At 35.2% G+C, this 72089-nt stretch overlaps 1 protein-coding gene across 1 annotated transcript; it reads left to right on the top strand.

Annotated features, from left to right (window-relative positions):
• Nucleotides 1-19906: 19906 nt before the first annotated feature.
• LOC111505685 (glucose dehydrogenase [FAD, quinone]) lies at nt 19907-67947 on the top strand. Its single transcript, XM_074185997.1, has 7 exons — nt 19907-20265; nt 34890-35070; nt 37812-38085; nt 42272-42539; nt 54091-54259; nt 59382-59781; nt 66951-67947. Exons 1-7 carry the CDS (start codon nt 19975-19977, stop codon nt 67441-67443), a joined length of 2076 nt encoding a protein of 691 aa, XP_074042098.1. The 5' UTR covers nt 19907-19974; the 3' UTR covers nt 67444-67947.
• The last annotated feature ends 4142 nt before the right edge of the window (nt 67948-72089 follow it).

The raw sequence follows: 72089 nt of genomic DNA, 5'->3' as shown, positions 1-72089 counted from the left end.
ATCAATGACATCACTTCATTTTCATGAATTATTGTTTTGTTCGCGATTATAGAAAGTTTTTTGAATAGGAAACAGTTGATCATTAAAACAGAAATGGGAAGAAGCAGCTACCAGTACTATGAATAGTATTATCAGTATTACTATCATTACGAAATATATTCTCGAGTTCAAAAAAATAAATTCAGAACTTCTAATCTGGAGTACGTGTCATATAGTTTCGACGAGTTTACTGTACTAGTTTTTTCATTATTTTTCATATTCATTTTCATGAGTATTTGTTACCGATATATTTATGCATTTATGTCTGTCTAATAACGGCTGGGTACTAGTTTAATCTATTCTGTGATATAATTCATGAATTCATGAGAATCAGTCACTGTATCATTTGTTTGTATATTCGTGAAGGTGAGTTTCCACCAAGCGGACTCGCTTGCGCCTGTTTTAAAAACACGAACAAAAAACTTGGTTTCGTTTCTGACATAAACTGGAAACTCTTATCCCACCAAACAGACAAAAACTATCCTAAGTCGCGTATTTTGTAGTGAGAAGTTTTCTGTCGATTTCACTACACGAACAGTTTCATAATGCCTTTTCTAGACGATGTTTTCATAATGACCTGTGGTTTATCGTATAATCAAATCTCTTGAGCGAAAGGAGCAAGAGCGAAAAAAACCAATATAATGTATGAGATCATTTTCAAGAACAACAAAGTTTACAAACAAACGAAGACAAAACACGAAACCTATTTGATCTTGACAGAACTATACTGAAAAAATGAGAGTTTGGTGTCAGAAAGATAAAAAGGTCAAACTGGATGAACAATTGGAAAACGCATATGAGAACATAGAAACAGTTTTCATAACGGAAAATGAACTCATCATATGCTACACACCACTTTACAGGGGGAACTGAGTTCAATCATTAATTCGAAAATCTTCATTCATAGAAGACAGGTTTGTATCTCAATTTTCTCTGAAGAGAATTGAATTCAATGAATACTGATAATCGACCTGCTTGATGGGTATAATTGTCCTCTGTTCAATCTGTTCTTACTTGGAAATTACACTCAGAATGAATTGCTATAATAGGGGAGCCCAAGCGGGGATTTCGGAATTTAGCAAAGCGCGGCAGATTATTATACAAGGGGATACCTTGTACCCGGTTAAGTACCTCCACCAAATATTAGCCCCATATATAAGGCCGCCTGTGAGGGATAAAGGATCAGATTAGTAAAAAGAAATTGATCATCAGAAATTCTCGAGCGCGTCAGATTAAAGTAGGGTGAGTTAATTACCTGCTAAAAAGTGTATATTCCAGTAATCTGACAATTTGAGAGTGACGTAAAGAAAGGGGAGAACAGCAAAGTTGTAAAAAATAACGTCATTTCGACATTCTCGAGCGTAGCTAATGTTTTTTTATTTTGAAGGAAATAATTCAAGGATAACGAAAAATTCGTCGATAAAGTTTAATGCGTGCAGTTGTGTGATACCTATATTTCCCTCTGCGAGTTTCCACTCCTCTATTCTCTATTCATTTTTTCCCTATCTATCACTCCGTCCCCACTCTGAATTCTGTTGCCATGACGCCATCACAGCTGATCACAGAGACTCGTTCGTGATGAAGATGATGAATAATTAATCAATTGATTGATGGATGTTGCCGTTATTACGTGGTAGGAAATCATAATGGAGAAAAAAAAAATTGAACTTTCTATGTTTTTCACCACGTTTATTTGTAACTAACGTTACTGCAGTTTCGTCCTATAAGGACATTTTCGAACATATACAATATATAAGGACATTTTCAAACTTATACAATATATAAGTTTGAAAATGTCCTTGTAGGACGAAACTGCAGTAACGTTGGTTACAAATAAAAGTGATGAAAACATAGAAAGTTTCATTTCTCTTCTATTCATTAATTAATCAATTGATTATAAAATATTACATTCTTTTGAGCATTTTTCAAAAATTATTTTCTTATAAATACAAGTATTCTACTTAAAAAACATACACTTATTTATTTGCATGCAATTTCCTGAGCTTTTCAATTAATTAAGTTCAATGAATTGAAAAAAGAATAAAAAATATTGTTTTTGTCAGATTAAGCGAATCCCTCTAGATAATCGTCAGATTATGAAACAGCACGTCTAAAACATAAAGATGAACCATACATATATCAATCTGATGCGCTTGAGTATTTCAAAATGGCGAATTTTTTTTACACCTTAAAATAATGGCACCGAGTTTGCGTCAGATCGAAATTGTCAGGTTATTGAATGAGAGTTCTTTTTTTTGTTGCACTCAACACCCCCTTAGAAAATCTGACGTGCTCGATTTTTTTTCTTTTCACTTTCAACCCTCACGTACAATCACCCACTTTATGCAAATGATCAGATACCAACATTATTAAAAATACGTAGGACATTGATGCTTTCAATATCTGACGTGCTCGAGTATGTCCATGCAACAGTATTTTTTTACATAATTAAAAATCTATAGCCGCTTTCCCCACCGATGAAAAGGTATATATTATATAACATTTTTTTCTCCTTATCATCTGAGCTTTGCAACCTGATATGTCTCTATGACGCTCGAGTAAATCCCCATTTTGCATTGTGGGCTCCCCTGCTACTACGTATTATCTTCAATTATATTCAACTGTAATCACTAGAACTCATTGATTGGACCATATATAGTAGATGTATCATATGGTTGTCAAACCAACTGTGAACGCTATAGCTTCCATTCAATGAGTTTTTGATATGACAGAAACTATTATTTTATTTTCCAAATCTCACGATAATTTACATCCGTTGCAATCAGAACCATAACATTTCAAACATCAATAATAATTATCACCTAAAGTACCGAAACGAGTAAACTGAAATGTAACAGTGTGAAACATAAAGTCAAAAGAGCAACAACATACTTACATGTAGAAATTTCTTCTTTCACAAAGTTGATGAAAATCAATGAATAACAACAAAACAGCAATCTGCTATGCAGAATATTCGAACTCAGTAGGAATCTCAATCAAGTGCATAACAAATGTCAAGGCTATACATAATAAATTGTTCCCATTAATTGCTGACTGCAAATTTTCATAACAAATATTTTTACTGCATGTAAGAATTTATGTTTCATTAGTTGTTTCTCAGTTCTCAGGAAAAGTTTCTTTCTGAATTTTGTTGTTTGTAATTTTTTTTTAAATAAAAATAAAATGTTTCTACATACATTCAGTGGAAAACCTTTTTTATAACACTACTGTAATGAAATCACTCTCATCTGCCATTCTGCTTCAAAGTTTTGTGACAAATATGAATATTCTCAGCCATGCCACATTTAGTGAAATTATATTATTTTTGAAATATATATTGTGACCCATTAAAGTGCGCACCATATAGGAAACTTTTTTTCGAAAAGTTTTAATGAAGTTTAACTTCGGCACTTGTTTGTGCTTTGAATTTAACTTAAAATGATGCGGCCAACTGCGACCCACTGACGTTCAGTGTTTGTCAAATTCAACTTTAATTTTTTTAATTTCTAGATCGAATTTAACAAAAAGTTACTTGAAAAAGTTGTGTCTACGGCAATTTTATATCCATATGCCAAATTTTATGCAACTAGGATAAAGTTAACGTTTTGCTTATTTTTGACAGATATCCCCTTTATTTTAAAAAACAAGTTCGGTTAATTGTCATCAATTCATGTATACATAACAAACTCATCATGGAGTTTAACTTTTCTGATACATTTCTACGTATACGGACATTTTTAGAGAGAAATTAAAAATGTGCTATAAAAATTTTAACATGACTGTTGTAAAATTTCAATCACTTGGCTATTTTCTTGAACAAACCTTTGATTTCGAAAAAGCAGAGGCAACTAAAAAAAATGCAAATAATTTCGATAGAACTATTATTATTATTATAAATTTTAAACAACAATAATGTTAAAGAAAATACAAATGAATACAAAAAATTACTTATTGATCTAAATGAGGTTGTCAAATGGTTGTGAAAATGAAGGTAGATACTGATTATATAGATTATACAATTCAAGTTTGAAAAGTTCATGTATGAGATCCTTCTTGACCATTAACTTTTCTATGATCCCATCGCCTAGTTGTATTTACGGGTATAATCCTTTTCATGTTACCAAATAGCTAGTTGACAAGTTCAAAGTTGTTCCTAATATGGCCGGTTGAATTTATTAATGAAAAAATTTGCCAGCTTCAACAAAGTTTATTCACACATTATTGATGATATTCAATCAATCATATCAGAAAAAAGAATCGGAATTTTTGCAAACTATTTGGAATTACTGTTGATGCTGAATAATACTGAAATATGATATTGATCATCATATTATTGATATATAACTCAACTATAAATAATTTGAAGAGAAAATTATGATTTATATTGTTTTCTCTCTTAGAAATCATGACATGGAGTTGAAGTCAAATGTGAAATTTCTAGTAGTAATGCTTGACTCATCTTCAACATGGAAATCTCATGTTGATTATTTAGCGAAAAAACTATGCAGGATAACTTATCTCCTAAAAAAACTTCGCCAAAATTGTTAGCGATAAAGTAATAATAAAGGCTTACTATGCTTTATTTCAGTCACTAGTTCTGTATGCATTTCTCTGTTGGGGTCACTCGGCACATACTGAAAGAATTTTTGGCATCCAGAGACGAGCTCTTAGAGAAAAATTTATAAAATTTGGTATCTTAACTATACCGTCACTATACATTTATGAATGCATTAAGTTTATAAAAATCAATATAAAAAATTATGACTATGTATCCACTACTCATTTACATAATACCCGACAAAAATATAATTTAGTTCTACAGTATAATAGGTTGTCTGAAATCAGAAATTATAAAAATTATTATGGTCCAATATTCTTCAAGAAAATTCCTCAAGCTATACGCTGTACCTCTACTAAAAGTTTCCTACAAATAATAAAAAACTACTTATCAAAAAAGCGTATTATAGCATTGAAAAATTCTTGTCTGATGATGTGGTCTCTTCTTTGCCGATGTTGCAGTGACACACAGGTAGAGCATAAATATTTTAAAACTGTCTTCAAGTTTAAACCTTTTATATTATGTAGATGTAATTATAACCATAACTTACCTATTTCACTAGTATATTCCCACCTGACTTGTGTAAACATGAAGAGTGTAAAGCATCAATACATTTTTTTTCTTTCTTTCTTTCTTATGATAAATTAATGATTTTCTTATGATGCTGACTTCATTCACTTTTTAATCAAAAATACATAATGTGAGGTATTGTTGAATAAAAGTACTTTCAGGAACATTGCCCAATTTTGGAGTGTATAATTGATAATATTCCTATGGAATATTTTTCCTATTTATTTATTTCATTTTCATTTATTACACGAATAGGGATACAAACAGAATGAATCCAAAAAATATCCTCATTTTACATTTGAAAGATAGCTGACGAGTCATCCTAATTTCATCCAGGTTTGGAAACCAGCTCCCCTACCCTTTTGGCTGATCATTGGCCTTGAGAGGGACCAATGGGTACATGACTGATAGATGACGGCATGAAGTCCTTAGACATCAGTGCCGCCCTTCACGGGATACTCCTACCTGGCTGGGGTGGGATGGATGAAAAAGTTATTCATCCTTTAACGGGGGACATGAGGGCCTCATTCGACAGAGTGTCGGGGCCTTCTATATCGGGAGGGGTCGTCTACAGCATAATCTGTGGCTTCCCTAACTAACGGATTTTCGTGAGTTTCCGTTTTTTCGAAAACTCTCTCATTCCTCGACTGAATGGACTGCCGAATGGAAGGCAGCTGCAAATCTCTGCGGATGGCTTCGTTCCGCACGAACCAAGGAGCATTCACAATCATCCTAATTAACTTATTTTGCAACCTTTCCAAAATGGAAATGTTGGACGGAGCCGCTTGTCCCCAGACGCCTGAAGCGTACATGATGACAGGCTTGAACATCGTGTTGTAGATCATGATTTTGTTCTTTAAACTCATTTTGGATTTCCTGTTGATCAGAGGGTACAGACTGGCTATCCGACCCTCGATCTTGGATTTAACGTACATAATGTGCGGGTTCCAAGTGAGCCTACGGTCTATTAAAAGGCCGAGGTACTTTACCCGCGCTTGCCAGTCAATCTCCCTTCCAGAAATTCTCACTTTTCTGGCCGGAGAAGATAGTAATCTTCACATGGTTATCGCCTGAGTCTTTTCCGGGTTTACTCGGATCTTCCAATCGAGGTACCAGCGCTCGAGGTCGTCCAATGCACGTTGCATGTAGACGACGCCGAGCTCCCGCCCCATGGAAGACGAGAGTAGAGCCGTGTCATCGGCGTACAGGGATATCTTCACTCTTTCGGACCTAGGCAGGTCGCTTGTATAGAGCGAATACAGCGTCGGAGAGAGCACGGCCCCCTGTGGACATTTGAAAGATAGTGAGTTAACAAAATATAAATGCTAAGTACATTACAAATAATTAAATAAACAGTTCATGAAGAATCGATAGCTAATTATAAATAAAAATAGATTTCACATACTTTTCAAATCTAAGGAATGGTAACCTGAGTTTTCCAATATCATTGCTATGAGTATTGAAGGATCTGACAATTCTGCATAAAGGAGAGTTTTCTCTTGAATTGGTTGTTCTAAATGGGGTTGCAAAGAGATCATGGTTTCGCAAGTCTCTGCAAGGTGTATTCAATGAAATTTTCGTTATCAACTTAGAACAATCGACACGTTTATTGAATAATTTGTACAGCATCAATATATCTGACATTTTTCTTCTATCTGTAAGAGACAACAAAGAATACTTTTTGAAAACTGGACGGAAATTTACATTGATTATAGAAATGTCAGTTTTACGGGCCAATTGTTTGAAGAATTTATTTTGAACTGGACTCCAAACGACAGATGCAAAGTTCAAACGACTATATACATAAGAGTAATAGAGATTATAAAGAGTTTTTGCATTTCTGAAATGTCTTGTATTTCTTGTAATGAAACCCAATAAACGATTACACATATTAACGGTTTTCTCAATGTGGTATTTGAAAATAATTTTGGAATTCATTATCACTCCCAAATCACGTAATTCATTTTAACTGTTTTGAATGTGTGATTTCCTATTTGATATTGAAAATCAATGGGATTTTCATTCCTGGAGAAAGTTATTTTGTGACATTTATCATGATTTAAGTATAGGCTACTATTGCCACAGATTTCTGCAAATGCTTCAAGATCATTTTGCAATCTCTCACAGTGCTGGATTTCTTTGATAGTTCGATAAGTCTTGAGGTCATCGGCATATAACAAAAAGTTGAAATGTTGAAGTACTAAAACAATATTGCTAATATGAATTATAAAAAGTAATGGTCCCAAGTGACTCCCCTGTGGTACACCTGATGTAACCACAAAAGGTTCTGACTGGTAACCGTTAACATCCACAACTTGATGCCTTCCTGTAGTGTATGACGATATCCACACAAGAAGATGCTGATCTATCACGATCTCCGCGAGTCTTTCAATGATCAAGTGGTGACTTATTTTATCGAAAGCCTTGCTGAAATCCATATAGATCAGGTCCACTTGCATCTGATTATCCATACTCTCTAACACATAATCTGTAAACTCGATTAAATTAGTATCAATGGATGTACAGGGGAAAAACCATGTTGTTATAATATTATTTTATTTTGTGCATAATCTATTATCATCTAGATAATATTCATTAAAAATAATCAGTACAAGAAAATTTCAATTTCTTCGAAAGACGAAAGTATTTGTTTTCATTTCAGAAAAAGTAGTCAAGTTTCAGAGAATATTGCATTTCATTCAGGTTTGGGGGTTTGAAATTCTCCATTATTTCTAGATGTCATAACGTAATCAAAAAGCCTCTGCATGTACGAATCAACACGTTTTTTAATCCGTTCACTAGCCTAGGATAGTATAATGATGATTTGTTGTTCACTCACGATGATTTCTTTTTCCCATAATGAACGTAATTGTAGTTGAACATGAAAATGTCTGAAGTTAGATATCATTATTCCACGGATTACATACTATAGATGGAGGACATGGGAATTTCTCAATACGGTGTTAGATTCATATCATTTGTGTCAACCTGACGATATTATTACGTTTCCCTAGTAGAATAAGCAGTTGAAGAATTTTCACATCAATTTATCAACCTTCCTGTACAAAAATGAATTGAATCCATCGATATTTCAAAATGAATTTACTTCAATGAAATATTTCAATGCCTATTGTCACACTGATATTCCAATTCATCTCACAGTCAGTATTGTAAAACATTATAATACAGACATTCGCTAACTGTATTATCCTGCTATTGAATAATTTAAACGCTGTATAACCAACAGAATTGATGTTACACATTTTTGGTTGTCAACGATGCTTCGATTATTTTGTCGATTCAATAATTAATTCGTTGTGTCAATATCAATTAAGCATAGGTGAATTGCATAACAGTAAACGTTAAGTGGATAATAAATGTAGGTGTAAAAATATACAGTTTTGGAGTATCTTTATGGGCCTTTGTATCAGGTCCGGCTTCAGAGATTTTGTGACTATCAATACTTTTTCAATAACCGCATTTGAAAAAAAAAGGAGAACTATTTGGGTGAGTGAAGAAATGAAAGAAGTATCATCAGTTACAATCAGATGATGTTGAAGATGTGACCAATTGTTTCTACAGGATAAAAATAAATAACATTCGTATAGATAATACGACAGTATTGTCATATTCATTCAAATATTTATTATTTCCCACACTGAATATATTTTATGGAAAAAGGATATTTATAGAAACCTACAGACTGAAAATGTCACCAATACCAAATTGGATTAGAGCATGAGTAGATCAATATGGCATACATCCAACAATTAGCCCTTACAAATCAGTACCAGAAACAAGATTGTTCTAACGAGTATCATAGAAAAATTTAGAAATTTTTGAAAACTTTGACAGAATGAACAAGCGTGAAGAATACAAAGGAGAATTGCTGAAGGATTAATATCACTGCTGGCAATTGCGTTTTAACAAGAAATGATCTTCTGATCACATCCATATTGAAATGAAACTATTTTCATGTCCACCCCAATTCATAGTGAAATTATATCTCACAAAAATGTTGAACCATGGTAATGCCCGACGTGAATATAAACAATATTTATAGTCCGCATCTGTTAAGAAATAGTCTTGTCCTCATTCAACAAAAGCCAAGTTTTTATAAATTATTTCATACTTCTGAGTACTTCAGTCAAAATATATCAGTTCATTAGAATAATGGATGCGTGTAATTTCTACACATTAACCAAAATAAACCTAGACAAAGCGAAGTTAGAATATGACAAACTCTGTGACAATGATTATGATTTTATAATTTTCTCACCAATGAATGTAGTTATTCCTGTGAACAAGAGTGTAAACTCATCCGTGGAAGAAAATGAATGATAATGACAAATAGGAGATGTTCATTTGGTGAAAATACATTGAAAGGATGTGAATACGAAGGTTTCAAATTCCCAATTTATGCTTATTCTCATATCATATAAAACGTTCAGTTTCAGAAATAGTCTTCTTGTTGTCTTGTATATGTGTATATTTTATCTAAATGAAAAGATGTATTTAAGTAACGTTTATTGTGAGATATATAGTGTATTCCATTTAAAATATGTTCAAAATCTGTTTGAGATATATTTTTCCGTTAACCAGCTGTCGCAACTCTACGAACGACAACTCTCAAAAGTTGAAACTTGTGCGAGCTAATCACTAACGAGGTCTAACCTTTAAACATGTGATTGCTAACACGATTTAAAATGAGCCACCCTGAATAATTTTTGGAACAATGATTTGCAGAAAAAATAAAAAAACACGTCAACAATAGTATACAGGGTAGCACATTTTGACCTACTCACATTTGATGTTACTATCCCTATCGCACCCCCAGAGCATATCACCATATCTTTTCAATTGATCAATTGTTTTGCATTATCAGATGTTCCATGATGAATAGATTTCAACAAATTAGAATACATTACAGTCTGGAGCTCATAGTTAGGAAACTGAAAATTATTTGAGTTGGGAACGAGCCACCCTGAATGAACTTCTGTACAATCTGTTACCTAGATTTCATAGGTGTTTTTGTGAATTATACTTTGAGAAAGTTTTGCCTAGTTAAGTTTGAATTCCATATTCTCTTCATTTTGTATCTGTCTAATTCTACAGTAACGATTACCTACCAGGTGAAGTTACAATTGTTGTTTCTGTTTTTGTGCATTTTTGAGAAGCAATGGTTTATAAGCTTCGAGAACGGATTGAAATAGTAACTTTGTACTACCAGAATGGAAATAGTCCTAGAGCTGCTGCCCATATGTTCAATGTTAATCATCCAGCAAGAAATGTACGACACAAATACGTTTCGGAATTATTGAAGAAGTTTATGGAAACTGCATCAGTGAAGAATGAAAAGCATAACCGTTCAGGATTTGTTAACGATGAAGCTATTCGTACTGCAGTTTTAGGGCATGTTGGACTAATGGAAAATTCGCAATCTCTCACTAAGTTATCTCGAGAATCAGAAATCAGTCGTAGAAATCTTTTCAGGATCCTTCATTAGTACAAATTTGATCCATATAATATTAGACTAGTTCATGAATTGAACGAAGATGATTTCGATAGACGTATCGAATTTTGTGAAAGTCTCACTAAACGTATCGACTAGCATAAGAATTTCTTGTATAAACTCTGTTTTTCGGATGAATGTACGTTTAGTTTGAATGGAGAGGTGAATCGGCAAAATTATCAATATTGAAGTGATATGAATCCTCATTTATACCGTCAAATTCATACCCAACGACCTCAAAAACTGAATGTTTGGGCAGGAATTATAGGTACCTCATCATATGACCTTCTTTAAAGATTATAATTTGACTAGTGATATTTTGGAATGTTGGAGAATGGAATAATACCGTGCATCAATAGGGCAGTTGGGGAATATATGAATTTATTCGAAAACGAAATAGTTTTTCAGCAGGATGGTGCACCTTCTCATTTTGAAGCTCCAGTGCGACAATTTTTGGATGATCATTTTCCTGGTCGCTGGATTAGCAAAAGAGGTCCTACAGAATGGCCACCAAGGTCTCCGGATCTCACTCCTGTAGATTTCTTTCTATTGGGTTATTTGAAGTCTGATGTGTATGAGATAGAATCAACAACATCACAAGATTTCAGAGAGAATATCATGAGGCATTGCAGAGAAATAACTCCCGAAATTCTCAACCATATGAGAGCAGCAATGGAAGCTCGTTCGTAACATTGTATGAAAGTTGTTAAAAAATTTTTTCAACATTTACTATAGAATTTTTTTTTCCTGTCATTGTCCAGTCATCAGATATTGATTCAAGAGTAGCTTCTGTTTACTCTGGACAGGAGGAGTCTAGTCAAATGCACTGAGAAGCAACGATCAATTGAATTAGAGGGAGCTTACTTCCGGGTGTCGATTTTTCGTGACGGTGTGCGCGCACATCGTAAAAATTTACTATCATAATTTTTCCCTAACGCGCCAAAAAAGGTACTTATAATTTTAAAATTCTATTTTCTGTTCTGAGTCGAACGGTTTTTTATCGCAGAAACTGCGTAAAATTGAACTTTCTGAAAGGTTTAGACCGCTAACATTGATTTTGAAAGTTAGATGGAAATGAAACCAGTGTTTTGTAACTATAGACTATTTCAGGGGCTATATTTTCATTGTACACCAGCTGTTGCTCGTGATTTCAGTTGAACCGACTTCAATTTTGGGTTTTCCAATAACTTCTGAAAGCAAAATTTTCTCAGGTGAGAAAAATTTGTATATATTGGTACGTGTTTTTTTATTAAACAGCTGTCGCCACTCCACAAACGGTTACTCTCAGAATTCGACCTTTCGCAAGCTAGAGACAAAAAAATGACATTTTAACGTGCAATTCTGAGCACGGATTCATACCAGTGTGAATCGAAAATTCCACAGTTAGATTTGCAGCAAAGTTCACATAACATTGGATTGAACGAGTAGAACAAAATACCCACACTAACCAATCGGATACCGTTCGTTTCTATTTATTCGATTCTTAAGAAAATACTATTACGAACTACAAATATACAGGGTGTTAAATAAGTATGTAACATAAATTCAACAGAAAATTCTTCAGGTAATTTTAAGACGAAATGTTCGTATAAACATGGGTCCGCAAATCCTTTGTTCTCAAGATACAGGGTGTTAAAATAAAAATAAAAAAAGTTATTCGTAAATATCTTAAATATCCTTCACCTAATTTTGTGGTTATTACGCAATGGTATTCAAAACATTAAGGAGCTAATTAAGCCCGAACGTGATTCTATTTATTAAGTCCAGTGACGTCTCGAGCGGGATTTGAACAAATATTTTTGACTTAAAAATGTACGCCACTAACTTTTGTGCAATTTTCATTATTTCTTTGAATTAAGCAATTAGAAATACAACTTTTTTGTCTCTTGAATATTTTTCGTATCTTGCTTAGTTTTTAAGAAAAAAAAGTCAACCTAATTGCATATCCCTGTACCTCGCAAGGAATAATATGGGGAATTAAATGTTTCTTTTGGAATTTATTATTTTTACAATTTTTCATTACTGATTGTGTAACAGTAACAACAAATATTGAATAACATTAACATCTAAACTAACGAATTGCACTAAATTAAGTGTTGGAAATGGCCTACTACGGCTTCAATACAACCGTCTAGCCGCCGCATCATTGAATTTCGCACTCTTCTGGAAATACCTGACGTATTTTTCATTATGACACATGAATCAATGATTTTATTTCATAAATCCTCTTCACTTTGAATATCAGTTTTGTATAACAACGCTTTAAGGTGTCTCCAGAGAAAATAATCTAAGGGATTCATTCCGGGCGAGCGAGGTGGCCATGGGTGTGGGCTTGCTCTACCAATCCAGCGATTATGGTAATTTTCATCCAAATAATCACTGCGCCTGCATCAGATGGGTTGTTTTCGGGATTGGCGCGCATAAAGAGTCAAAGACAGATGAACACTCCAACAATCATCACGATATGTCGTGTCTGCCTACCTTTATCTTTTGGTTCGTCGGGCAGTTCTCCTCAAAAAACCTCTGCATAAGCAATGTTATGAACAAGTGAGTTTTTTTCAGATACTGTGTAATGAAGATTCATTGAAAAATAGATTATTTGAGTTTTATGCTGGTATATGTCATATCGAATTGAAAAAAAAACACCGAAAGCAAGGATTACATTGAACAAAAATATTTGAGTAGGAAGTTTGGATTATTTGTAATGTCAACATCATAACAGAATCCATGCATTTTTATTGGTTGAAAATTTGTATGGAAGTTTAATACTACCGTTTCTATTTGGTTTCTTGAATTTTTTAATTTTTTCCTACTTTCGCTTCCTGAAAAAATATTTCTTGGGAGTGAAAGTGAAACAAGAGATAGTGAAAAATGAAGTATCTTGCTAAATATTGTATTTGAGAAAATTATCGGTAATTGGGTGGTGTTCTTGAAACGTTTGCAAATAGTCCGGAATATTTACCTATTTGAAAAAATTACTGATGAGCAGGTTGAAGATACCATTTCTGACCAGGACTTTCGAAAAGTACAACATAAGAATCATATATCTGCATATAAGTGGAATAAATACTTTTTCATATATAACGTTGTCTTTTTTTGAAGTGATGAGAGGGTAAACCGCTTCCTTACCTATGGCGTAATGGCGCCAGTTTGTCTGGCTTCCCTTCCTCATACGCGTACCTCAGCGGAAGGCAGGCTCCTCCTCTCTCGTCGAACAGACGCTCGTTGTTTGGTGTGCGATAGACATATACTCTTGAAATTATTATAAATATCTAACCAGCAAGCACGTAGTATCACTTTATAATGTGAAGAGTGGCTTGAAAGTGAAGATACTAATTTTGTTTATGTATATCATTAGTATCATTATTTGAACCTACAGAAGTAACAATAGGCTCATGGCAGCTATAATTATGTACAAACACAAAATAATCAATGAAAGATTTCATTATCAAATAACCTTTCCTCACATCATCATATTTTAGTAATGACTTAAGCTTTCCCTAAGTTGAACAATTTCAATATTGAATAGTTCAACTTGGATTAGTTTAAGTTATCACTTCTGTCGGACGTCCCTAGACGCACACACGTTTTCATTAATATAAATTCAGGTATAAAACAACCGGAAGCAACGTGTTATGGAAACTTCATCATAATGATGTTGGATATTTTTCACAACACCAAACCGTAATCTTCAAGAGGAAAATTAAATTCAGTTCAATCTTTCTTTCGATCAGTTTCATCTCCCTTTTGAAGATGATCACTTGGTGATCGAAACATGTGACTAGGTGGTAAAATAAGGGTTTGGTGTTGGGAAAAAACTCCAGTAATATTCATTACTACAATAAAAGTTCCAAACAGTGCATCTTTATTCAAATTATTAATGCAAAGAGTAGAAACGGCATTTATCAATAGGTCCTTTGAGACCCATATATCACAAACATAAATAAAGTACAAAATCATAACTACCGACCCATCGAACTTCGAAGATTCAGTAGAAGAAACAAACTGGAGTTGCTATAAGCAATGAATTATGAATATTTATATGGGCCATATCCAAATTCATGGCACTCTTAATTAAAACACTTCATACTACGCATGCAAATTCCATACGGGATTTACGAATCGCCTGGGGACTAGCTATACTTTACGACATGGTTCCAATGGAGATATTTTCGCGTTTGTGTTTTTGTGGAAAGTGGCAAACATGGAATATACGTGACATTTTCAGTAATTGAACAGGGAGTAATATAATGCGAGCACGAAATATGTGATTGAAGAAGGCTTTGAAATTATCCGGGAATGTTTTCATATGAGTTCATATTACACCTTCTTGTTTTGATGATTAATGTAGCGTTATTAATTTTCCTGGTGGTTTTATCATCCACGATGACAGTTTCGAATATATGATCAAGCATTATGACGGGAGAGATATTTTTCTTTTCCTCAACTAATATTTCTCACTCTAGTTTTTTCTCTATTTGAAAAAATGAAGTTAATGGTGGACTCTACTGAACGAATTGTCGCATCGCAAATTGGTTTATTTCAGATTGAAACGAATATGAAACACTATCAAAAGTTTTTCTGCTGTTTTTTATCATTCGAAATGGAGAGGCTAGAGCCCAAAAACGGAATTCGACATCACTAGTTGTTGGCAAATATTTCAAAAATACCTACTGATATTTTCAATCTGAAAAGAGAATAATCTAGTTCTCTGAAATAGGAAACTTTTTTAAATATCAATCGACCTTATAGGTCTTACCGTTTTCGAAATAGCAATAATGGGATCCGATAGAAAACGGCCTGTATAATTTTCAAATTCAGATTGTGATTTTTACTTTTTTTTTACCCGCTTTTATTAGCGGGTCGAAAACTAACTATAAACGGACATATTTATTTTAAACTTTGTACACTTATCAAAAATCGCTGACAATACAATAATTTCATAAGATCATCTCATTTTCCTGATCAGGATCGCCAGGATAAAATAATTTCCTCACATAGTCTCTGTGTGAGAGCAAGTGAGACAACCACACACACATATTTTTGTATTGAAACAAATGGACTTGAAATAGCAAGCCAAACTGAAAAATGGAAAATAAATAATAGTTTTAAAATCTAAAAAAAGAAACACGCTTCAAAAGCAATACTAACTAAACATTAAAAATAATTCTAAACTGATTTAAGATTGTGTTCAACATCGATAATAAGTTCTATGACTTGATGTTACTAATAACTTTTAATAAGTTTGAAATCAGAATGAATCTATTTGCATAAAAAAATTGTTGTAAAAAAGCGTGCTAAATATTCATTCTTATAAGCACTTAGTTAGGAACTGTTTGCCAGATTGGCACCTCATGCTTTCTACAACAAAATTAATTTTTTGTAAATAGATTCATTCTGATTTTAGACATATCAAAAGCTATTAGTTACATCTAGCCGTAGGACTTATCGATGTTGAACACAATCTTACATTAGTTTCAAATTATTTTTCAGTTTGTGTTGCTATTGAAGAGAGTTTTTTAATTTTTTCAAACTATTATTTTTTGTATCGGTCATAGGTGCAGTGTGGTATACTTTCAGATTTTTTTCTTGAGACATAACTTTCGAGAAATACGTGATAATTGAATAGAAAATAACTTTCAACATAAAAAATTATAATTTTATTGTGAGAAATTCTTCTTAACATTTGCAATTTCATTGTATCTGGAAACTTATTTAGATACTGAAATATCTATTGTATATCTGAATTCGTGTTCCGTTTATGTGGAACTGTGTAGTGCAAACCTCACAATGATATATTTTTCGAATAATTCAAAGTTTGATTTTGATTCAGAGAAGAAGATACACACCTCCCTAATTACAAGAGATTTTGATAAAATTGTTGAAACGCTTGTATTCTTGCCAAAACCAGGATAAGGATGTCTATCGTATTGCTGTGTTATGTCGACTATGAGAAGTTTTTGTGTGATTGAGAATGCCTAGAGATTATAATGGCAAGAGACAATGTTATCTGCCATGACTACTACCTAGACTGAAAAGTGTCGGGCCTAACACATAGATGGCGTTAATCTTATTGCATTCACCGCTTTTTCAGTAAGTTCTAATCTTTAAAAGGGAATTGTTGAAATTTCATGATATTCTACCCATAAGTTTGTGAGTTATAGTTCTAAGAAGTACACTACTTTTGTTATTTTCAGAATAATGGATCAAAAACAATTTCGTGTTTTGATTTTACACTGCTTCTTGATGGGAAAAAATACATTTCAAGCAGAGCAATGGCTTGAAAAGTGTTATAAGGACTCCACTCCATCAGAAACAATAATTAAACGTTGGTGTGCTGACTCCAAACGTGGTCGTAGAGACACCGATGACGCAGAACGCAGTGGACGTCCATATGAGGCAGTAACAACAGAAAACATGAAAAAATCCATAAAATCGTTTCGAAATCAAAAAGTTATGTTGCCTAATTCCGCTGATATTATAAAGATATCAAAGAGCATTTATCTATGAGAAAGTGCTGTCCAAAGTGGGTGCCGCTCATTGTTAACCAAAACCAAGAAGGTCTCGATTATTCTGAGCAAAACATTCTGAACAAAACAAAACAGAATTTTCGCGTCGATATGTGACAATGGATGACACATTGATCCATCACCTCACTCCGGAATCAAAATGATCGTCATCTGAGTGGACAGCAACTGGTGAACCTCGTCCAAGGCGCCCGAAAGCACAACAATCGGCTGGAAAGGTTATAGCCTGGGTATTTTGAGATGAGCTTGGTGTGATACCCATGTACTATCTTGAGAAAGGAATTCAGTGAATATTCTATAGCGTTTGAAGGCCGAAATTGCAAAGAAACTACCGCATATGTCAAAGAAAAATTTTTTGTTTCATCAAAACAACGCACCGTGTCACAATTTAATCAAAACAATGGCAAAACTACATGAATTCAACTTCGAATTGCACCCATATTCACCGTATTCGCCAGATTTATCTCCTAGTAACTACTGGCTGTTCGCAGACCTTAAAAAATGCTCTCCGGCGAGTAATTCCGCTCGAACGAGCGGAAACTGTGACATATTTTAGGGAAAAAGATATATCGTTCTACAAAAGTGGTACTGGAATGTAAGAGCAGCACTGGAATGATTGTGTGGCTCTTGATGGAGGTTACGTTGACGGATAAAGCCGATTTTGGATAGAAAACACGTTTTCTTTCTCAGGGCCGGTACTTTTCAGCCCATGCGTTGTTTGCTGCATGATTAGTCATGTACAAACCATATAGTGTAAAATCGACAGCTACATCATTTTGCTACTGAATCTATCAGTTGAAGAGAATATCTTCAATTGCCAGCCAAAATAGGGAAAACGAGTATTGATGTTCTTTACTTGCGTCCCCTGTTTTCCGTCCCCATCCAGAGTTCTTTCTCTTGTGAATAAATCAAAATATTGTTATTTCGATTGACCAGTTACTTATAGTATGGAAGGAAATCAATTGTAGAAAGGATCGAATGTTAGGTTAGTTAGGTTAGGTCCAAAGTGAGTGAGTCTATTTGATCCTCCATCGCAACACACAAGAGTTCATTGTGGCCCACATCTATTCACACTGTCTTCCGACAGACTGAGTCCTGCATATGATGATTCAAATCACAGTGACCTGTAAGAAGGCCTGTTAGACATTGTAGTTCATCCCTACTGTAGTACAACAACTATTTGGTATCAAGCTTCGAAGGCCTTGGAGTGAACCAATCCTGAAAGATTCTGCCAGAAGTCCATAAATCTTTCTGCTATCCAGGTGTTCAGTCTTTGTTTGACAAAGCCTAAAGCGATGCCAACGACAAGTTCTGGTCCGATGAAGCTGCTTGCAGCACCCTCCTTTGCAAGGAAGTTAGCAGCCTCATTGCCTTCCCGGTCAGGAATCCAGATCAGAGACAATCTATTAAGTCTTCCTATCGAGGAGAGTCGTTTTTGGCAATTTGCTACCAATTCATACGTTGCTCGGTAAGAGCCAAGAGCTTCCAACTATCCGAGAATATTTTTATTGACTTATGTATGAGGTTGGATTCTTCCACTCTCTCAGCAAACAATTCAATAGCGTAAATTTCCGCTTGAAATACAATAGCATCGGTGCCTATGCAGGTTAATATATCCGTCCTGGATCTATGACTGAAAACACCTGCACGAGAACCGAAAGATGTTTTTGATCCATTTGTGAACCAAAAACTATCTGCCCTTAATATTTCCTTCTCCCGAAGGATCCAGTCCTCTCTACTCGGGAACAGTACTTTATAACGAAGTTCGTAGTTGACAGGCATAAAGTCAGAAGTAATTTTCGAATGCTGTGACTTCCAGTGTCAACCAACAGTCTGTTGTTGATGTGTGCAATTGGCAATGTGAACAAGTCTATATGCAGTTCATCTAGCTTCTCTCTCCAGAAAAATGTGGAGAGGAGGTAGATCTAGAAGGATCTCCATGGCCGCTGACAGTGTGGTACTGATGGTTCCACTGTTGGCCAGACAAGCCTGTCTCTGATGTAAGCCAGAGAGCTTCGCCTGGGCCGTTTTCTGTAAAGCCTTCGGCCACCAGGCAATTGCACCACAAGTGATCATTGGTCTAATCATCACGTAAATCCAATCGAAGGTTACTGAAGTGTGAGAGAGTATTTCATCAGACAATTGAAGCCTACGCTTTAATTGTCCATAATCTTTGAGTTATTCAACTCAGATATCCAGATCTTTGAAATGGAATATACTAGATGGAAAAATCATTGTATGGTGGAACACTTGTTTTATTTCATAAACTGGTTAGTGAAAACCTTAGTGTGAAGTAACAGAAACGTTCATCACGGATTTTCATCAAAAATAGGCCCAATTCCTGAAATTCATCAAAGTAGTTGTCAACGAATCTTTTTTGTCAATTTTAATTTCTCTCGTTCCAATAAATCATTGAGAAAAATCATAAAAAATTGCATAACGAAATCTTGATACAAGCTTCTAAGTTCAATCATCTTGTGTCCTCAAATCAAAATGACCTAAACATTTTCGACTACTCTTATGACGTCCATTTCAGCGTATTCTACTAATTGAAAATCCATCACACAATATAAGCGTGAGTGACTTCACTGTACGGTAAACCTCGTATAGGAATATCCCAATTACACAACAAGCATCAAGATAAACTCGAATTGGCCGAATAACAGTTCTCCAAGAACGTAAATATTTATAACCCAAAACGAGCATCTTTTCGTATCAGTGCGAATTCGCTAGTCACCGTTGTCTCTTGACTTGTTCCTACGTTGGAAATGGATTGCGGCTGTGTTTCGGGCTACGTCGGTCCATCGCTGGACCAGACTTGCGGAGGCGGCGCTTTATTTCTCTTCATGAGCCTGCTGGACACTTTCATTCGGAACAAGTGTGATATTTCCGAATTATGCCAGCGAGTTGTTCCCAAGAGGAGACCAGATCCCGAGTATGATTTTGTTGTGATCGGCGGGGGCAGCGGAGGTGCTGCTGCGGCAGGGAGGTTGTCGGAAGTTCCAGGGTGGAAGGTGCTGTTGATTGAGGCTGGAGATGATGAACCAGCCGGGGCTCAGGTATAGTGAAACAATCCTGAATATTTTGTATCTTTTTATTGTATATTTTCTTAGAATTGTTAGTAAACTTCTCTTTGACTCATAGTCCAGTCGATGTAGCAGGAATTGCGTGGCTAAACGTCGGTAAAATGAATGAATGAAGTGAACATATGAGACGTATGAGTTACACAAATGACGTAGGTCATATATTTTTCTTTCAGCGCAAAGCAACTTGATTTAACTTGACAATAATTTTTCCATCAGAAATTAATATTTGGGAAAAACTTTAGGTGTCTCTAACTTTCTATCATTTCACAAAGTGTTTACTATCTACCGTACGAAACTTCAGAGGGTGATTTGCTAGCTCGTTCTAAGAAAAAAGTTCGGTGTTGCTTCGCTTCTGAGATACAGGAAGTTCAAAAAACCACTGTATTTATAAAATATCATAAACATTCTTACACCGATTCGGACGGTAGCCGGTAGGTTCGACGTGGGTGCTTTGTTCGCTCACTTAAATAGACCGCCGTGTTGGTCGATGGTTCAAGCCTCAGATGAACGGAGGATTTTCACTTGCTATCGTCCAACCCGTGTTAGGAATCACACGTTTAAAGGTAAGATCTCGTTAGTCCTCAGCTCGCACAAGTTTCGACTTCCGAGGGTTGTCGTTCGTAGAGGTGCGACACCTGGTTAACGTAAAAACTGACAGACAGACAGACCGATTTGGTTGAAATTTGCTACAGTTATCTGGAGTAATAAGGCGCTTATTCAGCACGAACTAGATTGAAATAAGGTCCAGTGGCGTCTCAGTGGGCACCACAGCCAACAATATTGAGAAAAAAAAACCCACTGACTTTTTTGTAGTTCATTATTTCTTTAGATGAAACAACTGAAAATACAACTTTTCGTTGCTTGTGTTTTTTTCATATAAAGTTTCGTTATCAAAAAAAAAACTTCTACAATCTTTACATGGAGCAACTAAAAATACAACTTTTCGTTGCTTGTGTTTTTTTCATATAAAGTTTCGTTATCAAGAAAAAAGAATAACTTCTACAATATTTCTATAGACAACATAAAATAAAAACCAAAAGTAAATAATAAACAATTCCAACCTGAAAGTAGATGAGCAAAATTTCCACTGACACGTTCAAAAATGCTTGGATTATTCCTTATGACATTGCAATAATTGTCAATCAATCGATTTTTCAAGTTATTCAGATCTAGTACAGAAGTTTCATGTACAAGAGCCTTCAGTTGACCCCATGAATAGAAATCTAGAGAATTTATATCAGGACTGCGAGTTGGCCAATTTTCAGGTCAAGCACGTCCAATCCAGCGATTAGAGTTGGTGTAGGTCGAGATGCTGACGAGCAAGAACACTAAAATTAGCAGGAGCCCCGTCAAGCGTAAACCACATGATACCTCTTCTAACAAAATGGGTTGATGATCGTGCAAAAATTTTATGTATGATCCACCTGTTAATCTTACTGGTAGGAAAAATGGGCCAATCATTCCTACCCAAACGTTCAGCAAAAACTATTGCCAATAACGTGGGGATTTTCGTCGGTTCAAATATGGTTATTGTGGAAGTTCCTAATAGCATCTCGTGAAAAATTTGCTAAAATATTATTGTTTGCCATTGTGTGAATCAAACATATACAAAATATTATTCTTGGGTGAAAATTTCGAGGCAGTAGAGCTTGGACACTCTGTATGTGATATGGGTGTTGGAGGTTTCTTTTTAGCACTGTCCATACGGTTTTTGGGCTGACTTACAGCTGTAGTGGAATCTTCCTGGTACAATAGTGATTATAATATCCCATTGTATGATATGATTCAATAACCAGTTCTGAAACTTATAACATATTGATTCATTTTCCATTCACATCCCAGCAAGGTCCAGATGAACAACTTTGAATCAATTCGAATGCATTAAATTAAAAAAAATATAACATTACATCAATAATCAATACAATTTGAATAATTTCGAAAAAAGGATTTCACTTGAATCTAATAGATATTTATAAAATATAACAAAATAGGCTTTCACGACCGGAGTGACGATTAGAGAACAAATCCGGGCTGGTAATCGTGGTCGCATGGAATTTGTGATACCAAACGTTTTGTTTGCTACCGCGATAGACATCATCGGTGATATGTGCAACGACTGACTTTCTAGCTTTTGAACTTTGGGTGAAAACCTGAACTTCCAATATTCATTGTTTCTTTCCTATTGATTCAAACAACTGAATGCAACCATTTTGATGAAATGGTCCTATAGAATTCTGCGGAAAATCTTTTAAAAGTATAGAAAGCAGTCACTTCAAATTTAAGTTACCCAATTATCCATCTTTGAGTTTATTTCAAACCATATAGAAAAACAATTGGTTGGAATTTAAATACATATTCAGAAAAAAAAAAAACAAAAAAATAAGGTGAAGGTAATGAACCTGGTACTCACATAATGAAATGGATAACTAATGATTGTGAGTCATTGTCCGCAAAAAATACCATTATCCTGATGGAAATACTTTTTTCCGTTAGAACTTCAGAACACTGTCAATCGACGCGCATTTTGCTGACCCAGTTAGGATCATCAGTTTCATCACCTCCTGATGAGGATAACTTGGCAAGTGACAATATATCAGTTCTGGTTTGAGAAAGGTGTTTCCAATGAATCCATTCTCGCCGAAGGTTCCTACCCTACCTATCGAGATCAAGTTCAATTCAAAGCCACGAAAACCCAGGCATCGGTTTTCGTGACATCGGTTTTCTCCAAAAAAATCAATGTTCCGAATCGAATGTATTGATGTCAGGACAGACAGTTTCGCTTTCTGCTTCAATAAGTTTGTTGGGGGTTGAAATGGATACCATATGTTGGCACAATCGTGTCGCTGGGATTCCAAAGGCTGCTTCTCAAAATCTTGGAACACTATTTCGAACCAGAAAACTGTACACACCTCAGCAACTTTCGATACTTTATAAAGCTGATCAGACATTCTTTGGATTATGGTTGCCATCTTTGGGGTTCCGCCCCTAAGCATACCTTAAAGCTGCTGGATTCCATCCAGAAAAAATCCGTCACCCTGATTGGAGACTCGAACTTCATTTGAAAGCTTGATAGTCTGGAACATCGAAGGAAGGTTGGAGATTTGTCTCTCTTTTTAAAATACTTTCACGGGAGGTGTTGACGTATCTTCTATCGTATGTCACCCATATTTGGAATAACGCAATCGAGAAACATGGAGAGTCAAGAACTATCGCCCTTGATATTTCCAAGGCCTTTGACCGTTTGTGACATGAGGGTTTGCTGGCCAAACTTCGATGTTATGGCATGTCGAATCATTTTTTTGAATGGCTATCCAGTTTCCTGAAAGAACGTTTCCTGCAAGTGGCCGTCGATGGATATCTCTCGAATACTTTCACCATCAACGCTGGTGTTCCCAGGAATCCATATGGTCTTCAATCCTCTTTTCATTGTATATCAACGACTTATGGGAAAAAAAACAAAGAATCCATTATATTGTTTTGCTGACGACAGCACACTTGTCGAATTGGGGTGAAAGTAATCAGGTTCAGTTCAATGCTACAAAAACCCATGCATCGGTTTTCTCCGAAAAAATAAATGTCGTCGAACCGGATAAAATGATATCAGGTCAGACAAATCCTCTTGCTGCTTCGATAAGTTTTTCGGGGGTTGAAATGGACACCAATATGTCTTGGCAGAATCATGTCGTTGAAATTGTAAAGGCTGCTTCTCGAAATTTTGGAACACTGTTCTGAACCAAAAAACTGTACACACATCAGCATTTTTTGATGCTTTATAAAGCTCAGATCAGAGCTTATTTGGAATATTGTTGTCATGTATGAAGCTCCGCCCCGAAGCATACCCTATAGCTGCTGAATTCCAACCTGAATAGAGCCATTCTCCTGATTGGAGATAAGAACATCCCTAGCAAACTAGATAGTATGAAACATCAAAGATATGTTCAGTATAGATACTTTCGGAAGGTGTTCAGGCGACTTGGTACCTTTATTCGATTCCACCAAGAGCGGCACATATAAGAAACACGTGACGGACTGTGGCTGCTCATCGTTTTGAGGTACAACTGAGTACACCTCGAACTTCACTGTTTATGAACACTTTTATTTGGAGCACTGCATTTATGGGAAATAAACTTCCTGAGAATGTTTTCCCCAATGAATTTAATCTCCATCTCAAATCCAACTTTAATCGCCACTTTCGCACAGGCCCCGACTTAAGAGCAACTCAAGAATTTTCCTGTGGTGCTTAAAAATAAACTGTTGTTTTGTCACCTGAATCGAACTGACTCTCTTCGTGCCTTCCCAATTTTCACAAAATTCATGAACCAATAATTATGGCGATATCCCCATGATTAGTGTCTTGTAAAAATATATCAACTTAAAAGTTTGACGAAATAATTTTGCTGAAATCAGAATTTTAACAGACAAAAATATGTTGATGAAATGTAGTTTATGAACATTGTAACTAGATGTCTATGCTTTCATTTAAATTGAGCATTCTTTGTGATATTCAGCATTTTTGAAATTGATTCTGAGGATTGAATAATATTTGGTTGATTCGATAAAACGTTATTGAATTCAATTCTGAGATACCACTTTAAAAAAAAATCAGGGGTCGAAAAACTTCAGTTCAGATCATCTGAAACATCATGTCTCATTTTGCACCTCCTTGTAAATTTAGTTCAGGAGCGAGTCTACAGAGAAGATGGATGTCGAGTTTACGACTCTAACTGACCTCCTTGTAAATTTAGTTCAGGAACGAGTCTACAGAGGAGATGGATGTCGAGTTTACGACTCCAACGGACCTCCCTGTAAATTTAGTTCAGGAGCGAGTCTACAGAGGAGATGGATGTCGAGTTTACGACTCCAACTGACCTCCCTAGAAATTTAGTTCAGGAACGAGTCTACAGAGGAGATGGATGTCGAGTTTACGACTTCAACGGACCTCTCTGTAAATTTAGTTCAGGAGCGAGTCTACAGAGGAGATCTATGTCGAGTTTACGTTTCCAAACTGACCTGTCTGTGAATTTAATTCAGGAGCGAGTCTCCAGAGGAGATGGATGTCGAGATAACAACTCGTACGGACCTCCCTGTAAATTTAGTTCAGGAGCAAGTCTACAGAGGAGATGGATGTCGAGTTTACGACTCGAACTGACCTCTCTGTAAATTTAGTTCAGAAGCGAGAGCTGCGGCGTACGCTGAATCTGTCTCAAGTGAAGGAACTAACCGCACATGAGCAGGTCAGCAAACATTTGCGCTCAATTAGGGTTTCACCAAAACCAGAGGCGGAAAAGCCTTGCACGACTGAAGCTAAGTCATCGTCAAGTGTAGCTGACGTGCAAAAACCCTCATATGGAAAGGTTGTCCTAGGTATCAAGGTAGGAATCTTACAACTTGACTATCCGACTACCTCATTAAGAGAGCATATACATTGTGCATGCTCCCTGGAGATAAAATCAGGTCTTTAGAGTTCGGCAGAGCTGTAATCTTACCATCCTGAGTTGAAAGACCACTCACCTTACAAACTAATCGGTTTCGTTTGGCCTGGTGAGATTAGGTGTGAGCCACAATAAACCCTTGCGGGTCGCGGTGGAGGGTCGAATAGACCCACTCACTTTGGACCTAACCTAACCTCATTTCGGAAATTGTTTCGAAGAGAAAGATACATATTCAGAAAATCGTTGGAACAAATTAGGATTCGTATCTCTCACAATACCCGACAAAAAACTTCACCCTTCTATTATTTCGGCGAATACATTGAATGGATTTTGATTACATCTTAGTAACTGCAAGAAAACTGGCGGAAGCAGGCATAATAATCAAATTATGCAAATTTAATTATGCATAAAAACACAATTTTATCATGATCGTATGTTATTATGTGTGGCTATATCCTAGATTTTTTTCATGAGTTGGAAGTGCCGATGGCAAATAAAATCTTGAAAATATAATTCAGGAGCCCATCGAATTGTTCCGCGTATTCAAAGTATTTTCGAAATTTAAAAAGGGCCCAACAACTGAGTACCTGATATTGAACCAATATTCTTTAGGTGGATAACATTGAAAACCATTAATTATTTGAGATATCACAAGCTTTTGAAAAATAATTTCATGATTCCATCTAACGATTCAGAAATAATTTGGTTTCTGAAGGACGTATAGAGATGTAGGTGATTTGTCGAAATCGGTCTGTAGGTTACCTACTCGGTTAATTTCAGCATGGTCCTGCTGCTGGATGAACGAGAAATATCTGCGAGACTAACCTCTGTGAGGTCTCTCACATGAATGTTTGTCGAATATAATTCAATACTTAGCGTGGAATTAGCCGGGGAAGTAATTGTTTTCCAACAAACCACGGTGTAGGTAGTTGAGAGGGATGAATATTCTGAGATTTTATTTCGAAATATGTATTTTGAAGTACCTATATTTATTTTCACGAAAACTCATTTTAGTGATACTACACGGTGTTTCATCTATCATTTGTACGTTTTTTTACACGCTTTATATTAGTTCCACCTGTATGTATGTATGTTTGTAACTCTCAAGCTAGGGATCTGTATTTGACAGAATTATCGACATTATTGCTTGATCTATTCGCGGGCAGATGGCGCTGTATTTTACATTAATTTCATCATTTGAAAAAAGTATTTTTTGTAACCCTCCTTTGCGCACCTGCTGCCTTGGACATTTTCAAAACAATATACGGCTGATTGTTTATTGTTATTGTTATTGTTTAAAAAACACTCTTTTGTAGCCATCAAAACTGAAAAATGAAAAATAAATATAGTTTAAAAACTAAAAAACACGCTTTTGAAGAACATCGAACTAAAAAGTTGAAATTTTTTTTTCAATAAGCTTAAAACAATAACGAACGAAAAATACTAGTATTCTTGTGGGAAAAGCGTGGGCACTATGTGCCATATTATTACACGCTCCATATTAGCTTCGCCTGTATGTATGTATGTATGTTTGTTTGTTTGTTTGTATGTATATTTGTTTGTAACTCTCAAGCTCGGGATCTAAATTGACAGAATTATTGGCATTATTGCTTGATCTATTTGCCGGCAGATGGTGCTGTACGTAACCTCATTGATATTTCTTGATCTATTCGCGGGCAGATGGCGCTGTACGTAACTGTCAATTATTGCTTGATCTGTTTGCGGGCGGATGGCGCTGTACGTAACTATCAATTATTGCTTGAGCTATTCGCGTGCAGATGCCGCTATACGCAACTTCCTTGAAAAGTTATTTAAAAGAAAATCAGAATGAAAAACATATTTTCAGAATTATAAGTGTTAGCGAAATTTTGTACTACAGATGAAATATTTAAATATTTACAATTATCCGTGATTCAGTACAGAAAAAGTTTTGAACGAAACGGAAGATATATTTTGAAATCTAATTCGATTATTTGGAAGTAATCCAGTATATGGATATCAACAATGAAAACTTTATCGTAGATAAATCCCACTTTGTTCAATATGGTGATAGGTATAGGTTCACCATCCGTAGAATTTAATTACTCAAATATTTAAAAAAATCTAAAAATTAGAATCAAGGTGCTTTACATACACCAATCAAAAGATTGATTTGAAAAATAAAATTATTCACTGAAAAACTATTTTTGTCCATCAATATTTTGAATGAAACTTCAAATGAAAACATCAAGACTGAATTGTTTCTTGAAATTATTATTGCAAATTTTCTCTTTACTTCGAAACAAATTTTAGAACTGTCCGCCCTCTGTTGGAGACTTAGTGCATCTCAGTATTACTATAAACTTTGAGACCTCAAACTTTATTATGTTGTTTGAGAGGAATTTTACATTCATGTGCCGTCTGTTAAAGATTTATAATACTAGTGACTAGAACTTAAAAAAAATATTTTTGACAATAAATCGGATTGAAAAGTGAAAAATAAAACCAAAAAACACGTTTTCAAAGACCATCGAACTAATAAACTAAAAATATTTTTTCTAAAGAAGCTTAAAACAATAACGAATAAAAAATATTAGTATTATTGTGAAAATAGCGTGGGCGCTTTGTGCCATATTTTTGTATATCAGGCGCCCGTCGCTTTTCTCACAATAATACTAGTATTTTCCATTCGTTATTGTTTTGAGCTTATTTAAAAAAAATATTTTAAAGCTTATAGTTCGATGTTCTTCAAAAGCGTGTTCTTTAGTTTTTTGAACTATATATATTTGTATACCAAGCGCCTGTGCTTTTTTCACAATAATACTAGTATTTTTTGTTCGTTATTGTTTCAAGCTCATTTGAAAAAAAATCAACTTTTTAGTTCGATGTTCTTTACATGCGTGTTTTTCAGTTTTTCAAACTACATTTTGTTATTACTACTGACATAGCTAAATCACATGCAGGAAACATCTCTTCGTCGATGATTTTTTTGTGATGCAATGCTTCATTCGACTCTTTTTGTTAAATTGAAAATTAACTGTACATTTTATGCCTATAAATTCAGTGAATGAATATCAGTACATTTTTATCAAAATTTACTAAAACGAATGAACCTATAAAAATAATCCCACTTTGTTCAATATGGTGATAGGTATAGGTTCACCATCCGTAGATTTTCCCTCCGAAATAAATCCTTTTGATATTTTTTTTTGTTAGCAAACTCCGTATATTTCCAAGTTTTTTTCTGAGTTAGAAACACTCATGGGTAAATCACCATTCGTCGTTGACCGATAGTTAAATATAAATCATTGGAAATGTATTAATGAATTATTGATAAGTTGGTAAACTTATTGAAACTTTTGATAGCACTATGGAAATTATTTCCAAGTAATTTCTTTCAGATATGATGGTTTCCACTCAGTCAATATTGGTAGAATTCATTAGTGAACTGGTGAACACCACCAAATCAAAACAATAGGGACTGTCATCATCATTAAGGTTAATCAATCTTCAACAATATTTCTCAACGATTCTTCATTGACTTTTTTGGGTATTTTTACCTCACACGATATGAAATTATATGAAAATTGTAATGGAGAACTTGGACAGGTCTATAAAAAACCTTTTCAGTTCAATCCGTTACTGCGGAAAATTAAAGAATTTTTTACAATTTGGGAAAAAATTCTTTTTGAAATCAAGGATGAACAATCAGGCATAGAAAGCAAAAATATTCGGTTGAAAGGACAAAAAATATTGCCAAACAAAGTCACGTCTCTGAATCATGAGTTACGCAACAGCAACTCTATTTCAGTGTTGATGCTGCGTATACCTAAAGTACATTATCATTTCTGGGCATCATTTTAGGAGGTACTCTACATTCGTCTGGAATCAGCAAAGTTTATTTATTCGTTAATGGAAACATTTGTCTTGAAGAACTGAAAATCTATAGAAACTGAATGGTGAATAGGTTTACATTGCCAACGATTAGGTTCTGGAAAACCTGAATAACGCAAATAAGTGCATTGAAATTGATAATTTCTCAGTTGACAATTAAGATCGAATTTGTTTTTAAATTATCAAAATCCCAATTTTTTTCAAGAAATATTTCACATTTACCAGCAATAATGAAAAATCAACATATCTCATAGTTATATAATCCATTACTGATGTAGATTCATGAAGTCATCAATATTTTTCCATTTGAATGTAAGACAGTTGAAGATAGCTGGAAGATCACATTAAATCTGAAAATATTTATATTTTCATACTCACTGGAACCAGGTTGAATAAAGATATATGTAAGAAAAAAAAAGGTTTCGTTTTCTACTTCTCCATCTTTCTACAAAATATCATGGGAATTTTCCAAAGAAAGGAAGAAAGCAATCAATTTCAAAAAGTCAATCTCTCCTAAAATATACTCCTTCCAATGTTCTGAAAGACATCTTATAGTTCCATAAGGGCTGATGAACAAAAATCTGAAAGAGTTTAGCACAAATCGCTGAAAATTTTCAGCTAACAAATTCTGCTCATTTACTATTCCAAGCATTCATCTGTGAAGATAATCTGTCAGTGGTAAATAAGAGTGAAAATTCAGGATCATATTTTGATTCCGATACAAGGTTCTCTAAACACGTCACTGACTTTTAACAACACTCAGACAGTTATAACCCAACAGAAAATAATTTCCACAAAACTTAACGATTTTTTATCACGATACTGTACATATTCCAGCTTTTGAACTCACCGGTTGCAGCGAATCCATAAGTCATGTCTGCGACTTACTTAGGCGCGGTTCCCACTAGAGCGATACGATACAACAGGTGATTCGACAAGCAACATGATCCTGATTTGACACCAATCACTCATAAAGCTTGTGGCCCACTTGTTTGGGACAGCAAAGTCGGTCCTTTCCTTCGCTTGATGGCGCCGGGTAGTAGAATCGCCCACTCGTCCAACTATAACCAGCATACTGAAGGTGCTGTTTGTTCGATTTCAAGGGAATTTCAGTTGACATCGAGCGGTGACAAAAACATGTCTATCAGTAGCAGTTCTGACGAAGAAGTCGTAATTATTGTGGCCGCATTATTGAAAGTAAAAGCAAATAGTCACAAAAAAGAATGTTGTGGGTCCATCCCATTAATCAAAAGAGGGTAAACCTGGGAGTTTCATAATTTTTTCAATTACCTGAAAGAATACGAGGAGAATTTTTTCCAGAATTTCTGAATGACTCCAAGCATATTTTCAGAACTTCTGGATATTCTAGAGCCTGCCTCAATAAGCAACTCAATTTTTCCTTGTTTATTTTCATAGGTACCGTCTGACACTGTGCTGTCAACTAATGGAATAGCAAAACAGAGAGACAGAAACTTCCCAAGCAAGTTTGAATAAGTTGATGCTACAGTTGAATGAAACTGGCCGATACTTGATGAAAATCCATACTAAAACTAATTAATACAGTTTATTGTATGATTTTCACTATAAAGGTTTTTACAGAAACTGCGGTTTTACAAAAGTCGTGGTTTTCGTAAAACCGTTAAATCCACTGTATTAATTAGTTTCAAGTTGTTACTGGCAAGCGCTGGCCGGCGACGAGCTCACTTGGCCAGTCCGTCACAGCACGTACCGTTATTTGCCGGACGGGATCGGAGAGCTGGAATCCTTTCCGGCGGCGAACGCTCTTGTCTGTGCCGTGCCGGGCTAGTGGGTGATTGTCCATTCATTTTCTTTGTTTCAATACCTTACGTATTTTGACGGGACCGGCCGTGCTGTACTGTGCCGGAGGCGACAAGCTTAATCGTGCATACAGTCGTAATGGAAGCAACTAATCTAGTGCACACTGGAGCGATCGCGATACTACACCAATAATTATAGCAGTCGCGTCGTTGAAGGGGACACAGTTGCCGGGTCGCTTGAACGAAAGAAAGGCGCAATATCGTTTGACATGTTTATGTCGGGTCAGCAAGAAGACGTGCAATCCTCTATTTTCTTCGTGAAATTGGTGGAGCAGAACCCATGCTTCTCCTGTCCCCTTGACACCAATCTTAATAAAACATGGTAACTATTTGAGCTCATTCTATAAAACTATCTGAATTTCTGCTCATGTTGGGAGAGTTCACGGGAAGCTACTGCCGAACTCTGTTTATGGTTGTACCCAGTATTTTCTAGCAAAAACAGCGTCCTCCTCTGAGGATCTCATGACGACTGATGAAAACAACTGCTCCGTTGCTTATTCTGTAGGCTTTCGTATCGCTCCAGTGTGTACTGGAGTATTGCGAGGATAAAAGTTGCATCGGGCGATAAATGATTTCTCATGTTGCATCGATTATCGTATCGCTCCAGTGGGAACGACACCTTACGAAATTCGTGAATACGACAGTACCTCAAATAGAATGAAACACTCAGGATAACTCAGACTGAATACACTCGAAACCTCACATATGTTAACGAACATTCACAAAGCAATAATTTCTCGAAAACCTGAATTCCTTCATCAAAGGCTGAAATTTTTTTAACGTTAAACGGTTTTCCACGCGAAACATTACTTTGATCATTTCCAAACGCTCGTGAATGTCATAATCACGTACAACGCTCTAATATACAACAATACGTTGTCCGGTAAATTCGAATTTCACAACCTGAGAAGGAAGTTTTTGTAAAACAAATAAAAGGTTCCTCGGTAAATGTAATATTCATTATTTTGAATAATCATTGTAATATTTTAGGAAATACTCGTCATATTGATTGAATTCTTACCAAATGAAGACGAATATCTAATAAAATAATTTGAATTCAAACTGTTGAATAACCATATTAGGAAATAGTTTGAACTGTCGATTATTAAAAAGGTTCTCTGTGGCTTTCCAGAGCCTTCGCAATCTAGAGATACTTTTCAAGGTAGAACTGCCACACTAGAAGTCCCGTAAACTTCGAATCAAGTCAGCACAATTTCATCAGAAAACAATTGCAAAACCTTTAACTTTCGAGCAGGAGGGTCATTCTTCAAATTTTATCACGGAAACTTCTAGTGATACCTCAATGAAGATTTGGCTGCAAAAAATGATTCCTTTCCTATTTCTATCGAATTCTGGAAATAGTTTCATATTCTTTGAACTGAATTGAACTTTATATCCAATGGAAGAATGACAGTCTTGCATTTATTATCAACTATGTTTACCAGACAGGTGAACTTTGCTATGTAACCAGTCCGGGTACATAGACGGGTTTGGTTGTGAGCGGAGTTTGGATCTGATATGGCCAGGAGATGATTTGAATTCTGATGTGGCTCCAGGCTATGGGTATGCCCAGTCCCTAAGCGCCAGCGGGATACTCCGCAGTACTTCTATAGTCTGACTGGAAGTTAAGGGAACGTCTTTCTTGGTATCCTGATGGCTGTGCAATTTTGCATGGCTTCCAGGGAGTGATCAAAGTATCGATTGCAGCAGTGTTGGTGCTGTAGATGTTCTAGTGGACGTACATAATTCGAAAATCCTGAAACTTGTGGTGGTTGAAGTCATTTTAACGCTATCGATTATGGACGTTGTGGAGAATTCTTTCACCGGTTGTTAATATATGGTAAGATTGTTTTGGATAGATCGCACAGTAAGTTATGCTTATAAAGTTCATCGTCGTTCTCATGAACATTTCATGTATACGAGTATGAGGTAGTGTTTTACTGACACATCTTTCGAAACTTTCTTTCAGTGATTTTAGGAGATTGGCTCTCTTCCGGACTCTGGGTGTCCCGTAGATTGGTTTCCCAATCGACAGTTAGACGGTGTGGAATGAACAGAGAGATATCGACCCTGAGAGGGATTTATCAGTTCATGATACAGAAAGAAGTCAGCCTGAAGTAAGTCATAAGATTTATATAGATGAGCTTTCAGGTAAAGCTCGCGTGCCAAACCTTATCGTTATTTCTTTGTTGTAGTTCCTCTTGCAGTTTACCTGATAGTTGGAAAGAAAGATTGATGGCCGCTAGGATACTGGGTATGTGTGGTCTTTGTGATCATAATGGTGTTTACCGTACCGTACGTTTACCACACTGGTATGTGTGGAGATCATTCATGAGTGATGGTCACTCATGGTTGTTCCTCACTTGTGCAAGATTTATAGAATTGTTCCACGGTGTTGATAAGTGTCGTGCTGTCGATTGGAGTTATATTCCAGTCGATGAATTGATGGATACAGCCGTTACTACGTGGTAGGAAATCATCATGAAAAATGAGAATTGGAACTTTCTATGTTTTATACCACTTTTATTTTCAACTAACGTTACTGCAGTTCAGTCCTACAAGGACATTTTCAAAGTTTAATGTGAAACTTTGAAAATGTCCTCATAGGACAAAACTGCAGTAACGTTAGTTACAAATATAAGTGGTGAAAGTTTCAATTATCATTTTTCAAAATATTCTAGTTCATTTCTGACCTTCATGATTACTAAATATCAAGTTCCGTTAATTCTTGAAACTTCTTCTTCATTGTTGACATTATTGAGTTGTTCATGAGTCTCAGTGGTTTTACAAGGAAGTCGTCTGTGATGATGCACATAAGGAAATCTTGTGAAATACAGAACATTTCAGAGGTTTTCTTTGTCCTTCATTGATCTGATAGTATTGCGTAGTTGATCAGTTTGTAATTGGTGACGTGAGTAGACGTTTAAACAGTTTCCAAATGCAGTATCGTCATTAAAATACAAGCACACAAGCATAGTTTGTACGACTTCATAGGAAATCCGTTGAGATGCATGAGCATCCCGAACTGTTTGGATAACGGAGAATTCGTGCGAATTTTGAAGTCAACAGAGTTCTTGCGAATTGTGAAGTTATCGAATTTTTCGCGAATTTTGAAGTCAACAATGGTCTTTGTCTGAAACCCAGTAGTAAAGATAGAGAAAACGCAAAATATTGTCAAGTAGTAACAGCTCCATCTCATGAACAAGGTTACAAGTGGGAAAAACAGTCCAATACTTCAACAGAGGTCAGAATGTGTCGGAGAGAGACATAAATGTATGAAATCATGTAGATTTGAAAAACCAACTAAAAAATTTTATATATAGACATTTTTTTTCGTTCCTTTTGAATACTCCCCGTAGTTCACTTCGTATCAACTACTCATGTAATATTATTTTCGAATAACCAAAACCAATATAATTATAAAGCTCATTGTTCAAAGCATTGCTCTCTATAGGTACCATCAATGGTCATCAGCTACCACGGCAACAAGTACATCGACTGGAACTATAAGACAGAACCTGAAAAAGTCGCATGCCAGGGTTTCCCGGAAAAACGTTGTTCATGGCCAAGGGGCAAAGTTCTAGGGGGGTGCAGTGTCATAAACGGCATGATGTATACTCGAGGAACTCCTCAAGGTCAGTAACAAATACATAGTCAACAAATTAGATTCGATCATTCCTATCAACTTTCTGAAAGGCATCAATAATAATTTTTTTATGCAACTCTGTAGTTTCTCCAAAATAACCATAATTATTATGATTCTTTTAATTATTGTGAATACTGGTATGTGAAAGGTCACTTGCATCAGGTTTCTCACACTAATTATCGCTAATCGCCGAAAACCAGTATTATAAGGAAGTTTGGCTGCATTTTAAAATTTTCACTGACTGGCATTGTCAGGGTCGATAAATTTTATTTAATTATTGCGTACTTGAACAAGATAAAATAGCTTATAAAAAGATACACACCTTATTTACACACAATATATTTGAACAATTTTTTTTCTACACGTTCCGTTTGATTCAGGAAGTAAAACGTCTCAAAAATATTGTACACAGTGGACCAAATTGGACACTTTTGAAGGAAAGCTCTTGTTTTCAAAAAAGATGGATGAAAACTGATGGCTGTGTCTGAGAGAAAAATTTTATGACAAACTCCATCATTAAATCATGAAAATCGCATATCGGTGTTGAAAACAAATTTTTGTACACTTAATATTTTGCTAGTCATCTTTGAAATACAGAGCTTTCAGGTTTTTTCATGTAGACTTCGAAACGCACACTTTGATCAAGTAGGCTTTGGAAGACACGTCCATCCAAAACCATATTCAAATGCCTGCCATTCGAATATTTTCTGAAACAGAGCAATACTTTTCATAATTAACCAATTTCATTACTCTTTTGATTTCCGATTTTCTATACTGGCCCTCCATTCCTCGAACAGAAAAAATATACAGCGTTATTCAAATTCCAATATATTAGTGAAGAACTCGTAAAAGGTTAGAGAGACAAAACAGATTGAACCATGGCAAAGTTGCATATGACACTGAAAAATTAACTCTAGGTAGGTAGGTCTAAAGTGAGTGGGTCTATAGGACCCTCCACCGCAACCCACAAGGGTTTATTGTGGCTCACACCTATTCACACTCTGCCGAATGAACCCAGCTTCTTAACGAAGCCGATTAGTTTGTATGGTGAGTGGTCTTTCAGGTTAGATGGTAAGAGTACTGATCTGCTGAACTCAAAGAACCTGATTCGGTCCCCGGCGGGGCAGGCACAAAGTATATGCTCTGCTGTTTCATCATTTTCTAGACAGAGGCAACACACTGTCTTTCGATAGTCCAAGTTTCTGCATATGATGATTCAACTGACAGTGTTCTGTAAGGAGGCCTGGAAGATTCTGCCAGAAGTCCATAAATCTTCTTGCCATACAGGTGTTCAGTGTTTGTTTGGCAAAGCCCAAAACGAAGCCAATAACAGGTTCTGGTCCAATGAAGCCGCGTGCAGCACGCTCCTTTGCAAGAGAGTCAGCCGCCTCATTGCCTTAGAGGCCAGGAATCCACACCAGAGACAATCTATTTGCTACCAATTCAGACGTTGCTTGGTAGGAGCCAAGAGCTTCCAACGCCGCTTAACTGTCCGAGAATATTTTTATTGACTTGTGAGTGAGGTTGAATTCATCCAATCTCTCCGCACACAAATCGATAGCGTAAATTTCCGTTCGAAATATAGTTGCATGAGTTCCTAGGCAGGTAGATAACTCTGTCCTGGGTCTGCGACTGACAACACCTGCACCAGAACCGGAAGGTGTTTTTGATCCATTTGTGAACCAACAACTATCTGCTCTTAATATTTCCTTCTCCCGGATGATCCAGTCCTCTCTACTCGGGAATAGTACTTTATGACACAGTTCGTAGTTGATAGTATGAGGCAGAAAGTCAGAGGTCACTTCCAGAATGCTGTGACCTCCAATGTCAACCAACAGTCTTTTGCACTCTGCATTGAATTGATTTGCGCAATTAGCAATGTGCACAAGTCTGTATGCAGTCCATCTAGCCTCTCTTTCCAGAAAAATGTGGAGAGGAGGAAGATATATCTATCTTTGGATTTCAATTCCTTTCGGCATATTCTTCGTTTGTTGAAATATTGAAATCAAATTCACATTTTACAAGATTGACTGAGTTATCAAAATATGATCATATAATTTCAACACAGGGTGTCTCGTCTTGAGGCACCATCAAATTTCAAATTCAAAATACTGACCCGAATTTTTTGCGGGTAATGTTCATGCAATATCGTGAAATGAAATTTTCATATAGAAATTTGTACAAAATTATGGAACCCCTAACCCATTTATATTATTTCTGATAATGGCTATGGAATTATTCTTCTCAAAAGTTGAGAACACTTCTGATTCAGAAAACTGTACACACTTCAGCAACTTTCAATGTTTTATGAAGCTCAGACCAGACCCTTTTTAGAGAATTGTTCTCAAATGAGAAGCTCAAAAGTAGACTGAAACTGCAAACAGCAGTTTCGTTCTGGTGGGGAAAACCTGTTTTCAATAAATTCATCTTTCCGACAGAGGTTTCAAATTCCACCCATCGTGCTCTGAATTTACGTAATAACTTATCAGGGTGAACTGAATAGTTTTTTTCACTACTGTATACATTTCTCCATAACAATTTTCATTTCTCCAGATTGAGGAAAGTGGCAATCACCAGAAAGATTGATAAGAAATAACTGAATCTGTTTCAGCTATCTTCTCATGACTAACTTTGCTAGCTACACGCGCATTAAGTCCCAAAGACAGTTGTTTTCAGTTCTATAGTGTAAAAAATCAGTAATGATTCATCAAACTTACGAATAAATTTCAGATTACGACAACTGGGCTGCAGCAGGTAACGAAGGATGGAGCTACAAAGACGTCCTTCCAGTGTTCAAGCGATTCGAAGACAACAAGGACATCGAAACGTTAGTCGAGGCGAAGTATCACGGTACGGGAGGACCTCTAACCACAACCAGATTTAACGATCAACCCCAAATGGCTCATGACATTCTCAAGGCAGCTGAAGAAATTGGATATAAAACGACTACGGATCTGAACGGAAAAGATTTCTCTGGATTCACCATTGCACAGTCCAACACCAGGTGAGAGTTTTTTCTTATTCTACTTATAGATAATGTTGCCAAATGTAAACAACCGAAAGAAGTATTCGAAATTTTGATTCAGTTTTTTTTTTTTAGAGCGATGCATCTTTCCCAACACTGTCATCAAACTCATTGGATTTTTAATTTTCGCCAGTCACCATTAAATTCTCAATTAACCTTTTTCTCTTTTTGGTTTGAAGTTTCATAAAACATGCTTCATTTTTTAATAAATTGATGGATGTAGCCGTTATCACGTGATAGGAAATCATAGTGAAGGAAAGAATATTAAAACTTTCTATGTTTTTCACCACTTTCAATTGTAACTAACGTCACTGCAGTTTCTATGAGGACATTTTCAAACTTATACATTGAACTAACAATGGTTTATTACATTAGCCCATTAGCCCATTACAATTTACAATGCGGATGTGCTAATTTGAAAACCGTTGAGTAAACTAAATCGATTTGATCATTTAACAGGTTGCACCCGCAATGTTTATGCTTGTGAATTTCCAAGGATTTTGAATAATTGAGTTTGTAACCCTTCCTTGCATAGTGCAAAATTTCCGTATCGTTTAGATTCGAGAACTTGTGTGTAAGTGAGTTCACCGCTCTGTTTTCTGACTAACTTCTGGGTAGTATCTGCGTTGAAACCATTATTATGACCTATCTGTGTGATAATATCAATTTACCTAGCTAGATTGTCAGCAGACAAAAGCAGTGAGAATGCTCTCTGCAACATTGAATTGTAGGCTGCTAATTTATGACTGTCTGAATGGAAAGAATCGCTTGGGATGATTATGTCTGTATAGCTAGGTTTTCTGAAAACATTGAACTCAAATTTATTCTGATTGTGTGTAATGGTTACGTTTAAGAAATTTATCTGTTTCTCTATCTCTGTCTCGAGTGTGTACTAAATGTTGCTATTGAGATTATTCATGAATGTCATAAATTGGTTCAGTTGTCTTGTAGTACCTCTGAAACGAGCGAGAATATCGTCTACATATCTGTACCAAAAATTAATATGTTTTTTACCCAGGTCGAAGTTTACTATAGTGGTCTCCAAATTGTTCATAAATATATCTGCTAAAAGTGGAGTAAGGGGTGAGCCCATTGGTAAACCTGAATCCAATTTATAAAATTTGTTGTTGACCTGTAGGTAGCTCTGATTCAGGCACACACAAGCTGTTGAAACTTCAACAACAGCTAATTTAGCTTGGTCTAATATATCTAAAATGAGGGTCTTACACTCGTTATACGGTATGTTGGAGAATATACCCTTTACATCGAATGAAACTGAAATTGAATATTTGGCATGGTTTGGTTCCTTATGTTTCCTACTAAAGTCAGTGAATTTTTAATGCTGTAAGATGGGAAGAAATTGGTAATATTTTTGAACAACTTGTTAAGACGTATTTCTAATTCTCTTACCTGACTATTCATATACGAAACTACCGGTCTTATGGGGTTATCCTCTTTATGTGTTTTTATCAGGCCATATAGTTAAGGGCAAGAGGGGTTCATGTTCAGGTGATTCTCCGTTTCTCTGATTTCGTGAAAATGATTTTAGTATCTGAGAGGAAAATTTTCAGTTCATTTTGACTGTTTTTTTCACCTTTTCTATTGAGTTTTTGCCTCAAGTTGGATTTTCTGCGAATCACATTCATTGCAGTTCTCAATTATCATAAACTAGGTATTACAGTAAACTGCAAAATAATTTTTCAACAATATTTCGGAAAACTCGCTGACATATTTGCATAATAAATGCAGGTTTTCATGAAAAATCTCGAACTTTTTCGAGTCACTGAGAATTAAACCAGTTTTATTTATTCATACTGACTCGGTGGAAAGTTAGCTCCATTTCCAGAGTTCTTCTCTGAAAGGAGCCTCGCATGATATTTTTCTTTCCCGAACATTTATGAAATATTTCTAGAAACTTGATACATCAGGAGCTGAGATATTACCTGACATATGAACAGGTGAGTTGGTATGCAGGAATGAAAATTGTTTCCGATATGAATACACTTCTGCTATTCATAGAATCATATATTTGATAATTGATGAAATGGGTAGAAAGCAAGAAACTAATTTCATGAGCTTCTATCCATCAATATGAAGTATCCTGCTAAAGCAATAAAGTTGGACTGTATCCAACAAAAGAGAAACTGAAGAATGAATAAAAGAACAAGACAATTTTTTGAAACAATCTGAGAGAAAAATGACCAAATCCTGAATTGAAAAATCATTATCATAATTGGATATAGGGATCAGATTAGAAGGAATTTTCAAAAGGTCAATTTTGTTTCAGATGATATGTAGAGATTCAGCAGTAGATTTGGAATAAGTGGAACTGAACAACAAAAGATCAAAGAATGGGTTCCAGAGAAAAGATCAGTTTTGCTGGGATTATCAAAACTGTCCTGAAGTGAAAGTAGAAAGCCTAAAGCTTCTATTGAATAGTTAAAGTTAGTCACATTTATAGTCAATTAACAAGTCATGACTAATTTCATCCCAGAATCCTGGAATGAGAAATGCTGTAGAATATTTCCTAAGGAATCAGGGGATATGAAAAGTCTCCAGCATATTTTTTCTCTGTATATTGTAGGAATGATGGACATATTATTGATGGTACCGTGAAAGTTTTTCAATGCATTGTTCAAACATAACATAGTCCGAATCATATTCACATTTTGGAAAGAACATGGAATATGTGATGACAATTTCAGGAAAAACGTCATAATAATGTACAGGAAATCATTTTGAATATTCACTTCTTCATCTCTGAGAAATATAATCAATTAGGTTCAAAATAAGGTCTTCACAAAGATGTGTAGATCATGCATAGACGTTATTTTTTTGAATGAACTGAAAAAAGTACTTTCAAAACAACTAATTTCATATGAATTTATTTGAATTGAAGGGGTTTTATTTATTTGGAAGAGATCATTTTTTTGTGAAAGAGAGTTTTTGGCTTTCTACTACTCCATCTTGATACAAAAAAATGTGGGAACCTTCCAAAGAAAGGAAGGAAGCATTCAATTCCAAAAGAAGTAACTGTAGATGTGTAGATCATGCGAAGAAGTAACTTTCAGACGCGAAGTGAGAGAAAAAGCCTTCCTGAAACAGTTACTTTCATATAAACCTTTAGTAACACAAAAGAAAAATTCGTTCGAAACAAATACTTTTATATAAACACCAAATCATACAAGAAAAACTTTTCTCTACTCAGTTTGTATTCCAAACATCCGTTATGGAGTTGAATCAGATATCATTCATAGGATTCTTACGCAATATACTAAAAAAAAAAGAGATTTCACTTACATGGAACACTGTCATCCTTTGTTGGAAGGTGGTTGACAATGTTTCGTGGTGTGTTTCATCAGTTCGGACGTCCATTGTCTGATTCAATATAAAATGATTTGAAATGAAAGAATCTGTAAGGCAAATGTCTTGCCTTAGAGAATACCAGTGAGGTAGTGGAATTTTGGAATTCGAACAAATATAAAACATGAAGATGAAGAAGTACAAAATCAAAAAGTATATCGCCGAAAAAATATTTTTCATATCAACCTATTTCAATCTAAACAATGTATGGATTCAGGTACTCTCAGGTACTCTCATCGTGACATGAGATATTCGTCCCTTCTGGTCACATGAAATCGTTATAATATGAAATGAATGGGTGCTTCGTTCAATTGTGTTATCCAAAAACGTGTGGTTCAGGTAAAAAGACAGGTACACCGATGACGATAATATTGTTCAATATAACTTAGATTTCACATCGTAACTGTTTGATATATAAAATTGTGTATCGTTACTACGTATTACCAAGCCAACGCATCAGAGCCCTTCATAAAAGACGAGTGTCAAAAATTATGGCTTTATTGGGAATGAAAGAAACTTATATGTTGAAACGTGTATGTACAAAAAAGGTCCACGAAATATAAAGAAAAAGAATGGTGACATCTTGTTTGAATGTGTTGTTGAAATCTAGGCCAAAAGTGATTTTTGTAGCTTCTTAGAATAACATTGCTATCTATTTTTAGTAATCATTTTTCACTTGCTACTTGAATCGTGATAAAGCAGTTTCAAGCAAGTGGAAAAGAATACAAGATCATTCATGTTGTCTTGAATATGTGAACTCAATATGAAACTGATTGAAATTTTAAATGCTCTTATATTTTAGAAATGGGGTCCGTCTTAGTAGTGCCAAAGCATATTTACGCCCGGCAAGATTCAGACCAAATCTACACATCATGCTCAATTCAACAGCGACCAAAATCATAGTTAACAAAACCGGAGGCAAGAAAACCATTCAAGGAATCGAGTTTCTTTATCAGGACAAGTTATTTTCTGTTCGAGTTAAAAAAGAAGTTATTCTAGCTGCAGGTGCTCTCAATAGCCCCCAAATACTTCTATTGTCAGGAATAGGACCAAAAACTGAATTAGATAAGGTAAGTATGTGTTGAAAAACTGAACTAGGTTCAATAGAATTAAATGTATAGATCTGGTTCAATTCTCACTCTCACTTCCTCTGATTCTGGGTCTCACTGTTATTAGTATATAGAATGAGTTATAACATATTGTGGAATTGGTCGCGGTGGTAGAGCGTCCGACTCACGATCGGAAGATCGTGGGTTCGATTCCCGAGAGAATTCATCTTGTTGAAACTGGAATGATTCTGCAACCCTGTTAGGAATCACACGTTAAAAGGTAAGAACTTGATAGTCATTAGCTCGCACAAGTTTCTCAACTCCTGAGACTTGTCGTTCGTATGGGGGCGACAGCTGATTAACGGAAAAACATATTTTATAACAGACAGATATAACATGAGGTCTTTTCCGAGAGAAGGAAGACCAACAAAAACAAATTGATCAAGTGATAACATGTGATCCAACGTTAGAGAAAACAAAATCCGGGATGTTGGGACATATTTGATTGAAGTGTGTACTTAACGTTTCTTATGCGGCAGGCTTCGTCAGTAATGTACGTTGACTACATGGACGAAGAGTATATTTTGATGTCCCTGTAACGACTGTTTCGAAGTGTCAGTCTTTGCAGAGACGTCTGGATGATGTCTGCCGTGGAATAAAACGTAACGTTTGGTACAAGTTACATTCGACCGCAGCCTACTAACTTGAAATTTGTTTTCTCTGATCGTTAGTTTTTTATAATTGCACAACAGTTCTTGTAATTTTCATTGCTAGTGCTTTGCAATTCATAAGTAAATTTGAAATAAAAATGAGGGTTTCAACTGTAGGTATTTTGTGATGATTGTGAACTTACCTCAAACAAAAATAATAACATTTCACAAGTTAGTCACCGGCAGAAGATGACCTAATTTTACATCTTCTTTTTTCAATTCATTATTCAACAGAAGCACACTTGAATTTATATTTTTCACAAATTATTTGTTATTTCAAAAATTATTTTTGAATAATTTATTATTTATACAATTTGAGTTCATATCAAATTTCCATAATATGATTACCATCATGTTATTGGATTGTTTCGAAAGGTTTTTTATTATTATTATTACACATAAATAAAGGGTGAGGACGGAGTCCTATGTCAGCCTGAAAACGAAGAATATCAACAGGTTAATACAATGCATGCAGGAAAAAAAGAAAAATAATTAATATATGCATAGAGGCGTTAAGCAAAAAAGCAAGTGTCGATTTTGTTTTTGAAACTGTTCACTGAGTCGGCATTCATAACATCGTTGGGTAAGTTATTCCATGTTTCGAAAATACGATCCACCAAAAAATATTGTCTCTGCCTCGTTGCGAATGTTTCCTTTTTTAATTTGAGTGTGTGACCACGCAACCGCGAATCATTGTTAAAAACAAAAAGTTCTTTCTGATTAGCATAGTTATACTCAGCTACACGGAAAGATATGATGAGGTCCCCACGGAGTCGACGTTGGTCAAAAGCTAGCAGTTGTACCATCCTCAGTCTTTCGGGATAGGTTGGACGCACTTCACAAAAGCCATACGTGTGGCTCGACGCTGTACATTTTCCAACAAGTCCCAATCACGCACCACAACAGGACACCACAATGCACCTGCATACTCCATTATTGGACGAACGTAGGTTTTGTAGAGTTTTATGGAACTTGAATATGATAGATGGAGGAACGTTTTGCGGATGAGGTAAATCAGTGTGTTTGCACGTTTGCTTGTGGATATTATATGTTCGGACCAAGTTAAGTCAGTATTAATAGTCACTCCCAAGTCTACATGTGAGGACACTGTACGTAACGATTGACTGCTTATTGTGTACGTACGAGTGGATTGTTCTTTCCTTGATGAAGTACAACCCACTTTGACCGTGAAAGTTCTATCTGTCATGTAATTTCCAATCCATAGGTTTAGTTGGCCTCGAATACCGTGTGTGTCAAGTTTGTGCATTAGCCTCCTTACTGGGACCCTGTCGAAAGCCTTGGCAAAGTCAAGATAAACGATATCTGTCGGTATTTTCCTATCGTAAGCTTTCGTCCAATCGTTCATGCACTGTAGTAGATTGCTGGTGGTTGATCTACCTTTGACGAAACCATGTTTTTCTGGTGGTATGATTGCGTTTTTTGTTAAAAATTCTGACATATCTTCTACGATGATGGATTTCATTACTTTGGAAGGTACGGATAAAATACTAATGGGCCTGTTGTTAATTGGATTGAGTTTATCGCCTTTTTTGAAAATACTGGTGACAGATGCCTTCTTCCATGCCTGTGGGATGCGAGATTTTGCGAAAGAGACTGACATGATTGTTGACATAACGGCAAACGTTTTCAGGAAAAAGGCGCTCATTCCTTCCAAACCGGGAGATGAATTCGATTTGATGTTCAATAAATCATTTTTAATTTTTTCCGAAGTAAACCTCACATTATTCAGATTATCACGTAGTCGTTCTGCTATAATTTTTGGTAATTGGTCATCTCGAGGCTCAACCGTGAAAGAGCTTGTGAAAGAATCGACGAAAATCTCTGCTGATTCGATGTCTGTAGAACACAAGAAACCGTCAGGTTTTCGTAGGAGCGGAATGCTTACTTTGGTGTTCAGGTTTTGTCCATTTATATGAGTCTACTTCAAACTGTATTATCTCAGTGAATGCTTATTCAATTCAATGGAAATAAGTGCTTGAAAGCACGATAGTCGCTTGGCAAGAGGTCTGGGAAGTATGGTGGGTGAGGCAGAACGTTGACGCTCAATTCGATAAATTTTCGGACGATGATTAGTGAAACGTGCGGACGCGGACGGGCGTTTGAGCAGGATCTCACCTCTCTTGTTGACCAGTGCTGGCTGCTGCTGACACAATTTTCGAAACATTCCATCGTGCTGTTTAGCCCGGTTGAAGAAAGTTATGGCGAATTACATCAGCTGCTGACCACCATACAGTTATCATGGTCTTTTTTGGTGGGTATTCGCCTTTGGAAAATGTCTGGGTGGTTCATCGGTGTCTTACAACTATCCTGAACCTCTCCTGTTGTCGTAGAGGATCCAGAAGTAGATCATTTTGGTTGCGCAAAAAGAAAAACAGATTTCGAAATGTGACGATTTCTGTTGATCGTTCAGACAGTGGAGCAATTGCCTTTCGAGTTCTTTGACTCACCAAATACGTTTTAAATAATCAAAAACTGCATGGGAGCTGACGCCTAGTTCTTCAAGTATCCCACGTACCGTTTGTGATGGATCAGTATCCAATAGGTTCTGGAAAACTGTAGATCGACCACTTCGGGCTGATCTTTGAAGCAGAAATATTCGAAACGTAATTTCGCAAATCACCGTCGAACAGAACATTTGATAATACTATCATTGCTACAAAAACATCATCATGACATCAAAACGAACAAAACTTCTGAAACAACCTAATATAACGGTGAAAAATTGAGCGCATACACCACTTCAAAACGATTGAAGAGCCATACAAGAACTCATGTTCCTATAATAACACTCATCTACTCATGAAAGCTTCGTGACACTACTAATCTGTTTGAATTCAGTTGACTTACAATAAATTGATGGATGTAGCCGTTACTACGTGGTAGGAAGTCATAATGAAGAAAAGAAAATGGAAACTTCCTATGGTTTTCACTTGTATTTGTAACTAACGTTAAAGACAAGGACATTTTTAAACTCATACAAACATTATATACGTTTGAAAATGTCCTTATAGGACGAAACTACAGTAACGTTAGTTACAAATTAAAGTGGTGAAAAATACAGAAAGTTTCAATTCTCTTTTCTTCATCAGTTGACTTACAAAATGAAACGATTCATGTCGAGGAATTATAGTCATTTTCTGATGCATGTGCAAGTAATTGACAGAGAAATTAAGTTGCCGTATTTGGAAATTGGTTGACAGGTATTTCTCAAATCGATTTTCAAACACTTATCATTATCAACTACTGAAGCTGTTACTACTCACTCTGACTAGCAACATGATATTGTGTGCAAAATAACATTAAGCCATAGCAAAATGAATGGATAGCTATGCATATTCAATTTGACCCACTTTCAACAAAGTATCCTCCATTGAAAAACACTATAATTAATGATAATAATAATTTTTTATTATTTCCTTGTTAAAAAGTACATTGTTATACGTACAGTGACAAGGAAAACGTCTGAGGGTAGGCCACGTTACAGAGTATAATGTTTGTAGTAATCAATAATCTAAAAATATGATACATATAGGTATATACATATAATTATTTGTTTGGCTTAGATTATGTAAAAAAAATAACTATTAAATAAATGAAAGTCAATTTTATCACATAGTTGTGATATTTTGTCATTAAAATATAAAAAAAAAACAATTTAAAATTCGTCAAGTGTGTAGCATTTTTTTTCAATAAGTTTGAATCAGTCTTGATTTAAAAATGTTAAGATTTGGTGATATTTTGATTGATTCTTCTAATTTATTAAACATTTTTGGTCCAAGATAAAGAAAACTTTTCTGATAAAGAGTTGTTCTATGAATATTGGGCATCAGTTTGTCTCTAGAACGAGTTGGATAATTATGTTGCTGAAAAGGTGTATTATGCTTGTTTCTATAAACGTATATACACAATTCATAAATGTAGAGACCAGCAACAGTTAGTATCTTGAGATTTTTAAAAGCATCTCTACATGATTCTCTCCAACCAATACCGGCAATGATTCTTACTGCATTTTTTTGCAAAATACATATTTTTTCAGCAGCAGATCCTATACCCCAATTCAAAATTCCATATCTCAAGTGGCAGTTTATGGTCGCATAGTATAAGCTCAGTAAAATCTCTTTACTACAAAAATCAGGCATGAATCTCAGAGCATAGCAGTTTTTTCTCAATTTAATACAGAGGGTCTCAATATGAGGAGTCCATGTGAGTTTGTAGTCCAAGGTGACGCCTAACAAGTACAAGATTCAATTGGCAGATCCCCATTTTCATGGATAACAAAATGGTCAGGCCACTTACTAATTGTGAACTTCATCATCACAGTTTTAGATGTATTGAGTGCTAAGTGATTTTTCTCTGCCCATATGTTTACTTGTTCATGTACATCCTGGGTTCTTTTCTGTAGGGTCGTTACATCAATTTCCTCCACTATGAAATTTGTGTCATCTGCATACGCTACTGTGTGAATAGTTGACAATCCTTGAAAATATTTCATCAGGTCATTTGCATATATCAAAAATATTATAGGTCCAAGGATTGATCCCTGTGGGACACCCTGCCTAATGGTTGCCAACTGACTGAGAGTGTTTCCAACACTGACACGTTGCCCTCTATTTTCCAGGTAGGATTTCATTAAATCTAGGGCAACTCCTCTTACACCATATCTTTCCAATTTCCCTAATAGCGGGTCATGATTAATGCAATCGAAAGCTCTGGAGAAGTCTATGAACAATCCGCAAATATGGAATTCACCATCAAGTGCATTAACCACATTCTCATTGAACTCATAAAGTGCTGTTTCTGTACTTTTGTTCTTTGTGAAACCGTGTTGGTTTTCTGTTGGGATAGGAGTTCAAATACTTGTCAAAATATTTAACCCCTTTTGTAGGTAGAAATATCTGTTTTTAGATGAAATTTTTCAGATACTGACATGAAATGATTAAGAATAAAATCATTTTTCACATGTGGTCAGTGGGAATACTTGGAGACTGGCTATAAATCAAATCATATAAAGGAACAATTCGTTCAGGTCATGAAAGGGTTGGATTACATCCGACAGGTGTCAGAACAGGATTCTTCACTGAAGTTATTTCTCCATATGATGTTGGCGATATAACTGCCTCAATAGATGTTAATATGTTTTAGTATACGATGATTTTTTTCATTACTGGATGTGTTTCATTTTGCATGAAACGTAAAGATATGTCAAAGGTAGATAATCAAATTTTCATATTTTTTCTTCAGATTTCTACAACTTCAAATATGTTTCTCAAACGAATTCCGAAATATCAGACGAAAACGGCTACGACAATGACGACGAAACGATAACGAATAAACGTATGCAAAAGGGTCGAAACGCTCGCAAAACAACGTATACTGAAATGTCCTTTTCGACTACTTCGCTCCCCCATTGCCCCCACCTTCGAACGTTAACTCCACAACACGTAACTCCCCGACACTTTCGAATAGATATATAGGTTTCTCATTGGGATCGCACGTTGAAACACTACACTCCCGTTGAACCGACATGTTTCATTTCCTTAAATGATGTACTATGAGACTCCCTGTATACTGTTACTTTCTGTATAGTTTATATAGTTCAGTAAAAGTGCACAATAATAACATTTGACTCTTCTTTTTTGTGAAATAACATTATTGCTTTGTTTGAAGTGTCAGAAAATCATTCCTGAATTACACTCAGAATGAATATATGAAATGAAAGTTAGGTGATGATAAGTTATATTTGTCATGTATTAATATTTTCTGTTACAATTTTAGCGTTCAAGCTCATTCACCTCATCCATTCCTAATAAAATAAAAACTGTTACAAAGATGAGTAAAAATCACTCTAAATAATGATTAACATTTCTTTCGGGAAATACAGGGTGTAACTGAACAAGTGTAAAACATTTAAGGGGGTGATTCCTCATCGAAAAAAAGATAAGATCTTTCATATAAAGAAACTTCATTGGAGCATCTCTTGTTAAGATACAGCCCCTTGAAGGGGGTACATGAAATTTGTATAACATTTTTTTTCACAAGCACTGAGCAAATTACGATATTGAAATAAATCTGACGTTTCGTACTACCAAAAAGACACTTAGCCTGTAATTTATTTGGTTTACCCCATGGTTGTGAGGGGTGGAAAACGCAACTCCTAAAATTTATTTCCAATGAACTTTTCATCTTATTATTTGTTTGCCATTTAAAAATTCATTTCCGATAGCCTGTTTCATTCTAAACACAAAATATCTCTTGGGTTTTTTCCCAAAATAAACCAGTTCTCAGCAAATTATTATTTTACGAACAACTACAGAGATACATCGTCATAAATTGTTATGTTATTTATTGTTATTTTGTAATTGGTACCTGCATTAAACGATTAAAGGGTAATAAACAAAACTAATTTATTAATAACAAAACACACAACATGTAGGAATCATAGTAAATGTTCAATATGTCTACCTTGAGACATTACGCATGCGTCTGGACGTCGGCACATTGAGCCACGTATTCGCTCTAATATTCCTGGAGTGTCACTGACTACCCTGAACGCATCGATGATGCGGTTTCTTGAGTCCTCTACATCACGAACAGGAGTACGATAAACCAATTGCTGTAAATGGCCCCAAATAGAGAAATCGAGAGGATTGAGATCCAGGGATCTAGCGCGCCAGTTTTGTTGTCCTCCTCAACCTATCCACTGATTTGCATATGTTTCAGTTATAAGCTGACGATCTACTTGACTAAAATGGGCGGGAGCCTCATCATGCATAAAAACATATCCCTTCTGACGCCCAAAGGAACTTCCTCCGGCAGTACTGGATGCACTTCTCTTAAAAATTGAACGTATGCCTCACCATTTAATCTAGGAGGTGGAAAATGAGGCCCAATTAAATCATCACCAATAACTCCGAGTCACACGTTAAGAGAAAACTGTTCTTGATAGTTTCGACAATAGCGTGAGGGTTTTCAACTGCCCTTATGTGGTGATTACGAAAATTAATAATCTTGTCCCGAGAAAAACTACATTCGTTTGTGAATTCTATCGTCTTTAGAAAGTCACAATTCCTTCTAATCATTTCCAGCATCCAATTGCAAAATTCAAGACGGTTCGGAAAGTCTCGCGGTAACAGTGCCTGTACTCGTTGCAGACGATGAGGGTATAAGAGTTGTTCCTTTAGAATTCAAAATTCCGTCATATGATCAACATTTAGCTGGAAAACAATCTTTTTAGTACTGGTAGTAGGTTGTTCTTCAATCAAATTAAGTACTGCTTCCTCAAGTTGTGGTGTTCGTACTTCTCGATGGCGACCACAATCCTGCGTTCTTTTGTCGAATGAACCTAATTCTCGTAATCGTTGATGAAATCGCGCAAATATTTTATGTGAATGATGCTGCCGTTGCGGATACATTTCAACATATCTTCTAGAAGCTTCTAACCCATTCCCTTGCGACAGACCGTAAACGTAATGCATATCAGCCATTTCCTCATTTGTGTATGCCATTTTAATAACAAGTGAATTATTAAAGTAACAAACTAAGAACAGAACAACAACACACAATTAGTATTAAGTTTATTTCGTCATACCAATTTAATCGTCACTATCGCTAATAGCGACCTACTAGATAGATTAGTTTTGTATTTTCGCATTTATGACGATGTATCTCTATAGTTGTTCGTAAAATAATTTTTTGCTGCGAACTGGTTTATTTTGGGCAAAACACCCAAGAGACATTTTTTGTTTAGAATGAAACAGGCTATCGGAAAAAAATTTTTAAATGGTGTACAAATGATATGACAAAAAGTTACATTGGAGATAAATTTTAGGGGTTGCGTTTTCCACCCCTTACAACCGTGGGGTAAACCAAATAATTTTCTGGCTGAGTGTCTTTTTGGTAGTACAAAATGTCAGTTCAATTTCAATATTGTTACTTCTATAGTGCTTGTGAAAAAAATTATTATACAAATTTTATGTATCCCCTTCGAAGGGCTGAATCTTAACAAGGTATGTCACAATGAAACTTCTTTATATGAAAGATCCAATTTTTTTTCCGATGAGGAATCACCTTCTTGAATGTTTTATACTTATTTAGATACACCCTGTATATCAGCGTATTCCAAAGAGAGATTAGTTTTTAGGAAAGGGTTCTATTATTGAACAAAAAATCTTTCGTAAAAAGTGAAGAAGAAAGTAACTGTTTTGAAAACTATCCACGAAAGATGTATTGATCAAGAAGCAATCATTTTCAAATTCATAAACATTGAAAAACACGAAAATCACTTTTTTCTTTCAGTTCGTACACTAAACATTTCCAATAGAGAAACATGCAACTGAAACAACACACAACAAAATATTCAACAAGTATCGTTACAAAATTTCACTAACATGGAAACCTACTAAAGTCCTTATTGACTTCGAACTTCCGGAACAAAATACTTATCTGTGTTTTCTCATCAGCACCTTTCTATATTTCTTGATAATATTTTCATACTCATTTTATATACTTGTGCAGGATACGTATAAAGGTAGTTGTTTTGGATGGATTTTTTTAGTCTGTATTTGGAAAATAACTCATGTGTGTAATGAACATATATTTGTGAAGTTTATTTATTGTAGCTTTTTAATTTTTTTATTCAAAAAACATATCACCGAAAATTTATTACATTATACTATTTTTCTTTCCATTCTGCTTTAGTTTTTCGAATCATTAATTTCAAAGCCCAATATACAATATATTTTCATATTTATTGAGAAAAGAGATCGCAAAGAAAATTGGACATTTGAAAATCAATCAATTCGAAGTACTCAGCTGTTAGTCCAACAAATTCCATGCTGTATCAGAATCGCTTTCTGGATCCAAATGTCTTGTACAATTGAATCCATTGCAATAATATGTCCGACTCAATTCCTGCATCGACTAAAGAGCTACAATGCAAAATATAAAAACAGCGTGACCTGAACCGAAACAGATTGGTATTGAAAACTATAACAACTGCTCGCTTTCCAGTGAAACTCGTAGAGCTTGCATCAGATTATTGACTGTTGAAATGTTTGGTATGAAAATATCACGAGCGCAGAAATTGTGTGAGTAAAAAAAACAATCTGAGTGAATCTGAGTTTGAAGATTATTGCTGGGTTATTGATTAGTTCCAGGTAATTTTCCAGTTCTGAGTGTGCATGCATGCATAAATATACTGGATAGTCCTGTGTTGGGGAATACTATTTTCGAAATGATGAAGAATGATATTGAAAGGATTATATTTTTTGGAGTGATTAATTTTCGGGAAAGAAAGTTTTTGGCTTCCTACTACTCCATCTTGATACAAAAGAGTTAATGGAAATCTTTCGAAGAAAGAAAGAATGTAATCAATTTCGAAAGTAGTTAATCTATAGATAGAGGTGTAGATCATTCAAAGAAGTAACTTTCAGACACAAACTGGAAGAAAAGGCCCTTCTGAAACACCTACTTTCATATAAATACTGAATTACACGAAAGAAGAATCTTTCGAAACAAATACTTTTATATGAACACTGAATTATACAAAAAACACTTTTCTCTACTCAGTTTGTATTCCAAACATTCATTATGGAATCATATCAGATATCATTCATTTCTTTGGGAAATTCCCATTTTTTCTTTTGTATCAAAGTGGAGTAGTAGAAAGCCAAAAACTTTCTTTCCCAAAAATGAAGAATTACTTTGAAGACAGGTCTTTCATTGTTGAACAACTCGCGGGTACCTCAGGGTTCCAATCTTGGACCACTCTTTATCATTATGTTTGACAATGATTTGTCTTCAGTAGGTACTTTATTAATTAGATTGCTGGCTGTTTGTAAATGACTTGAAGATTTTCATTGATATGAAAAATATTAGGGACTGCGTCAAGTTACTTAAAAATCAACATAATGTTCATAAATGAAGCTGCGAAAATAAGTTATTTCTCAATAATAATTATGTATCACGACTATGTCACGAATGAATAAACGTAATACATTCGAATATATAATACACATAGAAACTCTTGATAGTTGCCAAGAGATCAAGGATTTAGGTGTAACATATAATAATGTATTGATGTTTCGAATCAAATTCATTGAATAGTTAGTTTTTGAAAGCATATGTTGGGATACCTAATGAGACAAAGTGAAAACTCAAAAGATAGTCAAAAACATTGATTTGAAACATTCACCTCTGAATTTTCCTACACAGTAGGATTTTACCAATACGTGCAGAACAAACTACTTACACGACTGATACTACGATGTATATTGATTTATCTCTTACAAATATTCGTGAAAGTTTGCAAATTTCAGCAAATACTTCCCAAGTAACCGTACTTCATTGAAATCAGTCCTGTGATCATATACAGATCGGTTTCGCGAAGTATCTTTCGTCAATACAGCACAGTTCCAACCGAGATTTTTGTGGTTCCGTGACTTGACTGATTCCATCATAGATTGAACACCTATAGAACCTTTTTCGTAGACAAACTCTGTTAACTAGCAACAGTCCCATTTTGGAAAACCATATTGAATGATGTGCTTCAGTTTGTTTGGCTCACGCAAGTTTTGTATTGTACAATTGAGGAATTGTTGATGAATTTGTATTATGTTCGTTACCAATGATAGGCTCTTCCTTCTTTCTCTCCGTTTATCAAATTTACTTTTTGACTTTTATTATTGAACGGAATTCCATTCTGATCGATGGTTTATGGTTTGCAATTTTAAGCTGGTATGGATTTTTTTTTGTGGTGGTTTACTCCTTTATCTGAAACTTCTGATGGAAACTCGATGAGCCACACATTGTACAGTTATCACTTTATATATTTCTATTTTCAGGTTGGAATCGAACAAATCCATGACCTACCAGGAGTAGGAAGGAATTTACGCAATCATGTCACTTTTTACATGAGTTTTCTTTTGAATAAGTTGAAAAATACCAATGATCTGGATTGGGCATCAGCTTTGGACTATATTTTGAATAGGAAAGGCCCAATGTCTTCAACAGGTGAGAAAAAACTGTGATTTTCCATACATTTCCAATGGAAGCAGCAGGTTACAAAAACAGAGTACCACTCAGATTTGCCTAGTAGATTACTCCCCACAGTCGAAGTAATTTCTCCTAGCATTTTTCTTTTACTGACTGGAAACAGCATAACTTGAGAATGTGGCTTCATCACCCCAAATGATAGATCTGATGTCTTGTATGTCTCGGAAAAACGTGGAAAACTTGAATTTACCAGCTACCACACGCATCAAACGTACATGTGATTTGAAAATGAAAACGTAATCAATACATACTCTCCATATAGATTACTACTCATCGATGTGAAAAAATATAATTATATTTTGTTGAAATGTTTGAAACCTAGGGCAAAGAAACGTGGACCTTTTCAACAACATGAAACATGAAAATGTTACTTTCTCAAATCAATAAGTAGAAAATATTCATTTTTCTGTTTCGTAAAATAATTGGAAGTCTCATTCGAATCCAACCACGTTTTTTTTTTAATATGAACGAAATATTGGCGAATCCTCATCATTTTCCAGCTTTTGAATATTATCTAATCGTGATATCAATCAATTCAAGTGAGTCGAATTACATGGAAGTTCTTTTGGAGGTAATCTTCAAAAAATATGAGTTGGAAATTTGGTACTGAAAACGTCATGAAATATCTAGATCTATTTTATGAATATTGTTGTGACGAGTATCTCAGAGAATACGTAATAAATACATTCTATGGTGAAATAATCAAGATAGAAGATGAAAATGACCACAGAATGATTTTATTTCACGTTTCATTGTTCAATAATTCAAGAAGTACTGAAAACTTATGTGAATTTCTGGAACTTCATCTAGCTTTTCCTAATACGACTAATTACCAGTCCGTGCAAAGCTTATTGTTAAATCATCTGAAAATGGAATTTTTAACAGGTGATGATCGACTGTATTGTCAAACATGCGCCAAACTAACTGACTGTTATAAGGAAACAAGTATAGCTGAGGCACCAGTCAATCTAATAATAACACTGATGATTTTCAAACAAGACTCAACCTCTAACGGAAGCAAGAAACTCTTTGGAAGGTTCGAAATAGATGAACATTTCAATCCATCAGACCACTGTTATAATATTCATGCAGTCATTGTTCACTGTGGTTCTGGCGTTGAATTTGGTCATTATTACGCCTTGGTCAAAGAAGAAACGGACTGGTTTAAGTTTGACGATAGTCGTGTCACGAAGTGTTCTGGCGATGCATTGAACTTATTGGAGCCTCTGGAGACACCCTACATTTTGTTTTATGGGAGAGAGGACATTGTTAGATCAAGATCTTCAGATGATGTGGTGCTGCAGGTTTTTCCGGGTTTCCCTGTAGCTGAAAAAGCAAATGCGCCACTGGAATCAATGAAGTCGCCCCGGAGCGCCAATTAATTTTTATTTTTGTATTTATTTCATTTTTATCGTTGTTTTAATAAAAAGAAAGATGGTAATTCAAAAAAAAATATAATCAATAATTTAGCTATTCATTTCAATTTTATTTGTTCTTTCGAATATCTCAAACAATAGAGTCATATAAAACAATCGAAATACGAACTAGTAAAATTCACCATGAAACATTATTGAACACTTTCTAACGAACCACATTCTAATTCAATAATGTCTGTAACATTTTAATAATATTATCGAAGAAAACTAAAAACCAGAAACAGAAATAGACATTTTTCTAATATCCTATCATTATATCGGCATCTGCTTCGAACCTGATATTTTTTGCTCCTCTCAACCAATAGATATTTCATAAGAGTGTGGAAATTTATCTTCCCAAAACACGAACACAAGATATGGGTCATCAAATCACATGGAGTAATTGCCAAAGGAGTAACTTTTTAAAAATACGAAAACACTAGTTTACAGCCAATTTACGACTGTAATGCCAAAGGCAGGTCTTTGTTAATTTTTGGTTCATAAATGCGAAAATGATAGTAAAAATTTCCTAATACGTAAGATTTTTGAGTTATGATTTTTTCACAAATATTGAATTCCAATATTAAGAGTATTATATAAGTGTTATCTTTGTGAATGAAATAAGTTGACTCCTGTAAACGCAGTATCACATATTTGAACTCGACGTACGCAACAGTACAAAAATGTCCAAAGTACAGAAAAGTGGGTGCGTTAATCCCGCAGATAGCTTTTGCTATATATGTGGTCAATTTACTCCTAAATCGCAGAAACGGCCGATTGATCAAATGACCAAAGTAGCTTGCCATAAATATTCTGGATGTGGTGTTGGTTATCAAGGTCGGAATTGGGATCCTCACGTATGTTGCCAAACCTGTACAACAAATCTAAGAACTGGTCAAATGGCTCTCTGCTATGCCTTTCGCAGTTCCAACGATTTGGCGAGAAACAAGAAATCATTACAATGACTGTTACTTCTGCATGACAAACGTGTCTGGTTTTTCAAGAAAGAGCAAACACAAAATCGTATATCCGGATATTCCTTCTTCATGAAGAAGGTTTACCAGTTCCAACACCTCCGGCAAACTGGGAGAAAGATTTGGAAATGTATGATGACCAGGCAGGTTCCCATGACGTTTCAGAAAAAGACAGTCTTTATTTTTCCTAGAGAGAAGGAAAATCACCCCATTTAATCGAACAACCTGAATTGAATAACCTAGTTCGGGACCTCCACTTGTCCAAAGAGAATGCTGATCTATTAGGGTATCGATTACAACAATGGAATTTACTAGCCCCTAAAACCAAAGTTACAATATTTAGGAACCGTAACCATGAGCTATCCTCGTTTCTTACTATGCAGGATAAAATGTATGTTCATGTAAATCCAAATGGTGTTATAGAAAAATTAGGATTTGCACATAACCCGGACGAATGTAGTTTATTTATAGATTCGTCTGAAACAAGTTTAAAAGCCGTTCTACTTTTAAACTTGTATTCCTGTATTCCTATATTCATTTGCACATGCAGTTGCTATGAAGGAAACACAAGAAAGTATGTCAGTTATTCTAAACGCGATAAGTTATAATACGTAAAGTGGCAAATATGTGGTGACCTAAAAGTCATAGGACTATTACTAGGTCTTCGGGGCGGATTTACGAAGTTTCGCTGTTTTCTCTGCCTTTGGAACAGTAAGGCAACACAGAGTCATTATCAAGTAAAGAATGGCCTCCAAGAAGTAAATATATTCCAGGTCAAGCTAACGTGAAGAATATACCTCTTGTTTATCCCAAAAACGTTTTGCAGATGAGATGCAGCAATGATGGGGATTATTGTTGGTTCCTGATGAGGAAAAATGATGGAAAAGATCAAAAAGGTTATGCACAAAAGTTTATTTGAATGTTTTTTCATGTGTATTGTAAATAAAGTCGGTTATCCTCAATTTTGTTTTCTTGTTTCGATCTTATATTCCCCTATAATATGTGAAATTTTTTGATGTTGAAGACGCAGTTACGATGCTTCAAACTCTCATCTATAACCATTATAATATCAGTCGCATTTTTTTTCTCATTTGTTGGCTAGTATAATCTTTGAAAGAATTAAGATTGAATGATATTCCATAGTGAACTGCTTCGAATTCAAAACTAATTAATGCAGGTATTGTATGATTTTCACTGTAAAGGGTTTTACAATAACCGCGACACTTATTTCGCTATACAAAAACTTCCTCAAGCGTAAACAGTTTACGCTTGAGGGAGCTTTTGTACAGCGAAACACGAGTCGCGGTTTTTGTAAAACTTTTTATAGTGAAAATCATGCAACAAACTGTATTAATCAGTTTTCTTATGGATTTACATCAAGTACCGGCCAGTTCTATTCAATGCTTCGAATTTCTAATTCATTTCTGCTTCACTTGTCAACAATACATTTTTCAAAAAATGCAAATAACGGTTTGACTACACTTGAAAATCCCATCGTACCCAATCAAATAGGTGCTGGAATATTTTTTGCCAACTTACATTTCACGATACAGATCATCTCCATACCGTTATGACACCTTTTGGGGTGCTTGTTAAGTGAAGAAATCAAGTCGGTTGACCAAATATGCCTCTCAACTTCACCCCTTCGTATCATCCATAGATTTTGAAACCTGTCCTTTCAATGTTAGGAAGGAGTACCGTCTTGTTGGAACGAAACTGCTTCTTTAATGTATGTTGGTTCATTATCAGTGAGAGCTGTGGTCATAACTTGGAAAATTTCTGGGAGTAAAAGAATTTTAGAAAAATTTCAGCTAACCCCTTCCAATTTCACGGCTTTTCTATGTACGAGTATACCACATGACTATTGCTGCCGGCTTAGTATCTTCAATTGTGTTGTTTGAATACACCATTCGGAAAAAAGTACACTCATCAAAAAGCACACATTGAATAGGAAAACATCATTTTCAATCATTCTTTTGCTCCTAATTTTTACATTCAGTTCTGGCACTAATTGAATTCCAGTCATGAGGAATTGCGATTTGTTCCAAAGATATTAGCTCTATAGCTTTGAAAAAAATCGTATTTTTCTCCTGCCTCTTTTTATTTGGTACCGATTTATTTCCAAGGCAATTTTTGCAGACTTATACCACATTCGCTATTTGTTGAATGAAGTTCAATCATTTCCTGGAATCTTGCTGAAGAGCTGATGTTATAAACTGTTCCAGAAGGGTTGACCTTTAATAGAATAGATTTTCATTTGGAATTAATCCGACTTTTGCAATTTCTGGAAACCGTTATGCTCTCCATATGTCTTGAATAGATAGACTCCTTCTCAAAATCAAAGCAGCATGGGAAAATAGAAGCCTTTCTCATCCAATTCATTTCAATTGAAAGGTATCATGGGGTGCAACACCTCCACTTGAAGTTTTGCAATGGTTTTACGAAAGTTGTTTCCTTCACAAGCAAAAACATTTTTCTCTGGCTGTTCTGTCCTGCAGTGTATTTTTGATCACACTGTGCATTATGAAAGACTCAAAACAAATCCATTGATTATGTAGAGATATAGAGATGTAGATTGAACACAATACGAGTATACTCAATGGAAAGATGTAAGAGAATGTTGAAAATCGTGGTCTTGTCCTTCCTACATGATTTCATATCTCTAGTTCACATTTCGTTTCATGTTTTCAGGCATGTCACAAGTGACAGCACGAATCAACTCCAAGTATGCAGACCCAAGCGGAACAAATCCAGATCTTCAGATATTTTTCGCAGGTTTCTTGGCAAAATGTGCACAATCAGGCGAAGTCAGAGCACTGGAAGATCCAGAACACCCAAAAATTCCTAAAGTTCTTACTGTATCTCCAGTGACTCTTCATCCAAAGAGCAAAGGATATGTAGGGTTACGTTCGAAAGACCCTCTCAAGCCTCCTGTGATGGTGGCGAACTATCTAACGGAACAGGCAGATGTGGACGTTTTGGTAGCTGGAATTAGGGTAACACAGAGGCTTGCAAACTCATCTGTACTGAAAGAAAAATATGGAATTGAACTGCCAAGGAAAGATTATGGAGATTGTTCGAAAAAATATGGGTATGTATATCATCTATAATATAATAATGATAATGGATAGTTCCTTGAATTTCAAATATTTGAAAATTGGGAAAAAAATGTCTGCAGTGAGTATTTCAGGAATAGGATTTCTGAGGCGCTCTAAGAGCGGTGCCTATGCGTGAGTAGCGATTCACTTCGGATTTGAATCGCTGGAGATTCATTCAATTTGAAAAAACCTCCTCGGGAAGTTCATTTCACATAAACAAAGTTCTCCGAATGAAAAAGTTCTTAAACAGTGGAGTTCGAGGTATACTGAGTTGAAATTCAGAACGATGAGCAGCCACAGTTCGTCAAGTATTTCTGATTTATTCTGTTCTTTGTGGAATCAAATGTGCCAAGTCACTTGAATACCAACCGTGGAAGTATCTATAAAAGAGAGACAACTCTCCAACTTTTTTTCGATGTTCCTGGCAAGCAAAATTGAAAGTGGTGTTCGTGTCTCCAATCAGGCGAATGCCTTTTTTATAGATGGAATCCAGCACCTCCAGGGTATGTTTAGGGGCGGAGCAGACCAATACTGCAAAGAAGGTCTGACATGAGCTTTATGCAGGGTGTAACTGAATAAGTGTAAAACATTCAAAGAGGTGATTCCTTATCAAAAAAAATAGGATCTTTCATATAGAGGAACTTCATTGGAGCATCCCTTGTTAAGATACAGCCCCTTAAAGAGGGTACATAAAATTTGTATAAAAATTTTTTTCATAAGCACTGAAAAAGTTACAATATCGAAATCAACCCCACGTTTTATACTACCAAAAAGACACTTAGCCAGTAATTTATTTGGTTTGCCCCATGGTTGTAAGGGGTGGAAAACGCAACCCCTAAAATTTATTTCCAATGTAACTTTTTGTCTAATCATTTGTTTACCATTTGAAAATTTATTTCCGATAGCATGTTTCATTGTAAACAAAAAATATCTCTTGGGTTTTTTGTCCAAAATAAACCAGTTCGCAGCAAAAAAGTATTTTACGAACAACTACAGAGATACATCGTCATAAATGCGAACTGGATTTCATGTCATTTTGTAGTTAGTACCTGCATTAAACGATTAAAAAGTAATAAACAAAACTGATTCATCAATAACACACAGCATGTAGAAATCATAGTAAATGTTCAATATGTCTACCTTCAAACATTACGCATGCGTCTACACGTTGGCGCATTGAGCCACGTATCCGCTCAAATATTCCTGGAGTCTCTCTGATTACCCTGCACACATCGATGATGCGGTTTCTCAAGTCCTCTACATAGCGAACAGGAGTACGATAAACCAAATGCTATAAATGGCTCCAAATAGAGAAATCGAGAGGATTGAGATCTGGGGATCAAGCGGGCCAGTTCTGTGGTCCTCCTTGACCTATCCACTGATTTGCATATGTTTTAGTTGAATGCTGACGTGTTACTTGACTAAGATGGGCGGGAGCCCCATCATGCATAAAAAAATATCCCTTCTGACGCCCAAAGAAACTTCCTCCAGTAGTACTGGATGCACTTCTCTTAAAAATTCAACGTATGCCTCACCATTTGATCGAGGAGGTATAAAATGAGGCCCAATTAAATCATTCCCAATAATTCCGGACCACATGAGGAAACTGTTCTTGATGGTTAGTTTCGACAACAGCGTGAGGGTTTTCATCAGCCTATATGTGGTAATTATGAAAATTTATAATCTTGTTTCGAGAAAAACTACATTCGTCTGTGAATTCTATCGTCTTCAGAAAGTCACAATTTCTTCCAATCATTTCCAGCATCCAATTGCAAAATTCAAGACGGTTCGGGTAGTCTCGTGGTAGCAGTGCCTGTACTCGTTGCAGATGGTGAGGGTATAAGAGTTGTTCCTTTGAAATTCGAAATACCGTAATATGATCAACATTTAGCTGGAAAACAATCTTTCTGTTACTGGTAGTAGGTTGTTCTTCAATCAAATTGAGTACTGCTTTCTCGAACTGTGGTGTTCGTACTTCTCGATGGCGACCACAATCCTGCGATCTTTTGTCTAATGAACCAAATTCTCGTAATCGTTGATGAATTCGAGCAAATATTCTATGTGAATGATGCTGCCTTTGAGGATACATTTCACCATATATTCTAGAAGCTTCTAACCCTTCGACAGACCGTATATCAGCCATTTCCCCATTTGTGTATGCCATTTTAATAACAAGTGAATTATTAAAGTAACAAATTAAGAACAGAACAACAACACACAATTAGTATTAATTCAATTTCGAAAATTGACAAACTGACAGCGTCATACCAATTTAATTGTCACTATCGCTATTAGTGACCTACTAGATAGATTAGTTTTGTATTTTCGCATTTATGACGATGTATCTCTGTAGTTGTTCGTAAAATAATTTTTTGCTGCGAAATGGTTTATTTTGGGCAGAGAACACAAGAGACATTTTTTGTTTAGAATGAAACAGGAATGAATCGAAAATGAATTTTCAAATGGTAAACCAATAATAAGACAAAAATTTACATTGGAAATAAATTTTAGGGATTGTGTTTTCCACCCCTCACAACCATGGGGTAAACCAAATAAATTTCTGGCTAAACGACTTTTTGGTAGTACAAAACATCAGGTTAATTTCAATATTGGAACTTTTTCAGTGCTTGTGAAAAAAATTGTTATGCAAATTTTATGTACACCCTTTAAGGGGCTGTATCTTAACAAGGGATGCTCCAATGAGGTTTCTTCATATGAAAGATCCTTATGAGCACTCATGATGCACTGTTTGTAACCTTTGGTGTAGTAATGTAATGAATATTACTGGAGTTTTTTCCCAACACCAAATCGTTGTTTTTAACACCTCGCCACGTGTTTCGATCGACACGTGATCAGCTCCAAAGAGGAAGATCAAAATTAATAAAAGATCCTTTCTTTTTTTCGATGAGAAATCACCTCCTTAAATGTTTTACTTATTTAGTTACACCCTGTATAGCATCAAAAGTTGCTGAGGTGTGTGAAGTTTTCTGTTTCGGAACAGTGTTTCGAATTTTTGAAAAGCAGTGTTCACAATTCCAGCGACATGATTGTGCCAAGGCTATCGGTATTCATTTCAAACCTCAACAAAATTATCGAAGCAGAAAGCGAAACTGTCTATCCTGAGATAATTATATCCGGTTCAGAGACGTTAATCTTTTCAAAGAAAATTCTGATTGATTCGGCTGTTACTTGATGAAGATCCATAGTAATTTCAAAAACTACATCTCACGATACACCTCAAACTTGAGAAAGCTACTGTGCTAGCGAAACATGTTATGATATATTTTTCAAATGAAGTTTGTGGAGATCAAATCGTGAGGTGTATTTTTTTTTAATTTTTGAAGAAAACCGATGCCTGGATTTTTGTGGCATTGAATTGAACCTGGTTACTTCCACCCGAATTCGAAATCACCTCTAGATCCTCATCAAGATATGCAACCTTCTACTGCCGGTGAAGATATGCATCAGCAGCCGATTTCCTGGAATCAGGATAGAATTACTGGACAAGTGTGCTGTCGTCAGCAAATCAATATATTGGAATTTTTTAAGTTTTAAGTCGTTGATATACAATGAAAAAAAGGTTGGGGACAATATAGATAATTCTACTGTATTTCCAATAAGAAATATATCTGAAAAATAAAACTGAAAAAAATAGACCCGATTGATTATAATACAAACAATAAAATCGTAAAGTGAGATTCATTCGAACAATTTCGGAGGTGAGCAAATCTGAATGCTTGTTGATATTGAATTATCAAAATATGAGAACTGATCGCTCTGTACATGAGTTACACATCGCTCATCAACTGCACTCAAAACACAATAAGACCAAATTATAATTCCATAACATGTACTCCTCACAACCAGAACGGCAAAAATGTTTCTGTTACGGCGGTGACTTTTCCTTCAGTTTCTTCCCGGTGATTGCGAAAACTGCGGGTTTCAGATTCATTATATGCCAGAAGTTTCAGTTTTACTTCCAATTGATTATCGCCCAGGTACGACATCTATCGGATGTATCAAAACTATTCCAGATGATAAAAATATGTATTATTGTGAGCGAAAGTAATTTATTTCATCTGTTTTTATCGGTTTCACATGTCTACTGGGTGTAACATTAAAATATTCAAATGAAGTATTCCTGAGACAATTTTAACAAAAAATGTATTTATAAACTTCCGCAAATGCTTCATTTCGGAGATACGGGGTGTTGAAATAATTTTTTTTCCCGGGTACCAGGGGTGTTTTTGACGTGGGAAATCATAATTTCGTATTTATTTTCATGTAACATCTAGAGGACGCTGTGTACGCTGTTATTATTTGTTGACAGTAAACTTTTGGTACTTATCATAAAAAACCTGATTCCCACACCTTTTCCAAGTAAAAAAGGTACACCTCCTCAACAACGCTGAAGGTGATCGTTTTCAAGATATTTACATATCCTATAAAATGTTTAACAAAAAATGATTCGTTTTCGAAATACAGGTTGTTGAATTTTTTCAAAACATGGTAGGTTTTTGTCATAAGTTTTTTGCAATTTTAGTTATTTTCATCAAACTTTATATGCAGTATACCCGTACAGACTTCTTCTAAACTGAGCATTATCGAACTGCTTATTCAATCCAAATAAAAAAAATTGTCAGGTTTAATTATTCAATTAGAAAGTGCTACATTTCGGAGTTTGTAAAAAAACAATTCGGAGAAGTTATGTTATTTATTAGGCAAATAAACAAAGAAATTGAACGAAACTACTATTACAACAACTGTAAGAGACGACTCCCAACAGTATTACAAGCTTCTGCTCTCCTCATCAAAGAATTCCGCACCCGTTGACAAATGCCCGGAGTGTGTGGAGGTCCGGTGACCTCGGGGGTCAATGCTCAGTGCCTCCTCTTCCTATCCATCGTTGGGGATATGCTGCGTCTGAAAAATTTCCTGCTATCACACTAAAATGAGCTGGAGCTCCATCGTGCATAAACCAAGAGTGATTTCGGAGACCAATGGGAACATCTTCCATAAATTGGGGAAGCTCGTGTTCCAAAAAATGTAGGTGAGCATCTCAATTCAAAGGTAAGTGAAGAAAATAGGGCCCAATTAAGTAATCCCCAATTATGCCTACCCATACTTCAAAAGAGAATCTGTCTTGGAAATGAGTTTCCGTTATCGCATGTGGGTTATCTTCCGCCAAGATGTGGTTGTTATGGAAGTTCATGATAACATTTCTTAAAAAATTAGCCTCATCTGTGGAGACGATTCTCGATGAAATTATAAAATTTGCGGATGTTGTTCGACTTTTCTTTGCAGCCATTGAGCAAATTCTGTGCGTGGTTGGAAATCACGTAGCGGAAGTGCCTGGACACGCTGAATATGATAAGGATATAATTGCTGTTTCTTCAAAATTCTTTGAACTTTCATGTGACGCAGCGCCCTCATGAAAATAATTACGAAATTATGATTTTTTTCATGGAAAAAAACCGGGTACCAATTTTTTTGCAAGAGTTATTTTCAAAAAGCAAACAATAAAATTCAATTTCAACACCCCGTATCTCCGAAACGAATCATTTTGGGACACAAGTTCATACAGGCTTTTTTTTTCAAAATTGTCTCAGCAATACGTCACTCGAATATTTTAACGTATTTATGTATAATAATCACACTAAAAACAATTCTCTCACGAATGATCAATGATTCAAAACACATCAAATCCAAAAACGAAAATTGTTTCATATTCAGCTATTTGGATCCACTGTTTTTAGTTTGAATAGCGTCATAGTCGGTAGAAATTCTTCCCTATTGAACAGATAAAAATCGAGAAGCTTTTACAAAAAACAATCCGATTCGGTGAAAGATAACGAAATTCTAAAAAGTAATAAATATTTCGTATCATCTGAAATTATTCACTTTCTATGTTTTTTACCACTTTTATTCGTAACTAACGTTACTGCAGTTTCGTCCTATAAGGTCATTTCCAAACTTATACTTTAAACTTATACATTTATGTATATTGTTTACGTTTGAAAATGCATCAAAGTTATACATTTATGTATAAGTTTGAAAATGCCCTTATAGGACGAAACTGCAGTAACGATAGTTGAAAATGAAAGTAGTAAAAAACATAAACATTTTCAATTCCCTTTTTCTTCATTATGATTTCCTACCACGTAGACACCAAGTATCAGAAGTTTTGAAGATAATTCACAACTGTAACCGTAAAACGTATCTAAAAACAAGCTCTGCCCTCAAAGGCTAGGATTGCAAAACTCTTCTAGAGGTGAAATATTGCGTCTTCTGAGTATTGAAATCAAATGAACGAACATATATCTGGAAGAGTATACGGGGTATGTTAAAAAACAAGAGGATTGTTCAGATTTCGCGGGATAAGTACATTTTTTCATGTTGGTACACTGGTCTCAAACATATGTTTCCAGTTTCAGCTGAGTGGCTTCAGTTCAGAGAGGAAATGTTGTCTCAGAAAATCTCAATGGTGCTTTTTATTGCTTGTTACATCTTAAGATTTTCTCCCAAAGACTGAGTAGTTTTAACGAGAGAGTAGTGAGGAAGCCGTTTCAATTTTCAAGAAGTGTACGAGGTCTGTTCAATGCTTATGAATTTCCGAAGTTTTTAAATGATTGAGTTTCCAATCTTTGCTTGCGTAGTGCAAAATTTTGGTATCGTTTACAATCGGGAAATTGTGATTGCATTGCAAGAAATGGAACGTTTAATCATTTTCACCTAGTCTGAAGGACCTTCCATGCTCAGCATACCTCAGCATGGCATTAGGAAGGAAATTACATCACCTGACATGTGGTCTGAACGCCACTTCCACATTATTTCTTCTGAAGAATGCCGCAAATATTTCTCTATTCAGTTTGTATTTCAAAAATTCGATATAGAATTGAAACAGATATCAGTCACAGGATTGCTACAATATACTGAATTAAACAGGTGGAAATTTACTACATTCTCATATACTCTACCTCGCAAATCAAGTAATGGAATTGATTCTCGTATTGTTCTTATGAAGTAACACGATCAAAAACTATGTTTTATGAGTCATAGTTGAGATGTGAATGAATGAAATTCCAACAACTTTTTTGAGTGACGAGAATATTATGATTTTGACATTATTTTCGCAGAATAATAGCAATGAAACTGATTTTAGGTATGACACGGACAACTTCTGGCAGTGTGCAGTGCGATATTATACCGGTCCAGAAAATCATCAGGCCTGCTCTTGTAAAATGGGTCCTTCTTCAGATCCAATGGCCGTTGTTGACAATAAACTGAGGGTTCACGGAATCGAAGGCCTCAGAATAACCGACGCTTCAGCGATGCCCATACTGGTATCAGGAAACACTCACGCCACTATAGTGATGATGGCGGAGCGAGGAGTGGACTTTATTAAAGAAAAGTGGTTGACTGCGAGTGACATAGGAAACAGAAACGGAGCGGATGGTTCCGGTCAGGGTAACAGGTTTTCGGGACAAGGTCATCACACGCACTGGGGAGTTAAAAACCCATCAAATGGTTTAGGTCAGAATCATCAGTCAGGAAACAAGAGAAATAACTATGATGAAGGTTTCCATCATCAATTTCATCATTGGAATCATCATGGCGTTCGCGGGCCTGCGTTCGAAGGAATGTACCGTCAATGATTACAATCGTCAACCTAGACTTTAATTAATGCAGATACGAAAATTCCAAACAACTCGAAGTGATGGATATTCTGGTTCCTCTTCTCTTGTTTCTGTGGTATAGTTTGGTAGAACATCGACAGTTTCAAAAAAGTTGTAGAAAATCATTTCGCTCGCTTAGATTGAACAGAAAGATATATTCAAATATTGCAGTTAATTTTATCATTGTCTGGAAAAAACCATCGTCATTACGAAACATATTACTTGATCCCATAGTCGAATTATTGAAAAATTAAAATACTTTCAGTTGTTCATGTTGGTGATGTTTTTGATAAATTTCTTAAGATATATTCAGTAAATTTATCTGAAACATTGTCATTCAACAAGGAGAAGATTTATTTGTTTTTACCTCTCACTGTTATTATTTTTCCATTCCATTTTTTCAACTTTAATGAGTCATCAATTTTTCTAGGTTAGACTGTTGTTCATAAAATGTTCGTCATGAAAAATAAATGATTTCGTTTCTTCGATTGTTACTGTTTCTTCGAAAGTCACTAAAATACCTTTGTGTTATTGAGTTCTTACTGAAAAATGTGGCAGATACTTGATGGAAATACAATATAACGTATTCGACTAACATTTTATTGTGAGAATTTCACTCAACATTTCTCAAAAGTGTGACACATGTTTCACTATAATTATAATAATAATGATTATATATCCTCTTTATTTCCTTTCTGTACATGAAGTAAGCAAAGTTTAGCCTGAGGCTATTCTTACACTCAACCTAAGTTGTACAATTGAATAATAATGTATTACAAAAGCATTCCCATTAAAATACAAAATATGTACACGAAGTAGTCATCTATAATACAGCAATTATCAAAACCTATGAAATAGTAAATAATTTATAAGGGACGGGTTTATTATATATTTTTTTCTGGCTGTTGAAGAAAATTGATTCTCAAATAGCGTTTTAACTTATATTCAGCTTATGAATGAGAAATTAATGATGAATTTTGAAGACTAATTATGTGAGAGAGTTCTGTAACAGGGCTGAAGAATGATGTACATACAAATGATATACGTTTATTACATCTAATAAATGAAGAATCTCTCTAGGTATCAGTTTTCTGTATAGAGTCGAAGAAATTTCATTATTTTATACAGTAATGAATAAAAATTATACTGTTCGTAGTTGGACATTGTCAACCATTTCAACCATTTCAGACATCAGAACTGTCTGAATGCGATTTTTTTCAAATTTATCAAGTAGATTAACATAGACAACATCTCCATAACTGGATCTGGAAAGAACCAAAGTTTCAAGCAATGGCTATGGGCATAAATCAAACTATTGTAAAACTTCTTGTGTAAATTACTAACATGGGGAATGAATTTCGAATCATTATAAAAAATTATACCTAAATTTTTGTAGATTCAACTATTGATATCGTGATATTACCTATTTCAATATTGATGTTTTGTTACAGATTCCTTCTGATATGTTTATTGCCAAAAAGTATTATATGGCACTTATTATAATTGAGTTCCGATTTATGCTCAGCTGCTAGGTGATTTATTGATAGATTTAATGAGATCACTGTAGATATGATTTTGAACTGATACACAATTATTTGCATTTAAGCTTGAATATATTTGGGTATCATCTACATAAGCCTGTATTTTGAAGTACTTCACTGAGGTTGATATAACACTTGTGTATATAATGAAAATCAATAGCTTCAATATTGAACCTTGCGGTACGCCTGAAGTTACATTACAACTAGTTGACAAACTATTGTTCATAAGTACTTCCTGGCTACCGTTTGATAAGTAGCAATTTATGAGAAAAATAGTGTCATCAAATAAACCGAAATATTTCAGTTGAAAACAAAGTGAAGTATGAATATTCGTATGGAAAGTCTTCGAAAAATCTAGGGTTATGAGTGCAGTGAGATCCTTATTATCGGTATTTTTAATATCATCTGTAATCTGTATTGAAGCTGACTGTATTTTAACCTGGTCGGAAACCTAGGTACTTGACATTCAGAAATTATGTTATTATCATTCATATAGAGCATGAGTTGCTGAAGAAAGGCATTTTCAATTTCTATTGATAGGCTTGAGAACGGAAAATTCTTTCGGGTCATTCACTGTTGCTAGGGGTCTGACGATGACAACATTCCATGTATTGGAAAAATTTTCTATACAACAATTAACAGTGTGGTGAGGATGATGTTAATAGTAGGACTATAGTATTTCGACATATTGATGGTTATACTATCAAAACCAATAGCATTTGACTATTTTCCAAACACAATTTCTCTTAATTTCTTAACCGTGACATATTGTAATCTAAATGGTGTTTTAGAATCCTTTAACGAAGACCATTTTGTATTTTCGTGAAGTTCCAGGAGACTTTCATCAACTTCTTCATCAACAAAGACTGAACTGAAATAATCATTAATTATTTCTGGTTTATGGAGAGTAGTTGGTGCGTCAATATTCCTACTTTCATTGCTAGTGCAGATTCTCTTTCTTTCATCATCATTGCAATAGGAAAAGTCAGCCACGGAGCATGTTTTTTAGTCATACGAGCTACTTTCACAAAAGCATATTCGTTAAATAATGACAAAATTAGGGAAGAGAAATATTTGACTTTTTCGTCAATGTTCTGTAAACAAAAATATCATTGTAGATATTACCAATTCCAAAAGAAATGTTTTTTATGTTCATTTCAATCCACAACTGTTCACAATGTTCATCATTACAACCGTTCAGTAATCTAGATTTCATATTCTTTGATACATAAACACAACTCTTCCACCTCTTGTCATGTAAAATTTGTATACGGAAATGGAAATTTTATCAAAACAACGATAAAAATAAAAACAACAATAAAAATTATTTGGCGCTCCGGGGCGACTTCATTGAATCCAGTGGCGAATTTGCTTTTTCAGCTGCAGGAAAAACCCGGAAAAACCTGCAGCACCACATCATCTGAAAATCTTGATCTTACAATGTCCTCTCTCTTATAAAACAAAATGTAGGGTGTCTCCAGAGGCTCCAATAAATTCAATACATCAGCAGAACACTTCGTGACACGAATATCGTCAAACTTAAACCAGTCCGTTTCTTCTTTGACCAAGGCGTAATAATGACCAAATTCAACGCCAGAACCACAGTGGACAATAACTGCATGAATATTATAATAGTCGTCTGCTAGGTTGAAATGTTCATCTATTTCGAACCTTCCAAAGAGTTTCTTGCTTCCGTTAGAGGTTGAGTCTTGTTTGAAAATCATCAGTGTTATTATTAGATTGACTGGAGCCTCAGCTATACTTGTTTCCTTATAACAGTTAGTTAGTTTGGCGCATGTTTGACAATACAGTGGATCATCACCTGTTGAAAAATTCATTCTCAGATGATTTAACAATAAGCTTTGCACGGACTGGTTATTAGTCGTATTAGGAAATTATGTTAGTATGTTTCAGAAATACCGACTATGTTGCAGTCACTTATAAATGTTTTGTACATTTTTGTACATTTTTGAAATCACCCTAATGAAGAACAAATCTAACTCGGTAAAAAGGCTGTTTCCATGAATATAAAAAATATTAGTGTAATCTCAAATTATGGCAAAAGTACAAGGTGAATATCGATTAATTCATTTCAAGGTCACACTTCAATAATAGAATAAAGACCAACTATAAATAGAAAAATGAAAAATTCAAAAGGCAATACAAAGATTCAGATAAACAAAGATAAACAAATCCGTAAATAAATCGATTATCATATTTGAAATTAATACAACAATGCGGGGTAAAAGCAATGAAAAATGAAGATACAAGGCAACGACAAATTCGTTTACCGAGAAGACCGGATTTGGTTAAGTTCTTCAGTGTTTTCGACTTGTTGCTTCCGTCGGTTGTACAGAATACTTATTTTACTACTATGGACCCATACACACTGCTTGCCTTAGCTTTAGCTAGAACTTCATACCTGGATTCAGTTACATCTTCGGTAATAGTGATATAAGACCCTTTTAGTTTCCTTTCGTTTTTCAGAACCATTTTACAATCTTCGATAATTTCACATAAGTAAAATTAAAAATATACAATAGTTATTTCAGGTGTATTCAGTACTATCGGTTTTCACATCCCGCTTTCATAAATTATTGTAATTTGTATCACAGTGACTGGGTATAACTGCTTGATGTTGATATTTTTCTCATACATTCACCACATAATGCGTTTTCATCATTTCGAAAACGAACTCACTGAACCGTACATATGCAAGTGCAAATCACTGTTGAAGAAGTTACTGTGTTAGCGAAACATGTCGTGATATATTTCTCAAATAAAATTTGTGCAGATCAAATAGTAAGATGTAGTCCATGAAATTTCACTATTTTACTATTTTAGAAACCATCAGACATTTCATTTCAAAAAGGGAACATTGTAAGAGACACTTCCGGGACAACACCAACAGAAAACTACATGAAACAAACTTTCACTATTTTACTATTTCAAAAACTATCAGATATATTAGATACATATCAAAAAATAAAAAAACAATGCAACAGAAAATCTTTCGAGACAACACCAAGTTTGTTTCATTAATTTGTCTATTGCAATGTTTTTTATTTTTGTGAAATATGTATT

This window comes from Leptinotarsa decemlineata, unplaced genomic scaffold (assembly GCF_025532065.1).
Source record: "Leptinotarsa decemlineata unplaced genomic scaffold, Ldec_3_MD MMD2_tig00078422_RagTag_RagTag, whole genome shotgun sequence".
NCBI classification, from domain to species: domain Eukaryota; kingdom Metazoa; phylum Arthropoda; class Insecta; order Coleoptera; family Chrysomelidae; genus Leptinotarsa; species Leptinotarsa decemlineata.
The sequence above is the reverse complement of the archived record's forward strand: the minus strand, read 5'-3'. Positions and strand labels throughout refer to the sequence as shown.

Excerpts from the sequence above, each read along its gene's own strand:
- LOC111505685 (XM_074185997.1), top strand. The coding sequence starts at position 19,975 with ATGGATTGCGGCTGTGTTTCGGGCTACGTCGGTCCATCGCTGGACCAG. Across the intron at positions 35,071-37,811 it reads TACTCGAGGAACTCCTCAAG|ATTACGACAACTGGGCTGCA; the intron begins GTCAGTAACAAA and ends AATAAATTTCAG. Across the intron at positions 38,086-42,271 it reads ATTGCACAGTCCAACACCAG|AAATGGGGTCCGTCTTAGTA; the intron begins GTGAGAGTTTTT and ends CTTATATTTTAG.